This window comes from Larus michahellis, chromosome 4, assembly GCF_964199755.1.
Source record: "Larus michahellis chromosome 4, bLarMic1.1, whole genome shotgun sequence".
NCBI lineage: Eukaryota > Metazoa > Chordata > Aves > Charadriiformes > Laridae > Larus > Larus michahellis.
The window spans coordinates 69789391-69861479 of NC_133899.1; the positions used below are offsets into that span (position 1 = coordinate 69789391).

General features: G+C 36.6%; 1 long non-coding RNA gene across 3 annotated transcripts; it reads right to left on the reverse strand.

Annotated features, from left to right (window-relative positions):
• Window positions 1-10517: 10517 nt before the first annotated feature.
• On the reverse strand, window positions 10518-35998 carry LOC141741604 (uncharacterized). Of its 3 annotated transcripts, XR_012586430.1 has the most exons (6): window positions 35867-35998; window positions 31223-31301; window positions 19693-19801; window positions 18912-19023; window positions 18505-18687; window positions 10518-11052 (listed from the first exon to the last, which is right to left on the reverse strand). It is a non-coding gene; the product is annotated as an uncharacterized LOC141741604 (long non-coding RNA). The 3 variants fall into 3 exon arrangements; XR_012586431.1 differs by lacking the exons at window positions 10518-11052; window positions 18505-18687; window positions 18912-19023; window positions 19693-19801 and adding exons at window positions 29900-31120; window positions 32917-33064 and having other exon boundaries at window positions 35867-35997; XR_012586429.1 differs by lacking the exons at window positions 10518-11052; window positions 18505-18687; window positions 18912-19023; window positions 19693-19801 and adding an exon at window positions 29900-31120.
• Window positions 35999-72089: the final 36091 nt, after the last annotated feature.

Here is a 72089-nt window from a genome sequence, read left to right on the forward strand (position 1 = left end):
GATGTTGCTAATAATAAGAGTTCATACACCTCAAAAGTCCTAAGGGTCAAAGAAATAACCCTCATGGGCAGTGACTCATGGTATCACTAGACTGAATGTACTGAACTAGATCTCAGCTGGTACAAATCAGTGTAGTTCCATTAGCCATCTCAGTAGTCTCTCACTGTAGCCAGTATTTGCCTATACATGTCATATTTGAAGCTTACTTTATTTAATTTTCTCTTATGAGAAGGACCATATTTCCCAGATTTGTTTGTATTATGATAATTGTTTCTGAACTGGTGATGATAAAGACCTAGATTGAACAAAAAAATTAGGCAAATAAACTACCCATTTGTTAGAATTCATGTAACTGTAGCAGGGCAGTTTGCAAAAATCCTTTTTTCTTTTTTAAAAAAGTAAAGCATGAAAGAGAAAACCTAAAAATCTAAATCTTGCTGAAAACCCTAGTTTCACACGGAATCAACCAAATTAAGGGTGCAGGCAGACAACTAAATTTCAAAGAAAGGGTGGATATCAGCTAGACTATGTCTGCTTATTTTTTGACTTAGGTGGCTGGCTTAGATGTTTTTTAACTTAGAGTTCTGATTTTTCATTGTGAGCACCTTAAGGAGCCTGCTAACCATTGCAAATTTCACTAGAGCTGCCAGACTTTAGCTTTCTGAATCCTCTGAAGGATTCAGAATAAATATGGCTAAAATCTTCAGAAAATCTGAAACCATCTTTTTGCCCTGGCTACAACGCATGGCTTTGAATTTGTGGGATATATGACAAATGTTCACTGTTTCGACACTTTGCTGACTCACATTAGTGATCAACAAAAGGACGAAGGATTTTTTTTGCCCTTAGGGGATGCATTTTTGTCTGATGCAAGTTGGCAATGAATCAAATAGCTGTGGATGACATTCCACATGAATAGAATGATGACTGGCTGCTCCATAGGAAAATGTCACAGTGTTTTCTAAGCAATGAAAGGATATTTTAATCTTTTTTAACCTCATAAAAATTCATGGAACCTTCCTGACTAGAGTTTAGAAAGATCTTGGGTGAAAATGTGACCATACTGAAACAACTTAAGAATTCTATTAATGCCAGTGGACTAAAAATTTACACTGGGACCTTTTGATAAAGGAACTTAAAAGATCTGGTTTTTGTTCCAGAATTCCTGACGGACTCTTTCGTAGTATTTAGTGAAAAAAGTGTAGATGTTAATAGAGCTAATGCACTTGTTTAGAATATAAATAGTCTTATTTGGGGAACTGGATATTTATTTTTCTGTTTTGAACGTCCCCTGTAATGGGCTTCCATAATGGGATATGCCAGGCTGCAGCATGAGAGAATTAGGAAAGTGATTCTAATTCTTTGCTGCCTTAAGTATCTTAGCTGTCCTTGGAAGGATCAAGGGACTCGGGACCTCTGAGACTTTCAGCCTAATTCTACTGCATTGTTCTAATTTTTATTAAAAAAGCAAAATTTTTGGCAAAAATGAGAATGCAAAACAGTAATGCTTTTTTTTTTTTTTTTTTTACCCTTGGATTTCATTCAATAAATTTATTTTCCTCAAGCAAGGACCAGGTGTTGAGACCCATTTCATTAGTCCTTTCATGCAAATGCAGGGAACTTCTGACCCTGCTGTATATAAATGGAAAGCTCAGTAATTACATGTTATATAATTATATGTTTAGTTCTTTGGAAATGGACCCAGGCAACAGCTTTCAGCCAGGAAAAGAAAAATCCACAAAACAAAACCCAACAAGCAAACAAAAAAACCCCACAACTCTCATGTACTCAGAAATGATTTTTTCTTTGTTTGCATTTTATGCATGAATGAGTGTCTTTTATCTGCTTTTTTCTGCTTTCTATATAGTATACAAAAATTGGAAAGTAAGGCTTTAAAAGAAAGACCATGAGAAATCAAAAGATTTTCTGCTGACCAGGAGAAACACGTTGTTTTTTTTTCCTGTCTTCTTCCCCTCCCGCCCCTAACTGATTATCATCGTGTTGCAAACCTGTTGCACTTTTTTGCATGCTTTAGAGCCATCTATTAAGATGTAGAACAGTAGTTTTTAATTAAGGTCTTGGAAAGACATGAACTGAAGGGCTGATGAAGGACAGTATTATCTAAAGAAAAACAGCAAAGACGGGAAACATAGAGACAAAAGACATGTGGGAACATTGAGCTATGTTGTGGTATAGCTATGCAAAAATAAGGAGGTCAAATTTTTAACTAATCTAGGAGAAGATTTTTTGAGTTTTTTTTTTTTTTTGGTGTTTTTTTTTTGGGGGGGGGTGTTTTGGGTTTTTTTGGTCCTAAATGCAAATTACTGCAACAATAGGACTACTACAATTATTCCAGGCTTTCCTAGGGGCTTAGGAAATTCAGGAAATTTTTCATGTACAATAGTGCCTCATTCTGTCTCCGCATCAACCTCTCCAAGCTTCATATGCAACTGGAGGCTGGAAGAAGTCAGTTATGTGGACTTCCTTGTAACATGAACCCTTAGGCTCTCCTTCAGGGAAGATGCAGAGTTGGTTTGGGCCACAATGACAACTAACAGAAGAAGGAAATAGAGTGCACCAAAGAGGTGAGAAGACATAGCTAATCAGATCAGTTCTGAATATAAACAGGATGGAAGAAGAACGTAAAGAGTATTTTTATATGCAAGTATGTAGAACAACCCTCTTTTCCACAGAGGAGTTGGTATTGCTTGAGTATGTGTGCCATAGTGTTGCATGACCACTTAACGGACAGTCTTCTTCACTGGTATCAGGTGCCAGAACTGGTGGTTTTGAACTCTTGCTGTATTGCTTAATGTGAAATGCTGAGTAGAGCATACAGTCAAGTACTGGGTGACTGTGTAGGAACCAGGTTTCTTTCGTTGTTACTGTGGAACGTTTAGAGGCAACTGTGAAAAGAATACCATCAGTTTGCAAACTGATCTTATTATTGCACTTCATCTTTTTCTTTTCTGTTGCTTCACTGACCTGAGGCAAGTCTCAAGAATTACCATGCTGGGAAAAGGTTAATTGTCTGTTTAGACACTGAATATAGAAAGAGAATATTTAATTCTACAGTTGCATCATTCATGGTAAATATTCTGGATCAAGGACTTTTGGATTTCATTTGTTCGGTGCCTAGATGCTAGTTCCCCTGATTGAACTCCTGAAGTATTACTAAAATAGAATGAATTGATGAATAAATGAATAAATAAATACCTAACCCAATGTTTCAGACAGAGGCATGAAATCCTTTTTATACCCCTAAAGGTGCTACGTAGTATCCTCTATAGAGGGAAAAAATTCTTCCTAACAGCAGATGACAATCATTTTAAAATAGGAAGATTCATAATCCTTATAGGCTTTATCCTATTGTGTAATTGCAAATGCCAACAAAATACAATAGCAATACATAATTCTTGTATTAAAATAAATTTGACAAGTTCTTTTTTAATTGTATCTCATAAGCCATTGTTTCATAGGCTAATAGAGTAGGGGGAAAAATATAATAAGAAAAAAGGAACAGTTAAACAAAAGTAGGCGAAACAAATTGGAATAAGTGAGAGGAATAATGATTAGTATACGTAATAACTCCCTGCATTTTTTCCCTGAATTTTCTCAATTATCTCAATATGTTCATAGTGTTTCCCTATTCCTGTGGGGTATTCGCTAAATTAGACCTATTTGAGAACCCAGAACTGCATGCAAATGAAGCCTGCTGATTTTGCAGTTTTCAAATGCACTTTTGAATAGTCACACAGCTGCGCTGCACAGCACCAAAGCAACGGATGTTATTCCTTTGGCAACATGAGCTGGTATAGCATAGGAAATTTGGGATGATTTTCTGGAGCCATTCCAAACTTTCTGTTCCAGATTCTTAGCCTTTCTACGACTGCTTAGGGCCATTCTGGCAGTTCAAAGCAACTGTAAAGTCAGCATTTCCATCCTGTAAGGAAAAACAAAAACTTGAGCCTTTAAAACTAATTCGGTAATTTGAAGAGAACAAATCTTTTTTAAGGTTTTTGACACTTCTGTTTATTTCTCCATAAGGAGACTGGGCCAGGAGAGAAGAGAAAATACCCAAACAATATCCAAACGCCCATGCATTTTGTAACATGCTCCGTACCCTATCAGCTGAAAGTATGAGGGAAGGTTTGGTAGAGAAATGCTTAGATATATTTAAATCATGTTATAGACTGAACAGTCAGCATGTCCGTGTTTACTTCCATGAGCACATACGCTGTTTTGAAATCCAAGGGTAGAAGTATATCCTTGGAAAAGGTTCCCTCAGCAGCTTGACTCTACTTGAAATGTACACGTGGTGAAAATAAGCAGAAACCTCTCATAAATTGCTACTAGGGATTCCCTTTTGTGTGGCAGTCCTGAATTTCAGTCTACTCACATGCTGTGACTCTTTTTGCGCCGAGAAAATGTGTGGAAAGTGAAAGTACGGCATGTTTTGCTTCACCTATTCCCAGAGATTCCTTACCAATCACTACTACATGACAAAATAATTCTCAATCTGCTTAACCCTAGGTAGGGACAGACGTACTTGAGTCACAGTTTCTACTTTTTGCCCTCCAACTCTAGTGTGCCCTGAATGACTGGTGAAAAAACCCCAAAACATTTATTTATAGCTATTCATATTCCCATCATGCTTAAGCTGGGGTTTCCAAACTTGAAATGGAAGAAAGGAATAGCTCCTTTTTTTCCTCACAGTCTTAATACATAGTGTCTAGGCTGCAGGCTGAACGTCTCTAGTTCAGAACATTAAAGACATAATGCCTTCTTCCTATCTGATTCATTTAATCCTATAAGAAGCGTGTTCTGACAAAAAGCAAGGTAGGGGGTGGTGGTGTGGAGATTCTGAATGTGCAATGTAACAGTCTGCCTTCAGCAAGAAGTGTAGCAAACTGCAGCAGAATGTAAGCCATAGTCCTTGGATATGACCCTGAATGGACCTTTTTCTGCACCTTATATCTCCCCATTGGATGTATTTTATTGGTTTTTTGCTTTCTCTTGAGACTTATATTTAAGTTAGTTATTTTTGACCATATTGCTGTTTAATCCTATGAGGGATGGAAAGGAAAACAGTTTATAAGGCTTGTAGTGACCTTGAAAGCAGAAACAGCTGCCAAGGTCATGTTCAGCCTGTTGACTGAGTTCAGCAGGGATCTTTCGGGTTGACCAGTTTTGCCCCTGCTAAAGGTATCACATCAGTCAATGGAAATCCCAGAGAGAAAATGGGTTAGACATTTCTCCCTTCAAAGACAAAGAAATGTTTATACATGCATATATTTGAATCTACATGTGATGTGTGTTGCAAATCGTGAAGAATAACTGATAAGAAGTCGTACCTACTAAGACTATACAGCTTGCAATTACATTTCTTGAAGTTGCCATTAAAAGTTAACTTTATTTCAGCTTTGATCTGCTATGTATTTCTAGTAGAGGGCAGTAAGCTTATTTCTCTCTCTAATCCAGAGACTGACAGCACAAAAGAGTAGGGAAAAATGCTTCATAAAATGGCCCTGTGGGGGTTCTTTCTGTCTCTTTGCTATCGAATTTGCTCATGGTTTTTAGGGACAAATCAAGTGGGTTCCACACACACCCCTCCCCATCCCCTTCACGTTGTGAGCCTTGAAATTTAATGGAGGTTTTGAAAATTGTCAGTGTTCTTTCTAACTGGTCATGAATAATAAAGTACTTGCAGTTAGAATGAAAACGATTATCTTATTGATGATGAAAGAATCATAGTATAATCCAGTTTGTGCTTGTCTTATTGGGTCTGTAGCAAAAAAAAAAAAAAAAAAAAATCTGTGAGAAAAAGAGAGGTGAGGTGTCTATAAGCAAAACACAAAAATTGATCAAGGAATTTACTTTTCCGGATATATTTTGCATTCATGAATAATTCCAAGCTATATTTTTCAATCTTGCATGCTTCTCTGCATAATTAAGGTGTGGAATGTAAGGTAAAGAAAGATGAAGTATGCAGGTTTGTGCAAAGGGTTTACAAATTCCCTGTTTAAAGAAGTAACCAGTTCAGACAGCTATTTATTTAGTAGTGCACAATGACTGGGAACAAAAGGACAAAGGTAGGTAATGGAAGGGGTAGCAGAAAAAGTCTATTTTCAAGCTTTTCACTTTTGTGGCTCTTGGATGATTTGCATCTTTGGAATCTCCTGTGATCTTCTTGTCATTCCATCACCCCAGCGGTCAGGTCATGACCTAACACTAGGTATAGAACTGTGGTTGAACCATTGTTAGTGCCAGCTGGGACTTTTTGTATCCAAAATAGAATTGCTTTCTACAGTATAAAGAGAAGTCATGGAAATAACAACTATCTGCTACCCTGATTAGTTGCTTGGTCCTTGGATATAGCACCATAAGCATGTTCGAGGAAGAAGTGTCTTTGAAGGTTTAAAACTGCTGCTGTTGTTAGCCTTGTCAGAGCTCTGGCAGGTGAGCAGTACAAAAAAGTGGCTATTTGCTATGACTATGTGTTCTTTAAGCACCTTTCTTACGTGATTGTGTGTTTTCCATCTTTATGTAGTTAAACTGAGCTTTTTCCTTCTTTTCAGAGGAAAAACAATAGTCTTTTATAAGATCATTTTTTTATTTTAATAAAATGGAACTCGACACTAAAAGCATCACATTTTTTAAAAAATTCATATTTCTTTCATGAAATCTATGTTATAAAAACTAAAACCATTGTAATGCCACTCTGATCGATATGTCACAGCCTTTTATCTTCTCTATCTGTTCCTCTGTATTTTCAAGGTTGGACTACTGCAGGCTTCCAAATTATTCCACACAACCTAGGTCTTTACACAGATTTTAACACTAAAGTTTCATGATGTTTATAAATGTAGTTTGGTCCAACAGGAACCACAACATACATTCCTCATTATGTTGATTTCAAACTCGTGGTGTAGTTGAAGGATAATAAAAGAATATTGACTTAAATGTTTCAAATTTTTGGTAATGCAGAATTTATCAATCTCACGTTGTCCAGCCTGGGCATGCTTTTCTTTTTCCTTTCACCTACTGTCCAGCACATAGCTGGGCAGCTCTCCTGGGTTAAATGCTTCAACAAAGCTCAGAACACCTGCGGTGAATATAGCATTAGTCTTGGACTTAAGCAATTCTGCCTAAAGTCTGTGTGAACTTGAAAAGACAGTTAGTATCTCTGGTTTGATTCTGCGTCTATAAAACAGAAATGTTAACTTAGTTCTGTAGATTGGAAATGATAAAGACAGCAATGTTTTCAGCTAAAAGAATAAGGAAAAAATTAAGTAGTGAAGACAGATACAATGAATAAATAAGGCCTTCCCATGAAGAAAACGAAAAAAACCCACACAAAATTCCCTTCCAACCTGAAACCAGTTTAGATACTCAACCAAGATTTGTCCTTCTCTTAAGCACTCTACTTAAAATATTTATAGTTTAAAAGACATGGAAGACTAATGAGCACTGAGCAGCAGCAACAGGAGAAAGTATTCGTTATTATTTTCATGCTCTGCCTTGAGATTTTATTCCTCAGAAAATTAAATCAATTATAGCTTCTCATGAAACAGTTTATTTTCCTTTCACAAAAAAAAAAAATATTGTTGCTTCTATTTTGCTTTACAAATCTTGGTAGAAGAACATTAACACCGTAGCCATTTTAATTATGGCTAAAAAACCAAAATGAGGGGAGAAATGGACATGTATTCACTGTTGAGTTGTAAAACCTTTCATATATTTTTCTGCAAGTTAAAAAATAAATTAACAAAATACAACTTGTTAATTAAACAGTGAGTTTAAGGTTAATTTTCAGTAGTAAAACGCATGGTTTGAAGCTGGATGACGCACTTTTTCTATATGGCCTGTGGGACAGCAACCTTTGGAAACTGTTACGTTCTTTAACAATGTTTGAGTGTTCTGCTCAGAACAGCAAGGTACTTACAGCAGTAAATAATACTTTTGATAGTAAAACCGTCATGTCCTGCCATTGTTCACCTGAAGTATCTGCTGGCTACAACTGTCATATTAAGTAGTCTAAGAAGCACATCTCTTTGTAGGCTACTGACAGCGTATATTTTATTTTCTCTCTCTGCCTGAACTACGAATAGTATTGCTGAACTTTTGAGATCAGAACTCCTACCATGTTCAACACATGGAACTTTTCTACAACCATATTGGTCCCTCTTTGTTACACCTCCAGTCATATGGAAATGTGAATCTGTGATCTAACAAGCGTACCTTCTTCTATTGAACAACTAGAATGAACTCCTCACATGTTAGAGTGGTTATGTGTATTTTGGCCACATAATAAAATCTGTATGGCGGGAGAGAGAATTCAGGTTTCCAGAAAAATGCAAACTGAAAAAGAAAACTAAAACAGAAGCTAGGACTAAATTTATCTGTCCTGTGATTTGCTCCATACTTACCATGTCACTTGGAGCTGGCAATGACTGGAAGAGTTATACTGATGGAGAATGATCCAACTTGCATGTCCTAGCATGATGACAAGGTAATTCAGTTACAGCCTCATCCCTGTGTAGGAACTTAAATGAAGTTACTACTGTTCTGAAGGCTCCTCATGCATTGGCCCAGGTAGAAACCACAATCCTTAAATACTGAGTAGAATCAACCATTTATTAGATCTAGTGGGTATATTATGCCTAGTGAATTATTCTTAACCATAATTTGCCATGGACAGAATTTTCTCAAGAAGACTAGCAAAATAAACACATATGCTGAACAGCTTTGAAAAACAAAGTCAAAGTTCTGATGAGTAGTGCATCACCGTAAGTTCATACTAAACCAACTGCTTTCCTCACACGTATGTCAGTGAAACCAAAGACTACATACTGTTTGCATATGTTTATTTCATACATAATTGCTGTCGTTAGCATTAATCTTTGTTTTTTTCTTGTCTAGCAAAATGATAACTTTGTTATTATAATGTTGCAGTAGCATGGGATATATTTGTAATTTGTAGTGAGAGGAAAACAATCTACAATTATTGCACCCACATAGACTTGTTTTATTTTAGAATAGTTTGTATACTCTCATTTTCCAAAATTATTCAATAAAGTAAGATCTTTTGAGGTCTTTAGCAATGTAAACTGATTAAACTGATAATGGCCTTATGAAAGAATTGAAGAGTAGTCCACTGCACTATAGAATAATTAATCATTGTGCATCTGTTGCAAATTTGTTTAAAGATCATTTAAATAAATACTTACAGTATGCAAGAATTTCTTTTTTGCTATTTTTACATATGCAAGATGGCCTTAAAGTTGAATTGTCTTCTACAGTAGTTTTTCACTATTTAGAAGCAGGCCACGCAATAGCTTGTCAGCATTTTACTAGATACATCCAGCTTTGAGTGAGGAAATACCCTGGTGTTCACAGAAGAGTGTCCTTCCTGAAATAAGAGGATATGCTGCAACTTTTGGAAGTGGTAGAGAAATTTTAAGACAGCTTAAATGTATTCTATAAGGGTTTCAGCAATATTTTGAAGGGGATTTGCTAACAAGTTCTAGAATGAGTTATTTTTGTGTGGTTAAAAGGTTGTATTGGCAATACAAACGTCAGAAATAGCACAGCTATGCTTCCCCACCACCACAGCAATCAGTGCAGTGGGGTGGCAGAACAGCATCAATTACAGTTCATGCTTTCTCAGCTCAGGAGTCCCCAGAGGTCAAATTCTGCAAATTAGAATATCTTAGTAAGTGTCACAGCCAGAATAGTTTAATTTTTTTCAGACACTCTTGTACCTGTTGCAAATTAAGAGGCTGCACATTTCCCCTCTTTTACATCTCTTGCATATAAAAAGGAATACAGAGATAAATTACATGTATATTCTTTCAAAATTTCTTCTCTTCCTTTGCCCATGTGTGTTGGGAGGACCAACTGTATATTGAATACAACTGCGTTACTGCTTTTAGTAGGATAACTAAAACTAACTCTTGCCAAGACCAAGATTTGCAAAGAACTGGATTTTCAGGTATTTAGTGCTCATCAGGATCATCTGTCAAAAGAGAAATTGTTCTTATTACTCCCATGCAGTCTCTTCAGCCATCCTTCTAATAGCAGAGAGCTCTTAGCCTACATTTCTTCTTCCTATCCCTTTTTTCCACCCTCAGTCTTAACACTTGTCAAATTATATTGTAAGTACCTGTGATATAGTTACTTAAAACATAACTTTTGTTAGAAGCTCACGCAGCTTTCCAGTGTAGGTAGAATTAATCACAAATGGTAATTATAGTTCCATACAAAATACTTCTAAAGTGTGTAAAGACCTTGTTCAATGGAGTGCAGTGAATCAACTTTTAGCAAAGGCGTGAGAAGGCAAAACACATTTTTTAGGAAACTTAAAGGTCTCTCCTGTACTTTGGAATCTCAGTTAGCAATGCAGTAGAGATTTCCTTTGCTTGCAGCCAAAGGCAGTAAACAATGCAAAAACTGCTTTCTCCACTCAAGCTGAACATTTATTACATCAGATGAGACAAAAGTTACAGGTCCTTCACGAGGCTGAATAAAGAACTGACTAGCTACAGGTTATCATTGCTAGTTAACTCTCAAACCAGCCATCCACTTACTCAGGAAGCCAGAAGAGGGAACAACAATAAGGTGTAGTCTTTGATTTTGCTCAAGTTAGCCATTTTTTGCATTGGCATAAGAGGTGTTTATGTTGGAAATCAGATCTCCAGAGTGACCTCTGTCTGGGAGGATTTCTGGTTTCTCTTTTTTAGCATTTCCTTAACAGCAGTTGCCTTTGTGATCATGGCGTTTATCTTTCCAAGCCACCATTATGCACGCTGAGATCCCACTTTCCAGGTAGTAGCTGAACATCTGCCTGCCAACAGGAAGCAGTGAATAAATTCCTTCTTTTCTTTGCTTGCAGGCACAGCTTTTGCTTCACCTGTTAAACTGTCTTTATCTCAATCCACAAGTCTTCCTGTCTTCCTTCTATTTTCTCCTTGTCCCGTGGGAGAAGGGAGTGAGTGAGAGAGTCCAAGTGTTCAGATGTTGGCTGGAGTCAACCCACAACAGCAGCTCATACTGCAATAAAGAAACACAGTGATGTGTACTAAACATAGTATGACCCTGTAGAAAAGGACACAGGGCATCATTGTTTTTAATTTATTTTTTTTAAATATTTTTTCTTAAATATCTGCTGGACACAATATGACTGCATATCCTCTTTAGAAAGTTGTTCATCTTCTTTGTAGTTTAGATATTCAAAGTTATTTTGATCTTTTTAGCATGCTCACTTAAGGAAAAGATGGAGGCAGATCCATCTCAAGTCTATGACCAGACTGCAAGATGTCAGAGGATAAAAACGAATGGTTCCAGCAAAAAGGTAATAAAACAAAGAGGCACACACCCTTATGTTCTAGGCCCAGAAAACTCTAACCTGCATATTGCCCCATGTGAGCTGACAGCTTCTGTGATTTTCGAGGGGATTCTCTGACTAAAATATAGTACACCTATATCTCACTCCCTATACCATGAGCAGATCTTCTGATGCCTCTGCAGTAGCTGACAATACAGTTCTCTCTCACTGTCCCAGTTCTCACAGGACTAATCCATAGCACATAACTTACAAGTCTACTATGAAAAGCTAAGAACTGAACAGAGCATGGATCCTGAACGAGATATTAATCCCAGAGGTGGCTGGTATGAATTGAGCTCATTGGTGCCTCAGTACAGAGGATGTGTCATTGTCTGTTATTGCTGAAACTACCTTCTGGAGATGTAGAGGGCAGACTATCCTCCATGTTTGCAATGTGGCTTATTTTACTGATTTTTTGAAATTCAAATTAGCTGAGATGACCCAGCTGGATGGGACTGCCTTGATTTCTATCAATCCCTGTTCTTTGTGACTTGCAAATAAAAGGTTTGGAAATCAGGCTGTTATAAGCTCAGGGGACTGTTTACTGAACTGTCATGTGACAAAGAAGGCTGAAAACTGCATTAAAGCATGTTAAGCTTGTGCAAATCATTTGGAGAATTGCCTTAATTTGCTAAAACAACATTTACAAGGCCTAAAGCAATTAAAAAGAAAAATTGTAAGGAGGTTCAAAACAAGGACAGAGAAACCAGTCAGGCACAGGTACAACTGAGTCTTCTACCTGTCTGGTGGTAACTCTTTGTATCTGTGTGTGCGTCTACAAACACATCCCTGCTACTGTGGTAAACTTTATTCAGTACTACTGTTTTCACAATCAAATATAATAGGAGCAGATTTCAGGAAAATTTGACAGAAAACCAGATGGAAACAGTGCCTAGTCTGACAGGATAATATCCATAAATTATGCAGTCACTGGTGGAAAGGCTGTTTATATTTTTATACTCTTCAAAATATCCTCTGTGTGTTTGTCTAGTTTATCAGTGCTGTTCTTTTCTATACTTCCCTTCACCTGCTCACTCTCTTACTTAGACAGTGGTCAAATGGCAGCTCAGCATAGTCTGTTGGGATGGAAAATCAATTGGATCCAATAAAGAGCTATGCTTTTTGAATTTGTTTATGTCAGTACACATGCACCAATGCTATAAGAAAAAGAACAGAAGATGTGATGGTTTTGCCATCTCATTGGGGAAAAAGGCAGAAGTGAAACCAACTTATTTTCAGCTTAAATCTTCATATCATGCTTCACTGAGAATATGTCAGCCTTTTTCTCTTTCATGAAAGGCCCAAACCAAACAGCATAAATTCCAGGAGGAGGCTCAACCATCCGGGAGCAGAGTTCAAAGACAGGCGTTCATGTGTGACAGGATGAGCAGCAAGACAACATTAAGGATCCATGACAAGAGCTACAAGTCAGTGACTGTGTTTATAAGATGTAAATAACATCACCATAAGGCAAAAGGGTTTTCTACCAGGACTTTTTGATTCTGCAGTTTGATTACACTTTCCTCCCCAAACACTGATTGCAGCATTTTTCATAGAAAAAAAATGAGTTTATTAACATAGTATATATGTACACTATGTGTGTATATATGTGCACAGTATATAATATCGATATATTTGCATGAGGATATATTTGGGAAACTGCAATCAGTAAATTTAGGAGTCAGTTTTAATGCAAGAATGATAAGCTTATAGACAGCTTTCTCAGAATGTCGTACCTTCTAGAAACAAGATTTATCCAAGAGCATCCATCCATTCAGCATGAACACTACAAACCCAGTAAAGACTTCTGTTTCTTTTTTCTATCGATGCTTTTGGGCAATGAGCAAGCAAAAATGAGACAATGAACCTTGCATTTCTCTTCATCATATAATTTTGTGCATTTATCTTGGTGATCTGTAAAATTTCTGTTCCCCCACAGCATTCCCACTACGTTCAGTACTGGATTTCATTGCTCTATTGGGGCAAAAATAGTCTTCTAGTTAAGGCTGAAAGACAACTTGAATCAAACTTACAGCTAAAGCACTGTCAATTTGTGTCAGTTTCCACTTACAATAAAAGAGGACTGCACTTCTGGTAGTTAAGAAAATCTTTCAGAATTTTCTGTTTGAGTGCTAATATTTGTGTTATGTTTACTGCTGAAGACCAGAAAATATCACTGTTGGAAACAAGATCAAGTATTCAAACATGTAAATACATTTCTTCAACTTCTTGAAATAAATGCTCAGACTTTAAGGAAAAGTTATTCACAAATTTGAGAGCTAAAAACAGGAAAAACATAATCTTTTTCCTTTATATGAAACCAGCGAACCTCAAAATTAACCCCAGTGGATAGCAAATGGTAGGTCAATAAGACATAAGACATAGTTGGTTTTGTACACATTTCTCATACCAAAACATTTTCCTGACATGGTAAGGTTTTCTTATCTATTGGGTAACGAATGATTAACCCTCTACAACACATTTATTTCTACAAGGAATTCTGACTCCAGAAGTATAAAACCAAAGTGTCTTAATTTATAAGTGCAAGGAGATCCCATTATCTTTTTTCTGTAATAAGTAAGCTTTAGCATTTTTTTTTCCTTTATTTAGGCAGGCCCACGGGAAATTAGAAGTCTTAGACCAAGTCATTCAACTTCTTAGAGAAGTTATTTGCAGCAGCTCGCATCTTCAAGTATTTTGTTTTATTTTTTTTATTGTATATTAGGGACAGTGTTTTATGCCGTATTTGGATTTTAGAGGCTTTAAAGGTTTTTTTAAAGCCCCATTACTGAGGCTGTTATTGACTATTTTTGCAAAGGAAGGTAAGTGTCCACATCTGCTATAAAGCACTCATCCAGCATCTCTACGGGGTGATAGGTCAGCTACGCAAATGTATTTAGAGTTTAGGCACTCCACAAAATAATCTTTTGGCTGCTGAAAAGCAATTATTCAAAATGGGCACCCAGTGGGAACGTTCCTCAGTTGTTACTGTTTGCAAGATATTTGTTAGAGTTGGAGGCAATTTGATTCAGCTGAACAGCCATTGAGATCACAGCGAGTTCTTGAACCTGTGGTTACAATTGTTCTTAGAGTTGTTTCCACCTCCGTGAAAATGGTCTTCCTGACACTTTTTCAGCCTCTCTGAAAGCCGTGCTGCCTTTACTGTAGGCTGCAGATGGTACCACCTGTGCTCAGTTTGTCAGAAAACTATTCATGTAGGGTGGTCAGTCCCTCTTTATTCTAGAGCCTGAGCCTGCCCACGCATTCCTTGGCTTCTGCCCCAAACTAGACAACAGCAAAAAAGAAATAGCTCTGGCATTTGATATGGTAAATAAAAATCTTTGTAGGGCAGATTTGGACTTCAGCCAAACTGACACATCCCAAAATATCCAAATGCTGTGAAGCAGTTCAAATTCAAAATCCACAATGCTAATGTTCAGCTCAGCGTCAAATAAACTTATTTGAAATAAGGCAGACTTTTTCTAAAGTGCCTTTGTGAAAAAGTCTAGTCAGGTCACTGAGGAAACCTCCATGGTTTTCTTGATTTCAAACCAATCTGCAATTCTGTCTTTCTTCTTACTATAGGAAACATCTGTTCTTAAGACCTAAGAGATCATTCTTTGTTGCTTAGAAAAGCTTCAGTTAGGGCACAGTATAAAATAGACCCATGCAAGAAATCCTATTTAAGGCCAACATGACAATAGAACTTACAGGTGTTAAGTGCGCATCAGCAGAACTAATGCTTGCAGAATCTGACCCTTCCTTAATCTCTCTTGAAAAGTGATTTAGAAGCTCTTCCTTACATTTTTAACAAGCTGCTATCAGGGACATCAGTAAACTAAAGCCACTTACATCCGCCAGGGTTGTCCTTGGAGTTTTACAGAAAAGGTTAGCCATGACTGACTATTACTTGTCATACAGGTAACTAAAACCATCTCTTTGCTTTCTGTTCCATTTCCTCCCTAATGCTTTTCTCTAGCTGCTTGGATATCATATCATATATCATCACACAACTAGAATGCTTAAAACCTTAATTAAAATTGCTTGTTATTGACCAATTCCATTTATATTGTTGCCATTTGCTTGTGTTTGCTTATGTCAAAAATTAATGTTGACACCTGTATCTTGACTTTGTTCTTACCTTCTCACTTTGTCAAAAGTAAATGAAAGACATACATGACTAAACATGAAGAGGGCAGTGCCATGTTGAGGTTTACTCATTCAAATTCCTTCTGTATGGTTTCTACTTTTGACCTCTTGATTATATTAAAACCTTTATCCTGCACTGCCTTAGGCTTTACTTACTTAAATGCATTTTCATTCTCCTGCAGTCTTTCTCGCAATACAGTATTGATGTCTTAACACTCTGTATACTCTATTGGCAATTAAGTAAACATCTTGAATTATTGAAGAAACCTAGACCTAGCTATATCCAATTAAAGGTATCATCAGCCCACAACCGACATCCTTCCCCTACAAACACTGCCTACTTCTAAAACACCTTGTCAGTTCTAAAACATCAGCAATGTGCCTTCCTGATCCCGAGTACAGATCTTGCTACGCCCTAAAGCAGGAAATTTAGTTCCTTCCCCCTGGCTTTTCTTTTTTCATTCCTGGGGAGCTACAGTGACAAATGGGATAACAAACAAAATAGTGTTCCAATTCCTTCTTAAACCCATGCTTTTTGACATAGAAAAGGTATAGTATGTGTTGCCCACAAATATAGTTGCTGACGTAGCTGCAGACCACTACAGCAACTTTTTGTTACCCTCGGTTCAAATCAATGGCAAAGAAGCAGTTGCCCGCAATGACAAACCCGGTGTGCTGAACACAGTGGAAAACATTTATCACTGGTGTAAAACCTTTGGAGACAATCCTTATACATAAGATATATTTGGTTCAGAAAAATTTCTCTGTATGGTATTGATAAGTGAAGGATGTAGTTTTATTAACATTAGTGTACCAAAACATTGCAGTCCGTCATATTAATAGTCACTGGAATACTGGTATACTTCAGGAGCCAAAGTCTATGTCTGGAAAACATGTTAAACATTTAGAAACAATTCTTCCTGCATTGCTTTCTGTAAATAAATCCTACTGAAGGACAATTTTTCATATAATATTTTTCATTCCCCTTGTCTAAACATTTGTTTAGTGTTGTCATGTGCTGCTAAACAGCTGCCACATTTGATTTTGGACACAGCTCTGTTTCAGTGATGAGTGAAAAGATTCCTGGATGTATATTTTCAATCATTACTATTAAAGAGCTTAGGAACGAGTGCCTGAGCATTTGAAACTCCTCATTTTGTGTTTCATAGGCCTTTTGCTCTGAGATGTTAAACTTGATAGTAATTTTAAAGCAGACTACTACAATAAACAACCAGAGTTCATTTGTAATGTTTGTCATTGTTTTAAGATACTTTTTACAGGAGCTGTTTTTTCCCTTCAGAACAGCTGTTCTTAAGGTGTCTATTATCTTTCAGTCTCAAAGGTCGACTCCAGACCTAGGAGACATCTGGTAGCAATCCATTGTCATGGAGAGGAATGGCACTCTCCTGTGCAATGCTTATGCTTCACAATAATGTCATGTATTTGCCTCGTTCACATTAAGAAAAATGCCATTTTCACAACTTAAAGAGTAGTCCTGCATAACAGACCTAAGACCATGCACACAGAAAAAGAAAATATATAGAACAGTGTATATGAAAATGTGTACTGTCACTCTAAATGAAGTATATATGTCACAGCTGCACTAATACTCCAACATAAAACCATGGGATATCGAATTATTCAGTCCTTATTTTCTTTTAGATGACTTTGTCGCTAGGAGTCTTGTCTAAGAAAGAAATAGGATACTAAAGGAGAGGATTAAGTCAAAATATATCTGAAAAAGCATGTAAAAGTAGATGGTAGAGCAGTTCTAAGAGGCCCTCAGCTACATCATACCTGTTTTTTTAAACAGTGTGACCTCTTGATAACCACCTTATACTTCACTGCTAGTATGTTATTGTATATTTATATAGGAGATCATTAACAGTACAACTGTAATGTAATTGAATGCAGGATTCAATAACAACATCGAAGTTAAAATACCATGTGAATATAAAATTCCCTTTCAATCTTGCTCAGCCTAATTGAGGGCTTTTCCCCCTTTTTTCTTTTTTAATAGTCTACTATTTCAGTTAGCATTATGGCAGGGAAAGCAGGGAAGGAGAGAGACAGCAGAAAATGTTTATTTTGTTAACATTCTTGTTCATGTGGAGGAAGATTACATTACATACATCTTGATCCCCAGATAAGAGAGTGCTCAAAGAAACAGCAGCAGACCCCAATTATAATGAGCTTCCAGCCTTCAATCCAAAATGAAGAAGTGTGATGGTTTATTTAAGGTGAGGGCTTTTTTGTAAGTGAGATGTGTTAGGGGAGTGATGTCCAATTAACTAATTGATCTGATAGAAAGCTGAAGTCCCTCATAAAAGAAAAAAGGAGAAAAGGTCACTTTGGAAATTCGTGCTTTTTCCTGTTGTGATCATCCTAATTAGCTTCTGATAAAACTGAGAAGTGAGGTGGGGAGTAGAAGGGAAGGATTTGGTTCCTGATGAACCCATGTGAGAAATGAAGCAGCACATGATCAGTTGGAATGTGTGAAATGTTTGAGCTCAAGGTGTGCCTGCTTTATATTTCATCGAAGTGCAATGAAGTTTAATGGAACAACAAATATATTTTTGAGTTCCTCTCTAAGAACTGCAGCCTTGGTGACTGATTTTTATAAACAATTATTTCAAACTGGTTTACAGAAGTTTATTCTATCATTCATTGTATGTATCCCCAAGATAGCTATTAAGGGAAAAAAAATATCCAGAGTTATCACGTGGCTTAATTATTCATTTTAATTTGGGGGGGTTTATGAAAAAGTCCATCTATAAATGTGATGGTTAAGTTCCATACAGATTATGAATTCTTTGGGAACTCTGGCCTATGCAAAATGTACCCACACACCAGTTTCAGTAGCTTAGAAATATGGCTGCTGAAGATTAGACAGCCACAAAACCAAGCATACTATTTGTTCAGAAAGGAAGATAATGGAAAACAATGAATTGAGAGCTTAAAAGTCTTACCTGAGAGGAAGGGAGAAGATTGAAGTGCTGAATGCTTTCAGCTGTTGAAGTGTACAAGTGTTAGGTGGTCTTAACACGTCAAAGGAAGCACAAGATTATGGTTGCAAGAATAGTATCACCATTTGTGGTGTAACGTGATGACCCTGATGGTCAAATACTGAAGTTCCTTCCTAGGGCTTGTTCCTGAGGTTCAGAGCCATGACAAAAGAGCAGGTTAATACAAAGAAAACACATGCAGGTCCATGAGCTGGTCACGCTCAGAAAACTTGCTAACCAGTATATTCACTTCAACATATTTTCAGAAGCTTTAATTTATATTACAAAAATAATTTTTTACCTCCCTTTTAAAGCAGATAAATAATTTCAAGTGTTGCAGAAAAAAAATTAAAATGGACAGAAATTCCTACCTTTTATTTGTGTTGTATCATTTTAAAGTTCAGCCACATTCTGTCATGTAGTTTGAGCGAATTACATTAAACAAGTATGGTCAGCAAGATGTACTCAGCATCAGTAGACAGCCTGCAACATTAACCCGGAAGATTTTTCTATGCGCCTTCAACTTAGAAATGCCTTGCCATAAAAGACTGAGCCATAATTTCACACAAGTATGAAAAATTACTTTCCCTTATATTGAAGATTACTTTTAACATATGGGGCGGCTTTACTTTGGCAGAACCCCTATGGCTGCAACATTTGCTTTGAGCTTTTGTTCTCCAGTGTTAAACTGAAATTTTTTCAGTCAGCTTATCAAGGAACAGTTGTTTTCCTTTATAACTTTCTTTAATGCATCTGGAAGACTATTTTATACTGCTGTATTTTCAAAACTTATGTTCCTGTACAAGTGTTTAAGTATGCATCTAAGAGATCCTTAAGAACATCCTGAGAATGGTGATAATTATCACAAACTCTGTTCTCTTCCTCCTTTACTCACTCTTTATAAACTCTTTCCTCCACACAGAGGGAGCCCTGCATAGCATTTCGTGGAATTACTATGGGCTAAGTTGCTACTCACTGAAAGCAAGGGATCAGATTTGCTTCTCAAAGTATGTTGTGTATAAAGTATACTAGTATACATTTGCATTTTGAGTTAGAGATGAAAGAAATACTGAACTTCAATAAGCAATAATTTGCGTTTGTCTGGAGTTGAAGAAGCTTGTAGTATAAAGACTTACTGCATTTGACTCTCACCTTAGACCAAATTGAAAAAGTATCTATTTCCCAGCCTCTTACACTTATCCTTCCAACCAGCTTTGGAAAGCCAACACAGCATGCTTAACAGCTAATTAGGGGCCTTGACCTGAAATAAGAGAAAAGATGGAAGAGTTTTGGGTCAAGAAGGTGATTAGGAAGAACTGAAAGACATGGTATCCTTCTCTTGCCTGTGCCCCCCCTCCCCACCACCTTCTTGGAATAGAAGAAGAATGACTATTTGTGTGATTTTTTCCAGTATCAGCAGCTCCTTCATCACCACACTGTGACTCCGTCATCCTTCTTTCATCCTTAATCCGATTTTCTGCTTCTAGATAATTTTAAAAAGGAAAGAAGCAGCATTTTCTTCAGTTTTCTTAATTACATAGGAAGATTGACAAAAATGACTTGCAGATCTTTACTATTTGTAAATTCATAAATCTGTCTATATGGACTATACTACACAGTCAATAAGACTGTACTAACAACAGAAGCAAGTCATAGCAATACCAGTGTCTGTCTTTTTCACCAATTAGTTGATATAGCTATCACAAATGCAAAACAGAAAACAAGAGCACAAAGAATTTTAGACTAGTATAGATCACTTGTACATATGCTCTATATTAAAATGTAATGATTAGAGCTATAAAAAACCCTCAGCTGTACCTTTCTAACAAGCTGGCAGCAGTTTTATTCAAATTTTACTGTAGAGGTGCTGAACATTCCCCAAACTTTTGAGTCACAGGTATGAACAGAGATTAGTTTCTCAAAGCAAAAATCTTTAAAACAATTTGCAAAATTGCATAGCAACAGCAACAGTGCATCTGATGAACAGTCTGCCTTAACTCCAAGTGGAAGTATGACTTTTTCAGGATTTAAATGAAAAAAATCCTAGATTTACTTTAATCCCTTATTTTAGAATTTATAGACTTCAGTTAGATTTAGATTTCACTTATAGACTTCAGTTTTCATTATTACACAGTTCCTCTAGAACGGAATTACAGTAACTGAAAAGTTTTTCAGAGGAATTAAAATAAAAAAACCTCACCAACAGAACCAAAGGTATTATGTTTCTTCTGCCCACTCTATGCTAATCAGTTTTAAAATTGTTAATCTGCATCAAAGGAAGATACTATGTATCTTTGTGAACAAGAAAGAAGTAAAAACTTCTTATTCAGGACCAAAAATAATTTTTTTTTTTTTTTTTTCAGAAATTTGAGTGTTTTCAAAGTGTGAAGTTATCTACAGTATTTGCAGGTCCTTAGAGTTGGTGGGAAGCCTACATTAGTTCTGTAAGGCACAGACAGGAGAAGACAGGCCTATTGGAAATAATAGAATAGTGTAGATATATCATTCTTTAATCAATGAGGGATATTAGATACTTGCACAAGAGCTAATAACATAACTGACATGGAGTATTCAATGCAACGTTAAATGCTAAGCACAAGCATTTTAATCCTTCTGTGCCTTTGTTAAAAAAATCATAATTACTACATGCTAACTAATGTGTCTGGCTATTCACTGGCCAGAAGCGTGTTGTAAATTGTAAATTTACAGTGTAAATTGTAAATTCCTCTTGTTAATGTCTAGAACTGATACAACTTTATCAGTGACATGTCCACATCTCTGGAATTAAAGATGATCTTGCAAAAGAATGTACAGTAGAGAAACAAGAGTCTGCAGAAACAAAACTGATGAAGTAAAATAGCAAATTGTTGGCAATGGTAAATAAAAGTACATTTTCTGTATGATTGGAAGTTCGTCATTGAAGTGAAGAAAACAAATCATCAAGGTGGCCTAATTCTTGTACTTTCTAATGAATTTCAAATGCTGAACTTCACACTTCAAATGTTAATTCCAAAGCTACACGGGTGTTACTTAGCTCTACATTTATACCTATAAAAATAAAGCATATACAATACACTTTGCACTGCATATAAATTCTGCCTCATAAACTGTCAGTGCATACTTCCTGATGCACACAGTAGATTGGTTCTTTCCTCTGAATCTGTCAAGGATCTGCTTCAGAAAGTTTCTACATTCCTGTCAGTAGCATAAATCACTCCAAGTATAAACATATATATATGTGTGTGTGTGTGCATTTTGAGTGTAAAACAAAACATAGATAAAACAAATAACAATTTTCAGTGAGTGATCCCATATTGAATTAGTGTCCTTCATTTAGGAGTTTATTCTTTGCTCTAATCCAGTTTTAGATAGATAGCCAGAATTGTCAGCTGGAAAGGGCAAAAAAGTAACTGATTTGCTTCTAAAAGTTTATTGGTTATTTTAAATTCCAGATTCAGTCATGCATCTTCATCAGTTATGTTCACTTTCAAATGCTGCTAATAATAAAAAAATCTTCTGAGTCTATATTTCAGCTGTATTGAAATCTGGAAAAAGATCAGTGTAGGTTTTCAATTTATTTTTTTTTCATACAATGTGAAATTATTATTTATGAGTATGGATATTTAATTATATTTGGATTATATTTTAAGCTGTAATCCGACAGTCTGTTTCCTTTGTCACAAAGCTTAGTGATGAAAATTTTACTAATATATTAGAATACCCAGTTGGGAATAAAAGAGAATCTGTCAAAGTTGGTACTCAGAGGTAGTTAGTTGTATACAATGCTCTAAACAAAATAGTACAAGTACAATATCTCTGGTTGCAAGTTGTCCCTTCTTATGGTTGATTTCAATATTAAGGTAGCAGTCAACTCTTGTTAGTTTTCTATTTTTAAATGGTAAATGAACCTCAACTGGAAATTTTATTGTTTTCATGTCCGCTTCTACGAGCATTAGCTCAGGAAGTGATAAAGCTGGCACAATTGCCTATGGCCTTTTCAGTGACTAATGCCAAGTGATTTCCGGGCTAATTATAGACAATGGATTAGGAAATAAGCCTCGTGACCAGGAAACTCTAATTGTTTTTATAATTTTTTCTTAAGGCTAACTGGTCTAAAACAATAGATGCAATAAATTACCTTTCAGTTCATGGTTACAATGCCTATAGCTGGTGATGGACAAGCAGTTAAATTCTGAAGTATCCTTTTTAGCTCAAAGTTTCTCTTGATATTGATACTACTGCTCTCAACTACTTTCCGTCATTCCCACTTATAAAAAAACTTCCATTTTTTATTTGAAATACACTAATATGTTTGAATGCCATACAAGATTTTCCACACTGTAATCATATACAGAAAAATATACATAAACATCTATACACCTAACTAAGAAGAAATTTCCAAGAAAAAAGCCCTTTTCTTTCCTTGCAGACAAATGTTTGTTTTCTCCTTCACTTCAGCTGGGAAACATCAAAGTTCAATAACATCCTCATCGAAATTTAAGAAAGCTCCCATTTACTTCAGTGGGGTTTGATGACAATAGGGACAGAATCTCAGCCAATGTCTCTTAAGCTTCAAAAGATCTTTTAGCTACTTCTATTCTTAACAGAAGTGAGGAAAACAGACCTGGGAGAAAGTTACAGAAACATTTCTGAATGTTTTTATATACACGTCACAATTTAGTAGTAAGGATTTGCTTACAATCCAGTTTTACATCATTTGTACCTTTCTTCATCGTATAATAGGCTTTATTATTTAAAATTCTGAGTTGCACACATTAACAGATAGAGAAGGAGAAAAACTTCATAAATACATATAAAACCTGCTAACCTAACATAAGCCAATTAAAATATTCTGTTCACTAGAATAGCAAGAGGCATTCAGTAGAGCTTCTGCTGTGAGAATGTTAGATATAGGAAGAACTCGTAAAATTTGAGGTCTGGATCCCACAGGACGTACAGAATAAATGATAACTGAGAACAAAAAGCAAAACAACCTTGTGGTAAAATGAAAAAGCGGAAAGAAACTCTATTTTCCTTACATGGAATGAAAGGTTGAATATTGAGAAGCTGTGGTTAGGCTCCCTTGCCTCAGTTTCCCTAACAAAGGTTTTTGTGAAATAGAATGAGCTTAGTTTTGTTGTTTCTTAAGTACTTCGAATTGGTTTTGTTGAACAATTCTGTTCAAGTGCAAAATGGTGTATCTTTTGGACAGCTGTGTTGTCTGCACAACAGGGGTCAGGGAAAAACTATTGTTTTGAGCAGACTAGGCTAGGGTTTTATTTGTTTGTGTAATATTGTGCTCAATCTAACTCCTAAGTGTTGCTGTTGGCTGACTGACTGGTCTGTTGAAGTTTTTGGAGATCTGATGAAGGAGGAAATGGTAGAAATCAGCATGTATAAACACCCCTCTCCACACCCCATTATTACCCACCCCCCCCAACAACAAAAAAAATTGTGATGCCATCACTACAGTAGTTACAGTTTTCCTAGTGTTAGACCTTGCAAAAAGAAAAAAAAGGCATGAGTGGTCCTTTATCTAATCTTGCTCCCTCATTCCTTGTGGACACTAGTCCTAAAATCCACATTAATATAAGAAATAGAGAGCAGTTAGGAACTAAAATCGATACCTCAAACACAAGTAGAGAAGAAGGAAAAAATGCCATTTAATTCACACATTTAATTCACTTGGCACTTGGATCAAGATGTGATTTGGTTGTGTTTCTTCCTTTCCTTTCAGTAAACAGATATCTATCTATGCAGCTGTTTGTTTGTACTGTTAATTTTGGAACTTAACTTGACACATGAGATTTCTGTACACTTAAATAAATCCTATTTTCCTAGAGAACGCACATTTTTATATTATATATGTGCACACAATATTATTTTTCTTGAAGCCATAATGCTGATAGTTGCATATATTACAGCTTGAAGACAAACAGCCTTGTAAAGAGCCAAATTTATGTCATTAAGATTTAAGAAATCTCTCATGCACTAAATTTACAGCCCTTCTTGTGTATTTGTGTTTAATATTAATATTTGTTATTTGCTGAGAGCATTGTGGGCCTGAGAACGTATAAAAAGAGGATGGGCTGTGTCCTGGAAAGTTTTCAGTATTAAATAAAGATTGAAGAAAACTGAACGCTCAAGAAAGGACTAACTGTTTCAAAAATTATGGTTCCAGTTGTTGACAGGAGACATTTGAAACAGCAGCGTGTGTCTAGAATTTTTTCATGGATAGCATATTTAAGTAACACTTAGAGAAAGAAAGAGCAAGAGGTGGCTCAAGAAAATTGTGAAGCAAACTTTGAGAACTAGGTTACAGTGCTTGCTACAGAAGAAAGGACTTTATAGACAAGCAGGACTGTACAACAGTAGAAGAGATTTCATCTCAGTTTCCCAATAGTGGACAAGAAGGTTAAATGCAAGTGAACAGGAAGTCATAGAAAGGAATTTCCTACTTCTGTAGTAATCAGAAATATAATAACTAGTACCGTAAACAGTAAAATTGTTGAAGTCTGGTATCTTGTATTTGGATTGTATCAGTACTAATAGAGCATGCGCCCCACTTGAAGCTTATTCCATGCTTAGAACATTCCAGGTGATGTTTTGCACTTTAATTTCTGTATTATTTTATTAAGATGCAGCTAATCACAAAGCACATCAAAGAAGTCTGGTTTTACCATGTTTGTTTGTTTGTTTTTATTGTTTTCAGAATAATTTCTGTGAAATAAATATTTGGAGCCCCTCTACTTCTGTCAAAGTAGTCCATTTGGCCAAGAGATTTAAACAGTGTCATACAGAGGTGGGAGTTGACAGACAGAAACAGAGAAGGAGACAAACTATGATCTCATTTCCTTCAGAGACCAGACCAGAAATGACAAAAGCTTTTATAAACACTATCTCAGCTTGCCTGAACCTAAAGAAAGGTTCAGATCAAAATCTAGGCAAAGCTCTTGGCTGGATGCTATTTATTTTTAATTACTCCACTCAATTTTAATATTGTTTTGAAACAAAAATTACTATGAGAAAACCTGTGCAGTAATTCCCATGACTAAACTTCCCAGGGGTTAAAGTTTCCACGATCTTAAGCGAAACATTTAAATGTTCAGCATTGCTGTCAGCACAATACATCAATTAAAGGTCTAAGCAGTGTCAGTTGCACTTGTTTATTTCATATATTATATTTATCTTTTCCTGGATTTCAAGTGCCTTCTGATCAGCTTTCTTATCCTATGAAAACATCTGTACAGAATTGTTTCAAATGAACAGAAACTTACTGCAATATCTGCTCAGCTGTCAGACAATCAAGGTCATACAAGGTGCAAAAATGCTTATCTATATGAGAACAGGCTGAAATCACCCCTTATGTAACCCCAGTGACTCCAATTACAACTTTGTTTTCAGCGGGGAAAAGACTTGGAACTTGCAGTGGATTTTTCAAAGTCATCTTTTCCAAGACCCTTGGCCATTGTACAGACAGGAATGCACAACTTAGAAGAGAACACAGACGAGCTGTGGTTCCTTAACTTAGTGGTTTATGCATTTTACACAAGGTTTGTTACTTCACCGTGGTAGTCAAAAGACTGGATCTTTCGATTGATAGTTGTATCTATCAACTTTACTATAAAACGTATAATCAGTTCTGGGACCACAGATCAGAACCAGAGACTCAGTCCTTCACTCTCTCTCCTTCCAAAGGCTTATAAATTAATTTCTGTTTAGATCTGACTTCTCGGATCTACAGGATATACCATATAATTTACAGAATAAACATTACAATATTTGATGGCTTCTAGCTTCTTCACAGCATTTAGCATTAGGTGCCTAAATCACTCTTACAAGTGTATTTTAGCATCTAAATTGATTGGGTGCATTCTAAAATCCTACTTGAAGCAAATACTTCTGTTTTCTCTCCACTTTATGAATATAAACAGAATTATAAACCAATAAGGATCAATATATATGCTATTAGACAAGAGGTAAGTCCATACTGTGGGACACATGCATCCTAAGGTACCCTTGGAATTCTAATTCCTCAGCTGTCCATATGGCAGGAGTGTCCTGCATCTCCCTTGAGAGTACAATGAGGATTTTCTTCAGGAGCAGTACGGATGCAGAGGACAGCATGTACGCAATTTCATATGTATTCAGAATCTGGGCAGAGCATGAACCTGAAACCTGTATCTGGTGTTTACCATACGACATATGAACTTTAAAAACCTTAGTTTAGATTCAGTTGGCTTACTGAAACAAACACAAATTTCCTTTATAACTAGTGGCAGCAAATTAGAAATTAAAATGTTTGGAATCGAGAACCAAGATCAGAAAGGGAAAAGGCGTGCAAAGCTATGGAGAGTAGTTTCAGATTGCATTAGATTAGCTAATACATTCACTTCAGACGCCTCCAAAACATACAAGGTTGAGTGTATGCTTCAATACTAGCCAGTATGGACATTTGAAGTTGGCTTGTCATACATGTGGGACATATTCCTGTAATAAAAATAAAGTTTTATCACAAAACTTATTTGAATTAATCTAGTTCACATTATGTGTTTGCATCTATAGCCATTTCAGCATGCAAAAGAGCATATGAAAGAGCTGCACAGACAAGCCTACTCAAAATAGAGGTATATTTGGAAAATTAAGAAAGCTTCTCACATAATGTGATAGAACTTAAATTATGAATTTTTAAGTCACATGAATGATGAGCCACCATCATTAATCATTTTGGGGTTCTTTCCCCTCTTACATTTTTACTGGCATCCTACTTTATCTTAAATAATCTTGATTACCCCATCTATAAAACAGGAATATAGAAGTTCAGACACAATTAGAGAGTAATGGAATTGTGCCTGCCAGAAAATTACTTTAAAAAAAAATCCCAAACCAAAACAGTGACAAATATATGTGAATAATAGCATGAAATTTGACTCTATTTAGATACTCCAACTGAATTGCATGGCCTCAAGTAACCAAAAAATAAAAAGCATCTTACATACCAAAAAGATAATCCAACTTTTTTTCAGCTTTCCTGAAGTGTGAGAGTTTAGAAATTCAAACAGGGATTAAAATAAGTTGTTTTGGAGCAATTTAGAACACGCCCTTTCTGTCCTGGGAGTCTTTCCAGTTCTCTTCACCCTTGTAATTTCAGACTCCTATTATCCAATTTTTCACACAAAATGCTTGTTCTCAGATATGCAATCCATCTTTTTATATGACTTCCTGGTCATTTAAACAGTTTTTCAATTGTAGACCTAAGCTGGAGTCCCCCAAACTATTCCCATTGAATTTATTTTATAACTGCTCAGTTATTTGCTAGCTTCCCTAATTTACTACTTAGACATCACTGCTTGTGCAGCTTTTCAGTCTCACTCAACACTACAGACATGAGGACCTAATTCTCTGCAAGCTGCATATATCATTCTGGATTTTGTTTACTTGCCCTTTTTAAAAAAAGACATCAAAACCAGCAGCCAAATTAAAAGGAGATTTAGTCACAGATACAAGAAATTATCTAAAATCTCTTTTCCTTTTTCAATTATGCAGAGCCTTGCATTCATCTCACTCATTTTCAAGCCATTCATTCTTTCCGTGTTTTTCTTTTCCAGATTAAAGATCCCTTTAGTATCTGGTATTTTAATAAATAAGTACTATTAAGGTCATTATAGACCACAATACAACCACATCTCAGCCTTCATTTAGATAAGATCAAGCGCTTCAAATCTTTCACTCCCAGGCCATTTTTACAGCACTCAGAGAAGGTTGTTGTTGCTTTCTACACTTTGGACGATGTTTAAATTCAGTGCCAAGTGTGCCAAAATATCTGTGTCAGTTACTCATGAAATTCAGAATTGTGCTGAAACTCCAAAACTAAGCTCCAGCTGCCCAGCTGGGGCGGTCATTACAGAAGATTCACCTTGTTCTAGCCATGATTCTTATGGAAACTCCAAATGATGCAACAACTTCAGAAAATGTGTATTCCTATCCTATAACTTCCATTTACTCCCCACCTTGCCTGCGTGAATGCAAGGTAAAACACGCTACATAGCTTCGCTCCCAGCTCTATGCAGTTTTCTCACCACAGCTTCTTCACGTTAGCCATTTTTCCTCCTTATAATAGCTTCACATACTTGATCTCATTTAAGGCTGACTACTCTTCTGAAGGGAGAAACATCTATGTCCAGCATGTATTAAATTCTAAGCCCTTGGCTTGAATTCATAAAGAATCTGAGGACTCAGAATTGCCAGAAACAGATTTAGATACACTGAGAAAAGGGATAAAGGGAGAAGCTATAAAGAGAACTGTTGTTCTTGGTTAAGTTTTTCTACATTCAGCATTCATAATAATCCAATACAGTAAAATACGTGACTATGATCTGTTTCTTAGGCTACTGTACATTGCATGAGAATTTACTGAGACAGTTTGAAAAGTGCGCAGGATATAAAAGTTGCAGAAACTTCAAACTTGATGGAATGATTTTGTGACAATTATTAATATTTTACAATAAAAATCTCCGTTCTCCTTGATTTTCAAAATACAGCATAGTAGTGCAATGAAAGGGAAAAACAGCCATCAGAAACAGGCAGCAGTAGCTGCAATACTGCAAACTCTTCTATGGTCATAATGTGAGTTCCATCATTTAAGGGCATTCAAAACCTTACTTTGGCCTATTTTAAACTTATCTGGTCTGTTTTTACTCCATAGAAAATAGAGAATATATAATTATGGGTAAAAATCATAGGTAGAAATGGGTGTCTTTCTTTTAGGTCTGAAAAGACTTGCTAAAAAAGTTATTTTGCTGAAGAGAGAGGAACTATGCAGGAGCATCTGCACTTTGAAACAGAAAAAAATGATAGGATAAAATAATGAGGATTTATGTGAAAGCTTTCTGCACAGGAAATGTTATTCCATGTCTAAAATAAAGCTGAGAAGTAATTAATTTTTTTTAGATAACTAAATCTCTTATTTAAACTTGCCCAAGATAAAAAAGGACTTATTTTTTTAACTTTAAAAGTTGTATGGTTATACTGACAGAGTAAAATAAGGCACCGAATAACCAAATGCAAGAGAAATAAGTCACAACTTCACATACTTTCCATTGTATCATGTTTTTCAGCTTTATGCACTATTTGCATGTAAGCAGAGTTTCTCCTCGTCATAATTGTCCACTTATTCGTACTGAAAATAATAAAAACAGTTAGAACGGAAACAAACCATTTATAAACCCTTCTGCTGTACATAGCCATTACACAGGCATGCCTCTGTTTTTCCTGAAAGACTTCCCCCCCCCCCCCCCAAGTAACCTAAACAACCATTCTGTTAAGCAGTATCTTAAATTAGTTAGGGAAGCATATGGTGTGCCCTCCTACAGAGGTTATACTTTGGCTATTGCTTTCTGATCTAGGTTTTGGCATGAAATATCTGCCCAAGGACATACGAGGTTTTTAAACGAAGTATAACTTATATGTTATCAATAATCATTTACAGCTGTGGATGATTAGATAGTAGGATTATCAGGGCTGGTTTTTGTTTGGTTTTTTTTTTTTAAATAATTTGGAGAAATGTTTTTTTCTCTACATAAAACTCAGAGTATAACATCTGTGTTGGGGGAAGGATACATTTTTCTAAGGTGGTGTTGATGGGAGATGAAGTACTTAGGTGAGGTAAGTGGGAGTGGAGCAAACCCAAGACATTCTGAAAAAATATTCACACTTCATATATCTTTTTGTGTGAGCATGTTTACTTGCATTTCCATACAGCTGTAAGGTGGTTACAGTGGCTTTCTCTAGCAAAAGTGATGCAATCAGGGCAGCATGTGTGCAGGTACTTAAGCAGAAATGTTCATTCATGCTTCATTTCTTGCAAAAAACCCAATTTGTATATCCAGTTTACCATATTATAGTGTCCGACCTTTTCTTTCTTTAAAATAAATCTCAACAGCTGTACATCTTCCGAGTAACACTACAGAAATTAAATATCATGAGTGATTTATACATAACTTGCTCCACCCGTTCTTTATTAAGTTGCATGCAGCAGCAAGCAAGCATCATTTTCTGCTCAACTTCCAATTAGCCAGACTGAGAGCACAGCTCCTGCTGATTGCTATAGAAAGTATCCAGGAACTGGAACACATGTCTCAGAGTCAGTACTGCTTCTTTCTACTGCTGACTTTGTCAATGCCTCACTGTGCAGCTTGATTTTTTTAAAAAAATAAAATAAATCTGCAGCGCATCTACCAGAAAAGGATGTGGCAGAATATGCAAATTCCACAAAGGGGGTGAGAAGCTTAATGTTAACTGTATAAAATTTGCTCAAGATTTTTATAGTGGCAGTGACGCTGATGCTAAAATGTTTCCATAAGGTGTTTCTTGACCTATGGTGCAACAGCTTTGAATCCTGATAGAGGCTGCATCCAGGGCCAGACCATTTCTTTAGCAGTGCTTAAAAAGCAGCCATGTCAAAAGCATTGGAGAAATTGGAGAGAGAAAGAGCAAGCAAAAGCTCTGTATTTCACTTGGAAGTACTCATCTGACATCTTCATGAGTTTTCTGAAGGGAGAAGGAGCTTTAATAGCCTTTTCTAGAAAGACAGAGAAGAAAGTATCAAGTGCCAGTAGCAGTGAAATACTCTTAGCTAAGCAAACAGTTTTAGCTATGAGAAAAGGTGATAACATTTGCTTACATGGGTGCTTGAATGCTCTTCTTTAATGCTTCAGCACTATCTTAGTTTGTCAGTGCTTGTATACTCTGTCCATTAGCCCCTGTCAGAATAAGGAAAAATATCCATTAGCTAAATTAAGTTTGTATTTTCTGCTACTGAAGTTGTATGGTGTATAAGTATATAATTATGCATACATACAAACTTATACATATATACTTGCATTTTTGCTGTTTGCATTTTTTTGCCATTTTTGCTGCACTTAAATTTGTGTTCAGTTTACTGTAGGACCTTGAGATAACTTAGTCTGGTGAGACACCTCATACACTGAAATTGCTATTTGGTTTGTATACTTTGCAGTCCTGTAATGCAATAATGCATCCCTTAAATCTCTTCAGCATTCCACCTTGGGGCTTAATCCACTTGAATTGCATGCAGAGCACTAATTGACATTGTCTGGTTTCATGACCCAGTCAAATGTTTTACAATAATTACAGCGAACAACATGAACTTGCTGCATAAGCGTAATCTGTGTCAGTGTCATGAAGAGTGGCTGTTGCCTTTTAGAGTCTTCTAGGACAATAGTGACAGATATTTTTGTTCAGTAACTGATATTTTTCACTTGCAGCTGACCATCCTGTGGTGGTGTTGAAACACTTTGCTCCTGCTTAACTTTCTTTTCAATGTACTGTCACTAGTGACATTTCTACATTCATTTAATGTATGCAAATGAAGGTCTGAAAGTTGTGTCTAGCTACTGCTGCTATGTGGATAATTTCTGAGCATAATTGATATGTTTTAATGTACATCCACGGTATTCAGACCAGAATTACTTAGCAGTGGGCACTGAATGAGATTTTCTTTTACATGGTAATTTTTTAACCAGTAGCTTTAAATATTATGGTCTTAAATAGAATAAGTTTAAAGTTTGAAAAATACAGTTTGATAACTGAAGTCATTTAATCAGGTTGCTGCAGAAAGACTAAAGACAACTCCTGCCATTACCTCAAACTGCTTCTCAAGGCATTTTCTTTAGGTATAAGAACAGAAACCCAACCATGCCTATTAGTTCCTGACCATCAGGAACTAAACAGGTAGAAAGGACGGTGAAGTGGATTCATGTCTAGTTTGAAAATCTACCAAACTACAGTTCATAACTGGCTTCTCCTGGTATGTTTCATTAGTATTTTGACTTTAGTTATAAAGTTAGTAGCAAAAGTGTTTCAGAACTTCTCAAAAATTATAGTTTTGAAAGTCTTGTATTGATCTACTTCATTAGGTATATTTCACCAATAATTCAAAATTATTCAAAACATTATTCAGCTGATTGTCCCAAGACAAAAAGTAAATATTAAAGAGCTTCAGCATTTCAACAGAAAATTTTGCTGTATGTCAGGGGTGAATGCATTAGTCTTGTAAAATACTTAGGCTTATAATTGTTTTTTCTGTCCACACTCAAAAAGTTAAGCATAAGCACTATATAGGACTTAAGAAATCCTGCTGTCAGTTGTTGTAGTCTGTGTGACTATACTTCTACTAGCAGAAGGCACACGGTATAGAAAAATATAGGAAGACTTAGTTCAATGCAGAACTTGTGTGAAAATAACGCAGTTCTGCAGTACTCTAGTGTTGCAGTTCTCAGAAGATAGGTCTGACCTACCTTGCAATGTGCTTGGACAAAAGTTATAACATAATAAATGCACGGTTTCTCAGCTTACCACTTCAAATTCCTGGTGAAAATAAGTGCTCCCTCTGGCCTTGGGCAGGTACGGTGTTGGCAGCCTGTCCCTGTCCACTTGATGTTGCTTATTGTGGAGCATGTGCAGCGGAAACAGCAGTTGGATCCTGAACCAGCCCTGAGGTAATCTGAAGGACACATTTCAGCAGCTGGTTTCCTGCTTTTTTCATGCAGTGTTTAACTCTTCCTTAGCAGGAATTTAGTGAAGTCTGAAGGGACCAGAACATTACTAGCCATCAGATATTACTAGAAAAACTCGTGCCAGTGCAGCAGGCCAAGGCAAGGCCTTTTTTCTTATCAAGAATTTGTACAAGGAAAACTCTAGGAGAAAAAATTGCATAATGGTCCAAGTAAAATTACCTAATGATCCAAGTATCCAGTGAAAAAAAGAGCGTAGTGCAGTTGTTCATAAGCCTTAAAAGAAGGGTTTCTACTCTCAGACATTTCACCCATAAACCTGATAACAGAGGACGAAGTAACTTACCACTCTGTAGTAAAGCTACAGTCAAGTGCAGAATATCATCTCATCATAGCATAATACATTAAAATTGTTTCTGGTTGCTGATAACTTCATGAAGATTACATATAGACACATACTGGATCACTGTACAAATAGTTTATCTAAATACTCTAGCAGTTAGATAAACCAAAAAGCCAAAAATAAACAAGAAGTTTTACTGTAACTGGAAAGAGTGCAGAGTAGGTAATTAGCGGAAAAGTGATGGCTATGCTGTTCCTTCTCACTGTCCATTTCCTCCAACCTCCTGTTCTTCCCTCAACATGCACCACTCCCAGGCTAACATTCATTTTATTGACCGCAGTAACATTTTTATAAAAGAGTGAGAATTATTTGCTAAACGTGAATTTGCCCTATCATGCACATGGTTATGGATAAAGAATGTTCCTCTTTAGTTGGGATAACTAAAACTCAGGCAAAGCTACCACAGGGAAGGTAGTGCACAGCCTTGTTCAATTCTACAGACATAATGAGAGCAACTGATCTAGAAGCACCCAATCAGAATGATTTAGGCCCTAAGCTAGGTTGATATGGGTAGGAATAAGAGAGTAAAAGTGGCTCTTTAGGTACATGAAATTTGCCATAGGAGACAAGACAAATACAGATGCAGACTCTTCCTGCCAATGGCACTATATGGCATGCTCACCCATCTTAATGCTGGCATATGGCTATATAAGCCATTTTCTTGCAGTCATGGAGCTTCACAGCCTCTGCACTCTCTGGTCACTCAGCCCCCTTTCCCTTCAAAGCAGGCCTGCATCAGCCCCTACCAGTTCAATCCTCCAGCTGTCCTATATTAGCTTTAACATTTATGATTGGCAAGAGTTGCTGTCTTTCCCTCCACTGTCTCAGATTGCCCTTTCCTAAGGAAGCATTACCACTTGAAGGAAAAAAAAGTTACAGCATCACTAATGTCTATCATACAGGAACAAGCTTAAGCAAATTCATCTCCTTAATAGCATCAATGGTGCAAATAACTTGAGTGTACTGGATCCCATAGTTTAGTGAAATCCTACAAGTATAGGGCAGGGTGAGGTTGTTGATTGTGTTACTGCTTTTTTTTCCTTCTGTTTAGATCTGCACAAGAACGAGCCTTATTAAGAGTTGGGGGGTTTTTAGAACAGAAATAAATCTTGGGCAAGCCATACAACTTGAGATCTAAGCCTTGTTGAACTGCACAAGTGAAGCCAAATAGGTAGCATCCAAATGGAAAACTATCTAAGAACTGGGATTTGAAAGATATAACTATTTTTATATCTTGTATTTGCAGCGTGACGGACACTGGACAAGCTTGCAAGAGGGTATGTGGCTAGATTACACTTACTTGCCCTAGATGATTTACAAACTAACAACAGGCACATGCAGTCACCAGACAAAGTTTAACAAAAGGAAGAAAAAAGGACAAACAAGATTTAGCCGTATCTTTCTAGTTCCCATAGATCACAGACTGACCCTTATGACTCTGAAGTGTTAAGTTAGCTAAGAAACTGTTATCTCTACCTTGTTCTTAAACTCCAGGGTGTTTTTTTTTTTTTTTTCAAATTCAGCTTCACACCTCATCTTTCTGCCACTGACCCATTAGCAAGATAACTTTGGTCTGGGGTACTGCACTGCTGTCAATGCACCTCTATTCATCATTCAAGAAGAAACCAAGAACAACAGGCACACCCAGTGCATTGACAGATTTGGTACTGCTTTTGCTTTCCAAAAAAAGCTTAGCCTGTTTCTCTTGTGAGGCAGTCAGCTGCTGATCAGCTTCACCATTCATGTTTCAGTCAGTAAATACACCTCTGAGCAATTTAGGTCCATTTGATATTCATTTGGAAATGGAGTTTAATAGTAATGAAGTTAAGGGAGATGCAGCTGTTTTTTTCCCTCTCTACTGTGCAACAGTGCAATGTATTCCCTAGTCCCTCAATAATACAATTTGTACATGAGGATTAGGTATAGGTTTCCTTAAAGTCTTCCATTTTTCCTTAAAAGGAAAGCAGCCCTCCTAAGACAGAGAAAATATTGCTATTTTTAAAAAAAGTAACTGAAACTAGAAATGCTCCCACTTAATAATATAGAAGTGTATCAAACAGCAGTTGCAGGTTACTTCAGTTTAATACTGTACAAAAAGGACCCATTCTGAAGTAGCGTTAAAAGCTACATAGAGAAGAAGCCATTTTTCTGTCTTACAAAGTTTTGAGGTTTGAATAGTCAGAACAAACTTCTGCTCATACATATAAGGACTTTGTGAGTGTACCTTATTTTTTTTTTTTTTACAACACTGCTACCCTAGAAAAATCCTGGTTTAGTCATAGAACAGTATCAAAAGCAGCAAAAATGGCAAAAGCTCAGCAAGAGATGGCAGCCCAAGAACTAATAACAGTAAGGCAGAGAGGGATGAATACAGGGGGTGCAGCCTCACCATACATAAGCAAGGCGAGCAGAAGAGGTCCTGCAACAGCAGCCAAGTTCAGTCAACCAGCCAGAGAGCACTAGGCACATCCACGCTCACCAGACGCTAAGGCAGGAGCAGCAGGGTAAAACACAACGTACCTACAGCATAGCTCAGGCAAAGGAAAGAGCCTGAACTTAAATGCAGCTCTTGGGCCAGTGGTCAAATTACGCATGGGTGGAGACCCCAGGTGTGGCTAGTCAGGACAATTAGGGCCTGCTGGTTTACTCAAGGCCTTGATAAATACGTAAATTGAATAATCGATGTTGGAAGCAGTTCAGACGTAAAGAAACACAGGGCTTCTGTAGGTGTTATCTGTTGATAAACTGTCAACCCACCTACATAGTTACTATGTAATTATTTTTATGGTTTCCAGTAAACAGAATTCACAGTGCCATATACATTAAAGAATGTTAGAGATCAGCAGCAGCACAAGTTTAGTAAGTTACAGCTGTGTTTAGAAATACAGCTTACAAATTAAATTATTGCCCAAATACGCATATGTTCTAATCCAATTTATTAAATGTCACAATAGTATGGCTCGTATGTCCACAGAGAATATATTTCTGCAAGTATCAGTCTATACACCAATCAATATTCCTTGCATACATCAGGTCAATTCATAAAACATCCGTTTATTACAGAAGCAAATATCCAAAGCACAAACAAATCGATAAACTTTATGGAATAACCAATAGAATGTGTGTATACATACACACAACTCAGTAAAGTTATTGCACAAGGCTCCTTTTTTTCTTCTTTTTATTTTTTGTTATAACATGCAGCAATCTAATGTTGGCAGGATTTATGCTAATTATTGGGGTGGGATTTATTGATGCAGTTTGCCAAACACTGGTAGTGTAGGGCACCCTGCACGCTTAGCGACTGCTGGCTCAAATCTAGCAGTGGTCAAAATATCTATTGATTTTCCTGACAATTTGATTGTGGACCTACACAGGAGGCTTAGATTCACTGTGTTGCTCTACCTCGTTAAACTTTGGTGGTTACTTCAATCATCTGTTCTCATTTTCTTATTGGTAACTCTTTCATCTCCTGATCACTACTTGTTTGATAGTGTAGGCTGTTTAGGCCAGAAAGCACTTGGGACATAAGGAAATGGTACCCTGACATCAGAGCGTAGTAACTAGATCAGCTCAATAGCCAGTTTAGTTATCTAATAAAATTAGAGTGCACCCTCCCAATCTAAAAAAACAAACCCAAACAACGCAGTCACTGTAACCTGTGATGTAATTGTCATTTTATTTGACTGGTTTTGGGAAAGCCAAGGATCAAGCGCGTGATGCAAAATGAATTCACGACCAGCAAACAAAATCCTTCCAAGTGAAGAATGGTAATTACTGGCCAATATTGTATAGATGATATTTTCCTGCTCTACCAGTAAGGTATTGCTGAATTTGTATAGCTATTAATGCAAAATTTTCACTGAGGTAAATTCATTCATCATGATCTATAAACAACCTCTGTGATATATATGATACAAAACACAGATATTTTCCCCTACACTAGCACATGTGTGTGCGCACACACACGTGCACACAGAGTATACTAAATGTATCTTCCTTCTTCTGTAAGGCATTTTTAGAGAAAAAAAAATCCCATAAATGTTAGTCCTGAGCTTGGAAATTGTACTACAGTTCAATTTTATGTTTTGTTCATTCCTGTATGTAGTTTTCTGCTACCATCTTTGTTTCATCAATGATAACTGGAGAGCAGTATTGCTGATTTTGCTGCTCCTGTAACAAGCACTTGTAATTCCTCCTCACAAGCTGATAAGCTCAGCTTTGACAGGTGTATTTGGTACTCCCTGATGATCCTCAGACTAATAAATACTTCAGGCTTCAGAGGCTACCTTCCCTTTGGTCTTTTTAAAGAACTACTCAACCATAAAAAATGGCATTAACCTTTATTTTAATTTCCCCCTGATGGTACTGCACGAGGCTTTCAGGAGTTTACTGGCATGAGCTGGAGTCAGCGTAACACTGCTCTGAGCTGATGCGGGAACAGCAACAGCATGGCAGATGTGGTCAGTCTCTACTGGAAGCAAAGATGAAGGGAATTACTTCTAGTGCAAATTTCACAATACGTGCCTACTTAAATGAAATCCGATATTATATTATAACACGTTTAACTGTTAATAATTTATATGTAATTAGGGTGACTGTGTTACTGGACAGATATCCTTAAGGTAGCTCTGAAGAGGCAGGCGTAGCACCAATAATGCTATCCAGAAATATTAGTACACTGCTTGAACATTATACCTATTTTAGCATAATACCATGCCTATTTGTGTGGCATAAATGAGCTGAAAGGCCTGTAATCCTCTACTTCAGTAAGGTCAGGCCTGGCTGTACCCTGACGGATGATAAATACCGTATTTCAGGCCTTTATTGTTCTTCACTGGGCAGATGTGAAACAACAGAGGAAATAACTGATTTTAAAAAAAAAAAAAAAAATCTTATGACATAGGCTGAGACTGTAGTGACGTGTAGAAGCAAGACACGGGTCTGTCATCTGAAACAACTCTGCAGCTCACACTTACTGTACTAGCTTTCTTCCAGTTTATTTAATTAGGTATCTTTTATGTAGTTGTCAAAGACTTAGAGCCCTGAACCTGACACTGGTACAATACAAGCAGAACTCCATAGTTTATATTAAAATTTGTTTTAAAAAATATAAAGAAATGCCAAAAGCATGGTAGAATTAAAGTAGAATATGTTTGTTTGTTGGTTTGAATACATGACAATTAAATATTAAGGTGAATACCTTACAAAACTACCAATATATCAAAAATCCCTTAAGAATTCCAGAAATGAGAGTTTTGTGTGAAATGTGAACAAATGCAACAAATAGTTATGATAAGAGTGTTAAGAATTACAGCTGAAATATGTGGACTTCACTTATTTTGGAGTAAGAAATAGGTGCTCTCAGAGGATTTCTTTGAAATCCTTGTCACTTTTCACAGGATAATACCCAAATAAAAAGGAGTACACCCACAAAAAGAATAGTAAGCCTAACAAAAATATCTAAGCCTTTAGATACCGGTGCTTCACACTGAGCTTCATGCTCTAGCTCTTTTTTTTTTTCCTTTCTCTAGTCCTGTTGCTCAAGCTTCTCCCTCTGTGTTTAGGCTGTTCTGTTCTTTCTTCTTTTCCTGCTGCATTTTTCTGCTTTGCCTATAGAATACAGCACCCACAGCAATTGCCGGGGCCCTGCATTTGCTCTATTTGCAACTAGGGAAACTGCCTGAAGCCTAGTTGTCCAACTGCTGTTTAAGGCTTGCCTTGTGCCTGTATTTTTGATGATTACTTCTACAGCTTCTCCTACATAATTTCTGAATAAAGGGCAGCGGCTAGGCCTGCAAAATTCTCAGTGTCTGTGTGTAAACTCCCGCATCAGTCTCTGAATATGGAAGCGTGAATTTAGAAGAGAGGTGAATTCAGATTGGCAGATTAACAAAATCCCTCAGCAACCACCAAGTTACTAAAAGGGAAAGTAACAGAAGGGAATTTAGGGGAAAAATCCCCCACAATAATACTCTCATTAAATTATAATTATTTGAAAATTTCAGGTAGTAAAGCAATAGAATTAAACACCATTACAAGTGATACTGTGTTTCATTTATGTTTCATCTAGCGAGAAAGAAATGAAGGGTTCAAACTGGTGCCGTGTCTCTTTAAATCATAGTCACTCAGCTAGCCTTTGAACGATTAAGGACAATGATAAAAGTTCCCAGTTCAGCCTGGATAGACGACCTTACAGAGATTTAATAGGTTTTCAATAAGCATTTCCAAAGAGGTGTAAATCCTATCATATCCAATTGCTCTTAACCTTTTCAATGAAATCTTTCCAACTTTCCAGAACTCAGCTCCCCAGATTTAATGAGATTGTCTAGGACAAAAGAAAATGAACATAGTCCCCTATGCTTTATACTCAGTGAAAAAAAGGATCAAGTGCCTTAGCTTTTCAATTAATCTCTTACTCCCTTTCCTATCCCCAAATTAAAGCAAACTTCTTTGAAAGTTGGGTCATGGCACTCCTGTGTAGAATATGATTTGAGGCATGAATTAGTCACAACAGCTTTACGAGTCTTAATCAGACATTGGTACACTGACATTTTTATACTAAAAATAACCCTTCCCAGAGCTCCCTGAATAGATCTTCCTGAATTTTTCTAGCAAATCCTAAGTATTTCTCCAGAAAAACATATCATTACAGACTATCTTAAACACATATTGTCCCAACAACACCTGCTAACAGGATAATTCATTTTATCATGTCTGGTGTAACAGACTTAGTAGCTGTTGTTATTCCACTCTTAAAAGGGTGGCCATGGGAGCAGCTGAGCACTGATACACTTCCAGCTCTGCTCACTTCTTAACAACACAGGTCGTTTTAGGCAATCTGCATATTGATTGCAGAAATACTGGCAGGTGGTTTGCCTGATTAGGCTGAGAGGTGTCATAACCTTCATAAAAGGCTGCCAGACACTTGAAACAGAAATATCTTCAGAGTTGAGATTGGCAGAGGTAACAAATCTTATACCATCTGAATTAAAGCTGAAGTTTAGCACCAGGCATTAAATTTGGAAAGTAACATCACGAACATTTAGAGTATAGCACTGCTGTAATACAGTCCCTTTCAGAAAGCGACCATGTTTGTGATTTAACAGCCTCCCATGTCATGTTGCTTTTTAGAAGCTGTGTTAGAAGTCTTGAGCAATCCACCAAAGTCACGCAGTTGTCACAGATGACCATTAACTAACCTGAGGCAGCCTTCCAGCTGAATTTAATGTGCACTTTGATCTTGCTACCTGCTGGTTCCAAAAGAGTTTTCTGTCAATGAATAGGGGGGTTTTGACCTTTTATATTGAATTTAACATTAATATATTTTCTTTGAAAATAGATACAACTTCTAAAAAGACATCCAGTAGGTGAAAGGAGCAATTGATAAGGGAACAAGTTCCCTTTTGTTAAGGTGAGACTCTAAGAGTGCTTTTGAATTAAATCTCAACATTGTGATTCATCCTTTTTGGAAAAGGTAAGTGAAAATGATAAAGATCAGTATGAAAAGATTATTTCACAAGATTTTCCAGGCAATGATGCAGAGAGCTGGAAGTAATTTTATAACTGTTATCAGAATGGATAGAAAAAGGAAAAGTTAACCTCAACTATTTCAGACCATACAAAACCACTTAATGCAGGTCCGGTCTTTGTCAAGCTTAACCTTGTTTGCTCTATCAAATTGCTAAAATGGCATTGAATTTCTATTTCTTACTTTTAGAAAACATAATTCATTAAGAGGTGTTAAATCTGAAAGACTTAAATAGGTTCTATGTAGTATATAGTTTATAAAGCTTTAGAAGATCGGAGGTCAACTTTGAGTTAAATGTTTGCTTAGAAGAGGCTGTTGTATTATACTTTAATTTGTTTTCCATTTAAATGGAATCTGTGTGTCCACAATGAATAGACATTTCACGTTTCCTCATTGTTTTTATTGTTATTATTATTAGTTTCTTAGAGAAAGAGTTTGATCTTATTTTATATTTGAATACCCTTCAGTGTTTGTTAATTGCCTCTGTTATGGCATTCTTAGGTTGAGTGGTTGTTGCACATAATTGGTTCAAAATTTGTAATGCTTTGAAGAATGCCATAGTTACAGAGACAATTACAGTCACTACCAAACCTGCCAAACAAGAATTAAACAATGTTAGGTAATTCTGAGTTATTTAAGTAGTTAATCTTGTGTTTGTGTATGTATGTGACCAAGATCCAGGAGTTATCACGTTACTTTCAGGTTTAAGTATTTGCCCCTAACACACCTCCTTTCTTGCAGGTTGGATTTATTTTTGCTATTTTAATGATGAAGTTTGACACAATAGAATGTGTTCAAATATTCCTAAATTTCCTGAAAACGGTAATAGCTCACTACTTCCTGCATTTTTTTCCTGCCAAGTTTTTCTGAGCCAAGATGGATAGGAAAATATGATCCTTGGCAGTAGACAAAAAGATACGAAGTTCCTGGGAAGCTCTCTGAATGAGAGGCCAAACTGTGTTAAAATACATTGTAGAATCAAGTTAAATCAATCTGTTCATTTGGATTGCATCAATGTGACCATGAACAATATTTTATGGATGAAATTCTCAAGGCTCTGTGTTACATAGTGTGTGGTTTCATCCTTCAAGTTTAGTTTATATACCATGAAGGTAAAGGAAAGGTGAAAAGAGAACGATTGTTTGCTGTCTTCTAGCATATAAAGTGAGAAGCATCAAAAAGCAAGCTCGAATCAAAGAAAAGGTATAATTTCACTTACCAATGTGAAGTTAAACTAAAAGATAACAGAAGTTTGAAAAAAATGACTGACAAATTCATAGAAGAAAAAATCATGAAGCGTTTTTAAATACAGTGGTATGACTTCTATTTAGGAAGTCCATAGAGCAAGTTGGTGGACAGTAGAACAATGTGCTGGGGAATAAATATATAAAGCATAGATATATCCTTTCTTGTACATACTCTTCTCTAAATATTCCCAGATTGCTACACAGTACTCGGTTACATGGACCTTTGCTGTGTTCACATTAGTTGTGTACAGGACAAGACCAGGAATGTGTTTTAAAATGCATTCTTTCTTCTTACAAGTAACAGACTACTATATAAAAGCCATATTTGTTTTGTTGGCAGTTGACATAAGTCTGAGAAACAAGGCTTTAACTGTGCTAGCAGAAAGCCTGATATTTAGACATGTCGGTAGTAAACATGATTCTATATTCACTTTGGATAGCTTTCGAGGGGAAAATACATAAAGAATAAAGGAGCAGACAGTATCTGATTATTTGTGAGACTTGTGTAATTCTGAGATTGCATTTGTCTATGCATAATACTTATCTATTTGGTTATACGATGTGCAACATCAAGATGTATCTGTAGTTAAAACTTTTTCATTTTTGAAAAATGGTAACATCTTGTGAAAATGCTTCCTGTTTTTGCTAAAAACTGTGTGGTGCAAGAGAGTAGAGACACACTTGCTGATCTTTCTACACAAAAAAAACCCAAACAAGGAAACAAAAAAACCCAACCCAAACCACAATCCAACCACAAAAAGCCTCACAAAAATTAGCAAAAGTTATGTTTAGATTTATCTCCTGGTGTAAGGGGGAAACCACGTGCTGAGGGCCTGGATGGTCTAGATTGAGTCTGTTAGAGAGCACAGTGCCTTTGCTCAGTTTCTTTTCTGAGGTAGTAAGCATATGAATCCTACGTATCTGTCATTTTAAGCCAAAAATGTAAAGCACTCTCCAGTCCATCATCTGATTTTGTGCAAGCTTATTTATTTATTATTTTAACAGCTGCTTCAGAAACTCTCAGGGAACCTGAGACTATGGTTTAAACTCTGTTTTGTAAATCTGTGCTAAACATCCCAAAGCAGCCAACGTGTGTTCTCAATATTCTGGATGTTCTGTGTTACTGTCTGCTTTGCTTGGTGTATCCAGCTCTTTGCAGGCTGGCAAAGTAACACACCCTAAATGAATTCTATGCATTTATATAATTAGTGATATTTACGATCAAGAGACTTCTGTTTGGCTGTATTCTGTACTCTCTTTGGACATTTACATTGGACTTCAGTGTCACCACAGTCTATTATAAACATTTCTCCTTGTTACGAACACTTTGATTAGCTATTTGATGGCTCTTATAAAAAGCAGGATAACATTTTAGAATGGAGAGCTAGTTCATAGTGTGGAGTGCTGTCACAGCTTTGTGACGGATTGTGGAGGGAATGGTAAGCCTCATAGTGCAGGTGAGTAGCATTCAGTTTACCCTTTCCTGTGCTAAAATCTTTATTTTAGCTAAATGAGAATCAGGAGTTCATGAAAATGTAGGGTAGATCCTGATCTTGATTGGACCATTATAAATTCATAGGCTGACTTTTTTCAAATATACATCTGGTGTCCTAGAAATCTATATTAATCTTTTCAAAAAAGCCACAGAGGACTTGCTAAACTAGTTAATATTATCATAAAAGGACTTTATTCTTCTCCCAGTCATAGATATGACAGATGGATTAGGATTATGTCAATGGACTAGAGAAAACTGACAGCTTCAAAGTAGTTGTATTTTACAGAATGGTAAAAATTATTATGGACCAGAGGGGAAGAAAAATCAGGAATAGTCCATCAGTAGTTCTTTTTCATGCACATAAAGGAAGTGAACTCCTTTCGCTTCATCATGCGTAAATATAACCTAGCAGTGCATTCCGAGCACTTGCAGCATCCTGGTATGATCTATCACGTTGTTCTTATTTGTACCTTCATCTGTAAAACTTGAGGTTTAAGAGGAGGACACAGGTGACAGATTGTTCAGCAATGCAAAAGGTAGCATTTCCAACATGTATCCGTTGGGCAGTGGGGAAGAGATAGATTTTTGATCCCTGTTTTGTTTGCATTACTTACAAATCCCGACAATGTGCAGGGCGGCTGGGGGCAGCAGGAAACTGAGGGGGTTGAGTGCACTGCTCACATTGCTTCCTTCAGCACATTCCACCGGAGAGGAACAATGCAAGCCTTTTGGAAGATTTAGTAACTGACTTGCAGAAGAAAAATATCAAAACATACTAGAGATGTTAGCAGACAGCCAAAAAGAGGAAAGATTCCTTTTATGTGTTGTCTTGCTGGACAGTGAAGGCTCAGCACACTCTGTCATGTGTTCATGGACGGACCTGGTATTTCTCTTACAAGACCAAAGATTAAGATAGCTGCAAAATGTTTCATACCCATCTTAAAGCAAATTACTCCTTTGACAGGTCCAGTTGTAGTTCATGTAATGTATTCATCAATCTGGAGTGTGTTCTTTAAATGGATGTTTAAATAAAGAAGACAGCCGTTCCATCAGCTACTGCAGCATGACTACCAGCTACATGACTACTACTACAGTAGTCATACTACAGCATGACTGCCAGCTCCTCTGGTAGTCACGCTGGTAGTCAAGGCAGCAGAACCAAGTCCTTTGTCTTAAGTACAGAACAAACAGAAGATGGTTGTTTGAAAACAATGCTTTTTAACATAATTCTTCTTGTAACAAGATACAGCTGGACAATTTGAAACATCATGTGGGTTGGTTTCTTTTTTTTTTATATACTTTTTTCTTTTCTTTTTTTTTTCCTCTCATGACTATGGATACTTAAGGAATCCTTCTGTCAAAGCACAAACTGATCTGAACCTACTCTGTTAAGAGTTTGGCCTGGTAATTTTATGCTAGCAGTGGCCAACTATTTTAGGTATTGTTACAAGTAGATATCAAGGATAAGAAAGGATTTTTGTGGCTTTAAAAATAGAACAGAAGTGCTGTAATATGTAGAACTATGTGGAGTTTTGAGTTTTGATAAAATCAGAGTGTCCTGTGAAGTCCAAATATAAATCTACACCTCTAAGCAGAAGACAATCTGCATCTGGAGATTTGGATTAGGCCTGCTTGCCTAAAAATGCTGCTGCTTCTGGTTTTTGGGTGTACTTAATGTTTAATATGTACATTCAAGATACGTAGCTATTCATACACTGACATATGTATACACTGTGGCATTGCCTAAACATGAGAAGGAACAGTGCAGACTTGACGTAGTTTGTGTGTATATACACTAGGGCTCTTCTCTGTTGTTGCTAGTCCCTGTTTTCCTCTTGGATCAGCTCATTGACACTTGCTGCTGACCTTTATCAGTACTTTCCACCCTCCTACAGTGGGCTGTGTATTTCATGCTCACTTCCTATTATTTACATTTTGTGGAAATAGGAAGAAATTGTGACTAGATAAGAGTTGGGAAAGGTAAGTTGTGAAGATAAGACTAGAGAAGTTAATAGGAGAAAAATCCATCCTGAGCCCTAAGTTGTTGGAAAGTGGGAGAAAACTCATGTGAAATATCATGTTTTAATGCCCTTTCCTTTTTCTGTTTCCTTAGGCATCACTTTGCTGGTTATCAGAAACAAAATGCTGGGCTGTATAGAGCTCTAATCCACTGTGGCTACTCTTACATTCTTAATTTGTAATTTTTTGTAGATTAAATAACATACTTTTCCTACCCCTTATTTTTCCATTCTACATGTGGAGCCATTCAAAACTTCTTAATATATAAAATGCATAATGAACAAATAATCTAGTTTGCCTGTGTTTTATTCATTATCTTTTCACCTAAACATTATATAATAGATTGTTTCTCCAAACATTAAAGAATTTAAATGCAACATAACACTCTGCGTAAGACATTTTTAGGAAACTCTTGTGTCCCTAAGATCCTGTAGAAGAAGAAAAAAAGAAGACTGTATGATGAATAACAAAATTGTAATCAAACCTAAGCTTGCTTAATCAAGTGGGAAGCGAACTTCAGAGATCTAAACCCTTTATCTGATCATCAGATTTCATTTATAATAAGGGAGTCACAGCTTGAATTTTTCCCTTGAGATTTGCTATAATATACTGATGTAGACAGAGAGGTGATTTCTAAAGTTAGATTGGATAGACCATGCAAGATGACTTTGTGAGATATTTTTGCCTGTTAAATGGGCCAGCTGTTCCACAATTCATAAACAAGGGAGAATGTGAAACTGATATATCACAGAATGCAGAATTCTGAAAAATGTTTATGAAATTAAAAAAATAAATAAATCTAACTTTGATGTACACTTACTGATCTCAAATGCCTCAAGTTGATTATTCTCTCAAAATACTATTTTAGAATGAATTTTGAATAATTTTATTTTTTTCCCCCCGATATAAAGATAACGCTCCCTTCATTTTAGCACCATCTTACACAGTCTTTGCTTATGTATAGCTATGTTACTATTCAAAGTAGCTAATAATTTATCTGTCTCTCATTTACACCAGGGGCATCCAAAACCAGGACAAGTAGAAACTTAATCTCTTTATGCCTTTTGGTTACTTGAGGCTTATTCGTGTATAGTTTCCTTGAGTTTCTACTGTAATCTATCTAACGAGCATATGAATGGCTCGTGCCATTTGGGAAAAAAAATTGCATATTTTCCTTTGAAGAACTTTATTCTTCCAGTTTACAACACAGTTCATGTGCCCAAGGCTATTTGCTGTCTTTACAATAAGGTATTAAATTGTGGCATGGTAGAGAATCTGCAGTTAGGCACTATGAACTATATTCATGAATGAATGTAATGAATGAAATGATGTTATTTTAAAGAATATTATTATAATAACATTATTATGATATATTATTATATTAACAATATTGTTATAATGAATATTATGATAATGAATGAAAAAATATTATTCATGAATAATACATTCATGTCTGTCTGCTACTAGCTGCCAGAGCAAGGAAATGAATGTAGTACTCGTCCCACTCTGGATCTCCACTCCAGCTTCCCCTTTCCCTCTTTTGATAACAGTTCCCACTGAGAAATACATAAATTGCTGTTGATTTAAGTGTAGGATAAAGCAATGTAAAGTGTTCATCTCAGCAGCTCTAGTGTTCTTTCTGCTCAGTTTGATACATATGTCCTGAGATTCACTGAATAACCAACTCTAAGCCTCAAGAGAAACTCCATTGTAATCAATAAATTCCATGGAATGAGTTAGCTAAACCATGCTAAACAGTCTTAATTTTAGCATGAAAACAGAGATTGAATTTAGTGCCTTTGAAAGAGAGGTACAAGTTTCCTTTTAATGAAGTTAGACTGACTTACAATAAAACTCCAAATCAGGTGGAAAAATGTTGGCCTTTTTAGAAGAAATAGTTAAACTCAATTTGGATTTGATTGTTCAGGTTTTTAGCCTGTAAAAGTTCAAGCAAATTCGTATACCATTTGCATTTCTTGCAAATATTTGACTCCCCTTTTGAGCAGAACCTTTCATTCTCCAACATAGCAGTCCCTTTATTTGGCTTTTATGTTAAAGAAGCCATGGCATAAAGCTGACAGACCCTCATTGAATTTGGTTTGACTCTCATCATTGAGATGTTTCTACACTCATTTTCTTGTTCTTTTCCTCTTCTTCAGCAATCCACTTACATCCAGCCACTCAGATTCCAACAATACATTGCTGGCTAGAGACCTTACAGAGAGAGATGTGCAAAGCAGGGCATTTATTTTCCTTTTGAAATAGGTCATATGTCGTATGATTTGCATATTACAAGAGAGAGACTGGTCCTTCTACATTCACAAAACTGCTAAATGTTTTTTCAGTCTCATAAAACTTACACATGAAAATGATAACAGTTGATGAGTAGCCCACTACTATTTAAGACAGAAAATAGTTTGGTTTCTGTGAAAATAAACCCCTAACCTTTCCAGACTACATCAAATCAGTATACCTGGAGATGCGCAGAAAGCTCTGAAAGGCGGAATTGCATTTTCCACACATGCTTACCTAAAAAGAAATTGATAGTTTTGCACTGTTTAAATAACTAATTTATTTTTTTACTGTTTTCCCACAAGATTATGCTTAATTTTTCTCTGGTATGAGTGACTGGGCTTTGTGATATGGAGATCATGTCATGATTCAAAGCAGGTTATGTATTCTGACTCATGGTCAGAATCAGTAATTCAAAGATTAAATGCTTTAGGTCTGTATTTTGCAAGCCTAATATTATTGTTATGTGAGATACAGAAAAAATCGATTTTTCTGTATTTTACCACTCTCACCTATGAAAAGGAATGCCATTGAGCAAGGCATTTCAAATTAAAATCTAGATCTTGCTTTCAAACACCCTACAGTGCAATTTGGATTTTGAATACTGGATTTCCTCATTATGCAGCCTGGATAGACAGAGCAAAGGAAGTGCAACAGAAAGCAGTGTGTGTGTGTTTATAATATAGACTGCCTTTTTGTTTAATTTCCTTTGATTCGTTTGCACTAATTGGTGACAAATGAGAATCGTGAGTCGGTTTCAACAGTGCTTTAAAGTACTTTCCCTTTCACAAGAGCATTTGGAGATTCTAAGAATTGTTTTGGAATGTTAAACTCACATCGCTTCTGAAAAGCCACAGTACTTGCTTTGGTTTTTCCTTCTAATTCTCTTTTGTTATTTCTAGCCTCTTATTTATAGTCCATAGTATAGTTTTTCTAAATTACGACTAACATGTCCAATCATCCACTAATGATGAATTCTAAATAAATAAAATATAGTCAAGACTAAGCGGAAGTATAGTCACACTCGCTATACATCAAGAATACAAAATCAAAATTTCAAAAAGCAATATTGGTCTTCTACATTTTTTGATGATGTTTAATCCAGCATGAGCCGTGATTTCCAAACAGTTGAAAAGTTGAGGCCTATCACATTTATTCACCCTGTTCTTTTCTATCATGATATAGATATGTGCTATATACACAGACTAGATATATAAGTTTAGAATAAATGTGCATATTTTAACTAATATTGTTAATACAAACAGTGCACAGCAATTGCTTGATTGCATTTTTAAATCCTTGGAACAATTCATGTGACATAAAAGATTCACCAGGTCTGACATTTAAGAGAATCGATCTAACAATGAGCTCATAGATTTGACTACATGGTTGCTAAGGTCTTTTTTTATGCATAATGTGATAAGTATCTGTAATATGCGCAAAAATGGGACATTTAAACACAATTTGCTACCATTGAACAGCTTTTTCTCCTGAATGACTGGATGCCATTAAAGATAGGGGAAAGAGAGGAAATCAAAATCAAGGCATTATGAACTTTTAACGACATACTACTTATTCTCTGCTTTGAACAAATTTGTCACGCTTGTGGATATGTGGTAGGTCAATGGAGGCTCAGCATGCTCTTTTCACCATGTTTTAGTTCTTCAGAGGTATCTTTGTTTTAAATTTTTCATTTGCCTATGATACAAAAATCTATGAGGTGTACCATGGAAACAACTTATCTTTGAGAAAATATTACACTTTAATCCAAATCCAGTACAAAATATTTCCTAACTTGTCCTGTGTCATCTCACCTTTTTAAATCGGCAAATAATAGCAATCATAATGATCATCATCCAAAAAACCAACAAGGATAACCAAGTAAAACAGGTTAGAGAACAAATATTTGCTCTTCCTTTTGTCAGCTTTATTGCCTGTAAAATTATTTTATCTCATCAACTATGCTAACTTTTTGGATCAAATGAGCTCTTCACCTGATTTACTATTTACGCACAAAATGGGTGGAACTTAGTGAGATGTTGCCGGTAAGATGTTACTGATTTAAACATGTGACATGGCTGTTAATAATTACGTAGAGACAAAGATGTGAAGTGTACTGCAAAGCCAGAGAGAGCACTGCTGTTTTGGTTTTTTTTACTGTACTGTCCAACTTTTTTCTACTGAGAAGTAATTAGTTAAACAAGCAAACCATGGAGAAGATACATATACATTGAAATCACTTCCTCTTCAGTAACTGCATCCTGTTGTGACGATTAGCTGCATGACAGTCCTTACAAAGAAAAAAACAAAACCCCACCCCAAGCCAAACCAACCAACCAACCATTTGGGGGGATTCTTTTGATCATAGGTGACTTTGTGCATAGAAGCACATTGAAAATTTGGTATTTTACCTCTATAGCTAAGCTAAGTGGATTCAAGCAACATGAAAATTCTTCACTTTCTCCCAGTCACATTAAGTTCAGTGCTGAAAGAGGAACACATGTCTATATAAACAAACACACTGACTATTGTGTAGAGGAGGCCTAAAATCCCTTGAGATAACTAGGGTAACTCATCAGCCTAATTAAGATGTCATCCTTGTCAAAAACATTATGTCTCTGCATTTTTTCAGCCTTCAGCCTATTGTATAAAAAAAAAAAATAGAAAGAAGAAGAAAATTGAAGATGAAAATTCAACAGTTAATACTCCCCCAGACCACATAGCATATTGAAACAAGTTTGAAACATGTTTCTTCCAGAGAAATAGATCCACGCTTGTTTAACCATGCAGTGACTTGTGTAGTAGTACAGCCTTTGGCTCAACTCTCATCTGTATTGCCCACTGTTTCAGAGGTGGTACATATAAAATTAGTAATAAAATTAAAGGAAATGATAGACTGTTCACACTTTAAAGAATGTTCCTTTTTCATTGACCTCTACAACTCGAGTGCTTGAATTGTTTAAATCTCACAACTAACCCACAGAGTTCTGCTGCTGAAGAGCTGCTATCAACTGAGCTCTAAATTAGCCACTTTAACACAAATATACTTTGGGACATACTCCTAGTATAGCTAATAGCTTGGTTCTTCCAGATGACATATCTTCAATTCAGGCAAGTTATTATATCTTACATGACTTCTCTGAATTTTAGGAGGTGAATTTTATGCTAATTGAGAATCTGTTCTTTTGTTGTCAAGATGCCTTAAATATGACATATGGAAAATTATTCCTTGTAAACTGAATGTTTATGGATTCTGATGTATTTTGATGCTATCAATTCCATAGTCAGTGTAGAATCATGGGGAAATGTATTCCACAGATCATTTATTCATTGTCTGAAAATCACCTCTGTTTCCTTTTTTTTCTTTAAATGTGTTTCTTCTTACTTTCAAATTTAGATTTCCATGCTTTTGTAATTTCAAGAATAGCAAATGTGATTAAAAAAAAATTATCTTTTCCAAAAACATTAGTTATATTCTTTGGACTCTTCACAGATTCTTTCTCTTTGTCTCTCCTGCTGAATTCCTCTTTTGAATAAGCAAAAATTACCATTTCCATGGATCATTGAAAAGTTGTGTTTCACACAATTTTCCCAATGTCCTCAAAAATCCATCCACTTTTTTTTAACATATGACAAAAATTAAAAATATGCTAGTTAGATGTAAAGACGTAGCATATGTTTATATAAATGAATTAAAATACACCAGCAATCAAGGCTTTCCCAATCTTTCTCTAATTCTTAATATCCCTTCTTTCTGGTCTTCCCCTACAACCCGGTGTCTTGTGCTAAGCAGAATTTTTATCGAACTCTCACACTGAACCTGATTTTTTTTTTTTTCTTGGATTGTCAGAGTGGTGAGAGATGTTCACCTTTTTAATCAATACCTGGAAAGCAATAATAAAATTACCTAAAAGCATGATGAATGTTTGAGTGTTTTGTGTGACAGGCCAGAGTTAATAAACTAAAGTTCTTTTTGCCATCAGCTTTGACAAACATGTTCAGGCTGGTTGATAGTCTTAAAGTAGTTGCTCAGCCCTACAGTCTCAGAAATAGATGTTATATCAAAACTGAGATGAATTAGTTAAAATTTGGCACATTAATATTTCCAAATACTGGTATTCCAGAAGTGGACATAGAAAGTTCAAAATTTTATTACAACGTTAGATCTGAAGAAACTCTGGGAAGGATTATTTCTTTTCCATCGTCTAAAAGAACGGGGGAGGGGGGGAATTTTCTTCAAAACAATTGTGTCATCAGGTTTTGGACAGTAACAGGGTAACCTGTTTCTGAGCTGGAGATATTACGTCTTGAAGGCAAAGTTTGCAAGTAGCCAATAAACAGATTCCATCAGCTCTGCCTTCTTTACTGGACTGTTTCTCTTAATGTTTGTGCTCTCTGCTCAGCAATATCTAGCACCAGTTTTATCTTATTTATATCAGAGCCAGTTAGCTTGGGATAAAAACTACACCTTTTAAAGGAAAGAAAAACAATGTAAAATCTATTATAGTAAGCAAGATGTCTGAGGATTAAGTAGAGGGAATGAGGAGTCAGAATAAGGGGGAATTCAAGCTTGGTTTTTTGATGATGATACTTGCTAAACATTTTTCAGCTTGAAGACAGTTTAGTAGTTTCCCATTCAATGTTAAGTTCCGGGCCTGAATAAAAAAGAAGAAAAAATCTGAAAGCTAGACGTCTCCAACAGACAAAACCGAACACGACCTCTGCCTTAAAATGTTGAAAGGTCTGACCTTTTATGAGACTGACAAATAACTAAAGTCCCTGAAATAATTGGTCACAAATCTTCTATCCTTATAGCTTTCTCTCATCTTAACCATTATATTAATCTAAGATTTGTTCAAAGTGTAGCAAAAAGATGCTCCACATTTCTCATTCCCTGAAACCTACAAAGCTGTTTAAAATAGTACCACTAGAGACTTTGTTAAGGGATGGGCCAGAGATAGCAAGTTAAACTAAAGTTATAAAAAATCCAGTTGGGACTTTAGGTTTCTCTGTCCAGCTGTGCCAACAAATCGCTGTAAGACTTAAAAAAGTTTTTTGGGTTACGGTCTGCCTCAACAAATTTTAGGTAATAAATTTTAGGAATTAAGCTCCTAGTCCAAGTGAGTCTGTAGCCTTTCTTTGTGGTCATTAGAGATACATGGGTGCATTCTAAGGTAATTCATTAAGCTTTTCTGATATGCATATACACATATATAGTATGAAATCCTCACTGTAGTTGCCTGATTTTCTCCCTTGAGTATAGAATGAGCTTATATTTATTAGCCACCTGAAAGTTACGCATCTAAGCAGCACTAATTCTACCCATAAGCATATAGTGCCTCTATTTTCATCCATCTAAAAGGAGGCAAAATTAAGCACAAGCAAGCTTGGCATTCACTGCAGAAATATTTGGAAGTGCCAATATAAAAGTGCAGTATGAATTCCAAAGCCTTCAGCCTTTCTTTCTGAAAGAGGAACTGAGGTGCTCATCTGTTTCGGAATCTGCCCCGTGATGTCATCGGCTCTTTATATTTCTTTACTTCAGAATCTAACTACCAAAACTTCTAATAAACAGGGCGTGGGACACCTACAGATGATGACAAGGTTAAAGGTTACTGCTGTATCCAGATGCTGTTTGGAAACCGAGTATCTTTGCAGTTACTTAACTTCCTTCCCTGCCGAAATGAGCTATTGAAAGTTTTCAGCGCTTCTGTTCTCTTGAACTGAATATAATAGACTGTTTTCTGCAGGTAACTCTCGTTTTCAGGGGCAAGCAGTATGTTGTTTGCTGTAACTGCTGGGACTTAGGTCCACACCTGTAACCAAAATCAATACCAATGCTTATCTATTCCTCTTTCCAAAGGTCTCTTTATTTATAGGTGATAAAATTCAGGCAGTAGGTTTAAAAGGCTCTGAAACTCAAACTTAATTAAAGCATCTGTTTATCACCAAACATAACAAGCCATAAATTATATAGATGTTTCAGTTTATTTTGCACTACAAACATGTCACTTTGATCGATATGGATTTGGCTTCTCTTGTGTACAGGAGCGTGCTTGAAAGTGACAGCTCACATTTTTTTCAGTACAACAGTAGGAAAAGTTGATGAATAATTGTCAAACATGATTGACTGGGGGGAGATTTTCAAAGGCACAGGTGCCCGGTCCCTATTAGCTATCAGTGGAATGTAGGTGCCTGGCTCCTGTTTGTGTCTTTGAAAGTCTCCTTCCTAGATATATCAAAAGTCTTAGGCAGAGTTAGTTATCTGAATTAAAAATGAGCTTCCATATCTTTAAAAGGGGCTGAAATTTACGGAAAATATAAAGGGACTAATATAAGTTAGAAATTGTGCTAGAGATGTGGAAAATCTTGTTGCAGGGAATTCCTTTTAGAATTCCAAAAAGGATATAATAAGGTAGAGCTGGAAGACATGACTTATGGGGGAAAGATTTAGGGCCTGAAGCAGTATAGAGAAAAGTTTATTAAAAGAATCTATTCCCTTTTGCTCACGTGGAATTAGACCTTAAGGAAGTTGAATAAGCTAAATAAAAAGTAAGAGATCATAACCATATCCTGAAAAGGAAAGCAGTAAATTTCAGTTCCCTATCTTAATATTTTTTTTATTTGGGGAGAGTAGGCTATTATTCTCTAACAATATGACTTCCTTCTGCTGTGAGCATTAAATAAACGGTTTGTACTTCAAAGAGTGAAGCACATGCTTGTAGAATGACACCGCACAACCTGACACTATCTAACCTGGTGAAGTCCAAATGGGATTACAGCATGAGGCCTAGAATGGGCACTTTAATATCCTAATTACATGCTGGATTATTTTTTCTTTTTTTCTTCTTTCCTTTTGTTTAATTCAAGAACTCTTACACAAATTAAGAAATCAAGTGGCCATAGACAACCAAAATATCACCTAGATGGACTGGATTTGTGTTCCAAGACATCAGAGGAGTGTCTCTCTTTACATGCATTTCCCTTTTATCCAATGGATTTTATGGATATTTTTTCCAAGTATGGTTCAGATTTTTATTTATCTATATATCTATAGCTATAAATGGCTGCAAACGTGAAGGCCCTTGGCTTTGTATATGTGGGTTATTTTGATAGCTGTCATCTAACACCTTTGCTTGACTGATGGTGGGTTTCATCCCACCTTAGTATATTTAGTAAATGTAAAAAGTTTTGATCGGGCTTCTTATTTGGTAAATGCTCCCCATGGAGACTGCACAGGCCCTTTGCAAGTCTCAGCAAACTCAGTGTTGATCTGACAGATTAATAATTTATGATGGTCAGGAAATGTAAGAACACTTCAAAAACCGCCTTTATTTAAATTCCAAGAAGTTTCGTGTTTTCTCTTCAACTTTGTTTACCTTTGTTCAGCGGCATAGTTTGTTTACCTTTGTTCACATGTCATTTCTGGACATAGGTCTGAGTTGACTTTTGTTTATGAAATGTATTGGGAGGTGGCTAACCTTATGATAGTAGGAGAACCGTTTATTGGGGTTTTTTTAACCATATTTTTCTCTTAATTAAGAAAGTTTTAGCCCATCAGAAAAATAGAAACAATTCCATGTGACTTACCTGTCCATCCATTCACTGTGTATGGAAAAATAGACTGCAGTGCAGAAGTAATCCATTGGATGAGAATTATTTGAAAATTATTTGAATTTGAAATTATTTCTCTATATTAATAAAAAATAGATCATAGAACCACAGAATACCAGGTTGGAAGGGACCTTAAGGATCATCTGGTCCAACCTTTCTTGGCAAAAGCACCGCCTAGACAAGATGGCCCAGCACCCTGACCAGCTGAATCTTGAAAGTGTCCAATGATGGGGAACCCACCACTTCCCTGGGGACATTATTCCTAGATAGCTTTACAGAACTCGGTCATGTTCTTAAATAAGAAACAAATAGGGAGACACAGTGCTTAACTGACTGATTCACTTTGTTAATTACGAATCATATGCTGCTTTTGGGTTTTGTGGGTTAATGAAGAGAGAAGGTTTAGGTAAGATACTCTGACAAGGATTCCTATACTCTACAGATTATTTTAATAACTTCTAAATGTATACTTTTTTCCTACTTGGAAAAAAATTTGCAAGTCTGCTAGTCTGCTTCTTGTATCAGATGTCTTCAAAGGTAACCCCTAAGGGAGAAAAGGGATAATATAGTATATATTTTAATGAACTATGAAAATGTTACTATCTAAATATTTTACAAGACAATAACATTTAAGTGCTTCGGCTGCCCTCATTGATATTATACTTAAACACAGACTAGTTACTCTAAAATAAGATAAAAAAAATCTGCTTGTAGTAATGGTAACTGTAATGCTGCTTGAAAGCTTTTCACATTCCCACTAGTGCACTTTTATGTGGATTTGTCTTTCTCTTTATGGTGATCATGAAATACTTCTCGTATAACTCAGCTAGGTTGTGAGTTATCAGAAATTTGCAGAGGTATGGAGTTGTTTTGGGTGTTTCTGGGTGTGTTCAGTGTTGGATAAAAGTTGTCAGGAAGCTGGATGGATATGTGATGTGATAGTGAGTTGAGAAAACTGTTCGGTGACATCAGAGCTACAAGGAGGGTAAAAGCTATTTTGAGAGCTATTTGCACAGTGGAGGGCTTGATTCTCCTTATAAGACAAAAGAAGTGATACACTTTTTTTTTTTCTTACTTTCTTTTTCCAAATTAAAGTAAGCATTCAAAGTAGGTAAGTGATCCACAAGTTGTTTTGCAGCAGCATAAATTTCTTACCTTTATTATTTTCATTATGATAGCACATCAAAGCTCTAACTGAGTTCAGAATATCATCATACTAGCCACTATGCATGCATAAAATCTAGACAATTTCTAACCTGCTGGTCTTATAGTGCAAATAGGCATTATAAGGAAGTGTAGTATAGAAATTTCAAAAGAAAAATGAGAACGCTAAACATGGAATCTGTCTCTTGTAACTACAATACCAATGTCTTGGCTGCTAAACGAGTCTGTCTCTTCTGTCTCTCAGCCTAAACATTTACTACAAATTGAAACCATGTTTATTTAGAGCTGCTTTGACATGCTGCATTTCTAAATTAATTTTTCAAATAATATAAAACTTAGCCACATGGAGGAGAAGGAGAAGGAGGGAGAAATGCAAAACAAAACAAGAACAAACAACAACTGCTAGTCTCTAATGCACCTGGGCCAATCAATGTTGATAGTGTGTGAATCAGCGGTATGTCCTGATGAGTTAAAACCATCATTTTGTCCAATTATTTGAAGTGTCTTACATGCAGGACTTCACATTAAAAAGACTGGCAATCATAATACTTCCTTTTTGTTTTTAAACAGTAGGCAATCATTGTGTTTAAGCAAATGTCTGAGGCTTACAAAAGAGGAAGGTTTGTTAGGGTAGATGAGTAAATTGTGCAGATCCGTCTTTTATGCAGCTAATCAAACTTTGTCTTTAAATTGTTTGTTTGTTATAGTTTTGCTGAGGCTGACATCCCTTAGTGAAAATTCTCATGTTTATGAGATAACACAGCTGCTGGGCAAATGGCAAAGATTTAAAAATGCTGTTGAGCTGAAATGGGGAAATCAGTCTGCTTATAGCAATAGCACCTCATGCTCGCCGTACCCCACTATGAACCGTGGTCCAAATATCAATTTCACCTTTTTAGAGGCGGGGGGGGCTGGGGGTGGGGGAACACCACCAAACGAACAAAAAATGTTTCATTTCCTTCTATTATCACAAAAATATCACCACGTTTCTGTAAGTCTGAGACATCAGATAAAGCTCTAGAAAAGGTTTATTTTAAGCTAAGCAAAAACTTCTGATGATTTTGAAATTATTGAGCTGAATGAGAATAACACAGATTTCTTATTAATTTGCTGGGGTCTAGCAGGGGAGTAGAACTCCCAGAAAGAAGGAGGTTATTTTCTCACAGGAACATAAAGCTGACAGATAAAACAAACCATCCAAAGGCTTTTGGATATTTAATTCATCTACACCTACATAAAGGCATGAACAACTGCTGCGCTTCCTCTGACCTTTTCTTCGCATCCTCATTTATATTATATTCTGGTTCACTAGCCTTTGATTGCAATTACCTGGTATAATTTAACACTTTTTGCTTTCATTTCTGTATTCTTTGCTCAGTAAACCTGCCTTTTTTCTTTATCATTCTCTGATGTGGTCACCTGTAACTGATCAATCACCCCTTGCAATGGAAGGCTCAGATGATGGCCAAAGACCGTGTCCTTATGAAGCTTGAGGAAGAATGTGCGGAGTGACTAACTGTGGCTGTTGTAAAGGATGCTAAACTCATGGCAAAGGGGACCAGAGGGGAGCTTTTGCTCTGTATAAATAGTTATATCAGCTGTTTGGTAACTGTTCATCCCTTAGTTAATCAATTAAAAAAAAAAAAAAAAAAGAGTCACACAGAGAATCCAAACTGAGCAACAAACAAAAGATCTCTGAGGAGAGCAATGGGCTTGAGCTGGTTTCAACCCATGTATGCTTCATAGTGACTGGGGATGTCTGGTGTCGTGATGGTGAGGATGTGATAGAGCTCCATAAGGAAATTCTTGTTTGTATTGTCTTTGTATTGTATTGTGATTCAACTGAATTTTGCAACTGCTGAACTCCGCTCAGTGCAATTTGTACTTCAAATGCTTTCCTGCATCCCATGTAACTTAAAACATCTTAAAATAAGTAAATGCTGTATTACACATTAAACCCCCCATGTGTGGAATACCTAAAGGAATCTAATCAGAGTCCTGCGCTGTGGCACCACTGACGGTGCAGAACATTCTCCCTGCCCTCCAGACTCCCAGAGCACATCTTTTCTGTCAACTCCTGCACTCATCAGAAAACTGAATTCCCTCTTGGCCCTGGACCTTCCTCCCTGCTTACTGCTTATAGCTGTTGAATTATGTAAAGCAATAGTGCAGTATTTCTTATGAGAAGCGCCTCACAAAACACACTTTTGTTATGCTATCTTCAGTGGCTTCACAAAAGAAGTGTTACGTTGCATAAGCTAAGGAAGAAAACCTCAGTCTTGCAAGCAGGTTGTTGTTAACGTGAAATGGCTCCAAATCTGTATGTGAAGCCTTCCTAGCTCTCTTCATTTTCTGTGACCCTTAATGATGAGGTTTAGGTCAGCCTCTTATCCACAGAAACAAATCAAAGAAAGCTGCTGAACAGGTTTAATGTATTTGCTTTGATGCTTTGATGCAGAGTTTACATAGTGAAAAAGAAAAAAGAAGTTAGTCGTAATAGGGTGAAATTAAAAGCTGACTAATCTTTCATTGAAATAATTGTTAGCACTGCCATTGATTTGAAAATGAACAGCATACAAAGGTAGCTCAGACTCTGAAGGCCATTTCAGAAATTACTTCCTTTGGCATTCCGAAGAAGATAAGCATTTGAATACTCAAGAAGTGTGGGCTTTAGGTGATAAATCTGCTCTTTGCACGGCTCACATGTGTTTCCTGGATCCTGCTTAGAAACTAGCCAAAGGAGATATTCCTTTGTACAACATGTGATTAAAAGGGGAGCATCATGCCTCGGGAGGTTATAGGGAAAAAGTTTATAGGGGTTCCAAACACCATTGGTTAAAGTGATAGAGTTCAAAGGAGAGCAACTGAATTAAAAATGAACCTGCATCTTGCTTTGAGAGTCCTTGAATCACAGATTGCTGGCATCTGGTGTAGCACTGTGGGAAGTATCGGTATATGCTTGTCCTGTTTTTACAGTCTTACAAAAACATCTATTGTCCATTTTAAGAGACAAATCTAGAATTACCTTTTCCCTGACTGGTTCACTCATTCATCTGCCCTAATGTTTTTTAAAAGGCACCGAAAAAAAAAGCACTCTTAACTATTGCAAAGATGTCACCTTTGACACATAGTGGTGGAGGGGGTGGGGGGGTCATGCAAGCTGCCTGAACTTACAGGATGGAACCTGCAGAGTCAGCAGGCTTTTATCCCTTCCCTCCCACTCTGTTTCCTCTACCTCTACTAACAGGAGTGTAAAAAAAATCTTCAAACAACACTGCATAAACTCTGATTTATCTGCCCTGTGGGCAGGGTAGATGTCTGCTTAATTCCTAGAAATCTATAGACAGCCTGCTACCATTAAGAAGCAGCCATGGAGAAGTGGGAAAGGAGATGGCAAAGACTTGCCTCCAGTCACTTTTTCATTCAGTTCCTCTAAATGTTTTGACTTTGCAAAAAAATATTTGATTATAAATCTGTGCTATTTATATGCAGAACCTAAACATGCCAATAACAAATAGCTGTCTGTGAAAACAGTAGATGACCCTTTAATACAAATACCATGTGAAGGGTACTTAGCTTTATAGATGATTTGTTAGGTGAGAGGATAAAAGCACTGCATGGAATTCCTCAGTGATTTGAATTTGCAACAATATGTAAAAGGCCATATGGATGTTATTGTAGGGGGAGGTGGAAGAGTTTGGTATCCATTTGAATTCCTAATGGCTTTTAGTATAAACTAGCCTGGGTCTACTGAAATAAGACTATGTGTACCAGTAGGTATGTGGCCCAAAACTTAAGCACTGCTTTTCGGTTGGCATTTGTCTGATCTGTATGATCACTTCCTCCACCACCAAAAATCACTACAGGGTGTCTCACTGAAAAAAATATTTTTATTTTGTGACATGTTCTCCAGCTCCTGAGAAACTAATCCTGGTGTAAATTCTTAAATAATTGTTTAGGGATATAGCTCATGCTTCCCTGGAACATGAGTTGAATCAGAACATTCATTCTCTGCACTTGCTAGTTGCCCTTAGCTGTGTTAATGGCCTTCAGATTGTGGCGCTGAAAAGAAAAAAAACCTAGGAAATTGTAGGATGTTGAGATTAAGACAATAATTATGCCAACTATACCTCAGAGCAGATCTGTTCTCTGAATTTTCCTAACCTCTGTCACTCAAGTTACAACTAGTTACAATTCCTTTTTTAGACAAAATAAGAAGACACATATTAGAAAGTCTGACATTAGCGAAGATTTTTAGAAATTACCAGTGGTAATTCAAATATTGATTGTAAGCCAGAGGAACAAACTTCTATTGGGACAAATTCTGATATGGGATTAGGGTAGGGAAGACAGATAAAGATTAAAATGAATAATTACACTTTCAAATACTAAGTAAAAGGGAGCACGTCACTTAAAAAGTGCAAGTCTTGGTGAACACTGTGATGACACAAAAAAATTACATAGTTATTCTATGGCTGTGCAAGAATATTTCTTCATGTCTGTCCTAGGTAGACAATATGTGGAACTTTCTTAATGCATGGAAATATTCTAGTTGATAAACACAAAGCTTAGTACATATGACATTATATATTTGGATACACCATTTAATATTTTGTTTTGTGAATAGTTGTCAGCTCAGTTCTAAGGACAACAAGCTGAATTCAACTGCATCTCAAAATTGCTATGCATGAATTAGTGAAGACACAGTGAACAGCAACAACGTGAATTTAAGTCTCTCAGATTTCAAAACATAGTCCTCAGTATCTTCTAGTTAGAGAGAAAAAATGGGAAACTGAAGATTTAAGGAAGGTGATAGACCTGTAGGAAGGCCAAACGCAAGTTACCTGCAAATACAGATCCATACCCCTCTCAAGTGGCCAAATCCAAGAATAAGGATTTGGGCTTGTGTTTTAGCCTAGATCTTCCAATATACCATAAAGTAGCAGAGAAAGTAGTTCCAAGAATAGCTTAGTAATAACTTAATAATTTTGTGTCCATCAAATGGGACAACTTAGTGCGACTTCACAGCTGTTAACAATTTTATCACTTAAAAACCTGATTCTCTTGGCTACATTCAATAGCTATAATTCATCATCTAGTCTATTTATTGATCATCTATGCTCTATAAGTGCCTTAAAAGAATGAGAAAGTGCATGTTACCAATATGATTGGTAAGATACCAGGAAGATACAAGATGACAGGATTTTAGCTATTTGAGTGGGTTTGTCATACATAGTAACTGTAGAGTCTTGAATATGTCTTGTTGCATCTGTTACAGGTTAAGTTGCTTTGCTACAAGAAAATAAACCAATAGCTTTACATAAAAGGATTTGGCTATCACACAGATCAGGCTAGGACCTCACAAATTTTGCCAGCTTTCACCTCATTTATGGAATATTAATAAAAAACAAGAATGTTCAGGGGGAAATATTTAAAGTCTTTTTCTAGTACTGGATGATTCAGTTTCTTTGTACTCAAGCTAAGTTTACAGATGATACCATTTTATTTTCAGGGATGCTTGGTGCTTTGAAATCCGCTAAGTCAAAAATGGAACTGATGGAGGTTCACACAATCACAGAATCACAGAATGGTAGGGGTTGGAAGGGACCTTCAGAGATCATCTAGTCAAACCCCCTGCCAAAGCAGGTTCACGTGGAGCAGATTGGACAGGAATGCATCAGGCTCCCTAAGAGCCACATCAGTTGTATTCAGAAGTTGAAATGTGTATGCACCTGGGCTGATTTTAGCCACAGACATTTAAAAATATTTTCTCTGCTTGCTAAAAGTGGCAGAACAAAAATATACGTGTGAGAAGGCAAACCTGGAGGGAACTTAAGAACAGAGGGTCTTAAGTATCCTTATATCCATAAAGGTAGGAACCCCACCACGCAGATGGACTGTGATACTCTCTCCATATACAGCATCTGCACAAAATGCTGGTCAGGCACTGCTAATATATCTTCACTTTTGTTTTGCAGTGAACTGCTGCCACTTGTCCATCTTGACAAATCAGTTCATCAAAAGGATAGTCCTTTTAATGCACAGTGTACTCTGGGTCTTGCGTGGTCAAGGCACTCATTATTTACACAGAAACACCTAAGATTTTTTTCTTGAGAGGGGAGACACCCTTCACTGCAGCTCCAGGGAAATAGGATAATCAGGGGCAGGTTTCATGTCTGTCTGCCAAGTTAGGAACAGAGCCAGTAAGTATACCACATACCTCAGATGCATTCAAGTGTGCACCTGGTGTTAGTTAATTGGGTGAAAGCTTTTTGCCTGTGGGTGGAAAGGATTTAGTGACAGAAGGTTTTTCTATTCTCCCACTACCACCCCGTGCAATGAGAAGGAGAACATGATTGACTGGCCTATTTTGCAAGACTATTTGGGTCAGGACCGGGGAATGTTCAAGGTTAAAAGGGGAGTTATTTGATTTACAAAAGATAAATAAGCATGTTCTAGGATACATGAAGGACAAATATCATTCCTCTCCCAAGTAAACCTTAAATTCTCACTGGCAAGGAAATGGAGGGTGGAGGAAGAAGGTTCGTTACAGTGATCTTATTGCTGATTTCTCCAGCAAGGTGTTTGGAAATGGGTGAAGCACAGCTGTTTTCTTTTTCTACTGTGTGTGTCTACACAGACCATATAGGCATGGCTACCGGAAAACAGCACGCTGGTGGCTGGCAAGGATAATACATAAATGGCAGTGTAAAAACTTTCCCAGATTTAAAGCATGCTAGAAATATTTAACAAATTCAGATTCACAGCAACCATCTACTTTGGGTCTGTTTTACAAGTAAGGGAAATGGAAGCACAGAGCTTTGAGGGCCAGAACCTTCATGCTGTTCTGTGCAATGCAGAGGTTGTAAAGTTCTGTTCAGAGACGCATTGTGATTTACAGGCCAAAGATAGAGCGTCACATGGTAGGAAGCATAACTGTGCTGCAGCTCCTACTGTACTGAAAGGAAAGCTGTGACCAAGCTAAGGTAGAAGATAATGTGGCCTGTGACGTAAGGGTTATGTTCCTGCCTCATGCTGCTTTGCCAGGCATCTTTGTTCATGCTCATAAACAGTAGGAAGCAACCATTCTGAGTTCTTTTGCTGAAATCTAAATGTAAGACAGTGAGCAGTTCAGCACATTAATAAAATACAAAATCCTTCTGTTCCGCCAGAAGAGGTGGGGACGCTTAGTGCTAGCACTGGAAATACAATTTTACTAAATCCTCATTAATTGTCCAGCTCATCAGTATACCAACAGATGGAGGAATGTGTTATGAGAAGAGCTCATAGAGAACGTCAGCCTTTTTTTTTTTTTTTTTTAAACGTTTTATGAGCAGGTGGACTGCAATTGCAAATATAATGTCTTGCTAATAACAAGGAGCTGGGAGGGCTCTAGTGGAGGATATTTAGAAGTAAACTGTACTGATTGATGATACTAAATTAGGAGGAGCTGTGGACTCCCTTGAGAGTAAAGAGGCTTACAGAGAGATCTGGATAGACTAGAGAGCTCGGCAATCACGCACCATATGAAATTTAACAAGAGTTAAATGTGTCCAGGGGAGGGTGACCAAGATGGCAAAAGTCCACAAGGGCAAGACTTAGGAGGGGCACCTGAGGTCACTTGGCTTGTTCAGCTTGGAGAAGGCTGAGGGTTGACCTCATAGCAGTCTACAGCTTCCTCAAGGTGGGCAACAGGGGGTAAGATGCTGATTTCCTCTTGTGACCAGCAATAGGACGTGAGGAAATGGAAAGAAGCTGCATCAGGGGAAGTTCAGATTGGACATTAGGAGAAGGTTCTTCACTGGGAGGGTGGTGGGTCGCTGGAACAGGCTCCCCAGGGAAGTGGTCACATGATCAAGCCTGTCAGAGTTCAAGGAGTGTCTCGATGATGCTCTTAGTCATATGATTTAGTTTTAGGTAAAAATAAAGGAGCAGGGAGCTGGGCTTGGTGGTCCTTATGGGTCCCTTCCAACTTGAGGTATTCTGTGATTCCATGGAGCTGTGGAACCATTCTCAGTTATTTTAACTGGTTGCTTCATAGGTTCTAATTGGCCCATGTTAGGATGAACTGCATGTAAAAAACATTTTTTCCCCTTTTTAAGATGAAAATAAATCAGGGCCTACTGAAGGCAGCCCAGTTTGACAAAAATACATTTATTTATTGAAGGAGGCACATAGATCAAGCACTAGTTAAACAAAATGAGAAATTCAGTTTCCTGTGAAAGCCATATATGCTTCTCCACTGTGAAAATTTGGTGTAGCCTGTAGTCTTGTCCAAATGAAGTTTCTCACATTTCTGTATCCTTTTTGTCTCTTTCCCATTGTACTTTTTTTACTGGGGGGTGGAAAAGGTGTTAAACTCTTCAAAAAGGAAGTTGTTGAGATCCTGTCAGTATGTAAAGGTGAGAAGGCTGTAGCTATGCATGCTGTGATTTTAGACTGGGACTTAGCAAGACAGTTAAAGAGCAGCCTAACTTTACATCTCTGAGTCATCTCTTTGGAGTGATACATTTGTAAGAACTGTCTCCTACTTAATGTGTCCTTGTTACTGTACATATTAGGCACCATCTAAAATGCATGAATGTAAATTCTGTCCCCCTCAATTTGAAAGCAGTATATTAAGCAGTTCTTCAACCTAAGAGAGAACTGGGATTTCTGTTGATTAGCTGAAATACTTATTTTCCCAGTAAGTGAAAAATATGAATTCTTAGAAGAAGAAATTGTATGAAATGAAAATGCAAGGAATTAAGTCTCAGGATCATTAGAATAGCTACCAAAGAGTGAAACACAGTGAAGCCTACACATTTACAAGTTTGGCAGAGAATCACAGTTTTCTGTGCTCTTTTATGGCCTTAGCATTGGTTAGTGTAGGAGGACGCAAAACAGTCTCACATTGATCTAGTCACTCCCACGCATTTAACATTCTCTCTGCCCAAAATGCCAGGCTGTAGCGACTCAGACTCTAACTTGAAAGAAGTAGGGTTTTTACTCATTTAACTGCTTCGGTCTGATTCAGTTTCACGTTTCTACTCTGTATTTAAAGATTAGATCAGTCAAGGGAATGAGATTTAACGTATTGTACTTTCTGAAATGGTTATGGTTGGTAATATCCTCTTTTTGAGGATAACCTTGTGATTAGGAGAGTCGTATATACCTGTGTTAGTAGCATTGAGCAACAGGAAGGAGAGTCAGGGATTAGCAAAGGTTAAGGTATTAGAGCAATTGTTTGGAAGATTTTGAAATGAGGTTTCAACCAGATGTGTTTTCTGTCCTATCTGGTTGCTAGTTAGATGAACAAAGCTACACTCCTACGTTGGACATGATGGGAGTTCACAGGATCTCCACAGAACTGGCAACTCTCAGGATCTTGTTACAGATTCATAATTTCATTCTGTTCTTTCCGAGGTGCCATGAAGTTGCACTGGAATAATGAGTAGTTTAGCAGTGGCATAAGGGCACTGAAAATTAATAGTAGGACAAAAAAAATACAACTTTTTGAGGCAAGAGAAGACAAGTGCCAGAATGCACTGTTGCCATGTTCTGTATTTAGGAATGAAGTACTAGCAGTAGGTTGTGATGATACTTAGATATCAGGGTTTGAGGGATCACCCTACATCTTTGACATGTGCAGGAATGAAGACAAAAAGAGAGAGGTGGCTGTCTCAGGGCTCAGATTCCACTGGAGATGCACCTGCTTTGCACATATTCATGCACTAGAACAATAGCAACAACAAAATCTATACCAGAAAAGAACGATTCCATGAAATATTTCCTTGTAATAGAATACAATTTGATTTCAGTCAGGAAGGTCATCTCTTTTGGATCAGGAATTCAAAAATAGAACATGAGGCTTTGAGGGCAATTTATAGTGCTCAGATACTGAATCATAATTATTACAATTTGAAAGGTGGATTACAGGAAACATCAGTCCTTGAGCCATGGACGCATTTGTGAAAATGGACAATCTGCAAATAGAAAGGGAGATTATATATCAGAAATATATTTTCTAGTGTCAGTGACTCACCTGCTCTCATAGGTAAAATTTTTCAGTTAAATATCTGAATTTGCATTTGGTTTGGGGTGGCTTTTTGGCATGAAAATTATGTTTCTTGTTTCTATAAAAGTTGTGGTCCCTGTTCAACGACGTGCACAGTCCCAATGACCTCAAAGTCTTCTTGTAAACCTTATTCAAGTGCAGTTTAGCTGGAGACTTGGCTGAAGATTTGAGATGGCATCTATAATTTGTAAGGAGGTATAAAAGCGTCACATTACAAAATAAGAAATATTAAAAATGTCACCAATTAGAATTGAATTATGAATTAATCTTTGGACTTTTTATCATTCATATATAAAAATTATTATAAATTAGTATAGCTAGCCACAAAGGTCTATTAGACATGGTTTAGTTGTCTATAATAAATACTTAAAAGTCAATTTTCCACTTTAGATCGAAAAGAGAAAGAGTGAGAACTTGAGAATAGGAATAATATTATCTTGAGGCGTGTCCTTACCATCTTAAGCAGGTTAAAAGCTATTTTTAATAGCAGATATACTGAAGGAAGACTTGATATTTTTGAACTTTCAAGTCATTCTGTTTTAATCTGTGACCTGATATTTTTATGAGGCATTATTGAGCTTGAGGGAGGAGGGTTTCCTGTCTGACTGCAGCTAGCAACTTTTCCTTCAGCTTTTAAAATGGGAAGGTTATGAGAGGTCCAGCTACAGTCATGCAAAAATTATAATAATAAAAATGTAATGGAAACCAGGAACGGGGAATTCTTCAAGAGCATGAACCTATTACCCTTCCACATCCAGCTTTTGCCTCCTTTCTTCAAAGTGTCAGATGTCATTTTTTTATTGATCATCAAACAGCTTTTTTGTCCCATGAACTTTTTGAAGCAGATCTGAACATTTGCCTGTTTTGTAAAGTAGACGTTTTGTGAGAGAAAAAAAAAAACAGTTCAAGGACACACAAACATCCCTGATATTTGCCCTTGATATCCCTTGTATTCATCCCTGAAATGAATTCTGGTGTCAGGCACCCATTGGCTTTGACCCACTGATTCCAATTTGTGAATCATTTTGTTTTGTGATTCTTAAGTACTAACTGCTTAGCCAGCACCCCTCTCTACTGTCTCCTGTGGATTCCTTCCTGACATTCAGCAGAGATCCTCAACTCCTGCATTCCCAAACTCACCAGCATTTGTAGCAATACTGTGTGGAAATCTAGGGAGAGCAGTATTAGCTCATCTCTCTCTCCTCCTGAGTTGCTAAGACCCCTGAGCTACCTCTGAAAATAAAATATACAATCATCAGTTTTCTTTATTTATGTCATCCGTAGCTCAGCTGCTTAAGGAGACAGTATGATACGCTACAGAAAAAAGTCTGTCATATGGATTAACAGTTATTTCCAAAAGATACAGAAGGGAGGTAGGGAAGAAACAAGAGCAAGCAATACGCGATCATTTAGAGGAACAAGAAACATCATGGAATATTGATGAAACAATTGAAATGTCCCCAGTGCAATAGCTATGTCCTGGGGGTACTGAGCATCATCAGCTTCGATTGAATTCATTGTATGATGCACAAAGTTAACACCTTTCAACATCTTGATCTTTGACTGAAGGTGGGAAATAGGGCAGTCTAATAATTAGAACAAGGGGTTCAGTCAGAATTTCAGAGTTGTTCTTGAGTCCACATTGATTCATCAATCAATCTGGGAAAAAAAAGAAAAAGAAAAAGAAGACCATTGTGTCTTTCCGTTTCTGTCCATTTACCTGTGTGCAGTGGACTTAATAGGTCCTGCTAGTGGATATGTTGAACGACTAAAGTTGCAGAAGGAAAGATGCTATGAGAATGCAAAGGTGGTTTAGTTATGCATTCAAAAACATCACTTTGCTGTTAGCAGGCTAGGCTGTAATACCAATAATGCTCTCTTCATCCCCCTTGTTTCTTATAAAACACTATTTCCTATGGCTGGGAGCTATTTCTCAGGATATTGTTCTTTACGTAACACTATATATTCAAGAAGCCCAGGGGAAAAAAATAAAGGGAAAAAAAAATAAAAGAAAAAAAGGGTATAAAAACAAAAGAGGGCATTTCTCTTGTCTCCCTCTTCCTAGAAAATAACATAGTAGCTAAATGAAGATGTATCTTGACAAGAGTTGCAAATTATCATTAAGGAACAAAAAAACAAAAAAACAAAAGAACATTCAGGAAATCATGCAGTAGCTTTCACTCGTGATCCTCGAAGATATAAAAGGTACTTAATTTGTAAAGTTTTTAAAGTGCAGGACTAGGATTTGCACTTTGCATTTGCTGAAGGATTGTGAGATTTAGCATGAATGAGTTTACAGATTTCTTCAAATCTGTAGGGCAGTATAGGGCAGTGAACACGCCATTGCAGGAGAAAACAGAGCATCAGCCTTTTTGCTCTATAGCTGTTAACTTCAAATTTCCTCAGAGACCCAAGTAGCTATTTGTGATTCTCTAGCCCAGGTGTACAGCTGATTTCTGAAGGCAAAAAGTTCTATAGAATTAGTCCGTCTCATCTTGAGTGAACAGCTTGATTTTTTTTTTTTAATAATTCCATCTGAACTTTGATATTTGTTATCCCATGGTTTGAATGTCATGATTAAGTGATTGTAAGAGGGGGCTATTTCAAGTTTAGTGGGAATGACAAGCCATGTTAACTTCATGAGAAAAGCTTTTATTTTGCTGAACAGGAAAAAAAAGGTTAAAAAAAATCTGTATCAGAAACCCAGAAGATTATTTTGAACAGTATTTAGTAATACATTTGGAAAAAACAGTCACTGGTTTATCATACATAAAGATATATTGAGTGATTTGTCTCATGCAAATATAAGAGAAAAGAAACTGAGTTAAATAACTCATAAGTTCTTGCAAAAATAAAAAATCTGAATGATGTTAATGTAAGATACTGCCCTGGCAATCTAGGCACTGAATTACTACGGTGTTATTTTTACTACAGCCTGTTTTACTACAGGCTATGTTTTATCCTTCCTGTGCAGTTTTACCCTATTTTCTTCAGCAGTTCCAAATCGTTGCCTAAAAAAGTGTTTTTATGGTTGACAGTGGATTTTTATCTCCATGATTTGTTATGCATTTGACCTTTGTAGGAGATGCATTGGGGCTTAATTCTGGTGTGGGTGTTTACTTACCAGGAACTCAGACTGAGATGCATAGAACCAAGTTTACATAAAGGGAGCAGTCATTAGGAGATAATGACTTTCAGTTAGTACTATCTGAGGCTGAATTTGAAGCGGCATCATAAGGGTCAAAGGCTTTGACTCATATTTCCTTTTCCCCTCTCTTTAGCAATTTATCAGACTTTTATCTTGTTATCAGCAGCTGTTTAAACAAAGATATGAAGACACATGTTTATTTCCTTTGAAAGGATCAACAAGAAGTGTTTTGAGATGGTGTTTTCTCGAAGGTGGGTTTGAAAAGGTAGCAAAATAATCTTGTGCAGTTTTTTTTATCAGCTTGCATTTAATAGTGATGAAGATAACGATGAGTTTCTGAATATAGAGTTCTTGTATTTAATGAGCATGAAGGGCGTTAAATCAACCTTGGGATCAAAGTCCCTTCCATTTATTAATGAATAAAAGCAAAAAAGAGTTATCTGATACTGCTCAATTCACGCAGCTTAGTTTTATCGTCAATTTCCTATGGAGTCAGGAAAAGACTATGAATCTCTGACGTCTTTCTGACAACACCGGTAAACAGTTATAATACGTTCTTTGGCGGTTGGTGCTTTTTTGGAGTTATTTTTGTGTAAGTGGAAAACGATTTAAATTCTTTTCCTTTTCTGAAGTAGAGCAGGGGAAAAAAAAAGATATTATTAGTGCCAAAACTAAACATAAATAGTTTCTAATTAGTCTATTCTATTTTTAAATTAGAGGCTAAAAGCTCAATGAACCTATGAGCAGACCTATCAACAATATCTCATGAACTTGAAAGTTGCTTTTCTTGAAAGGCATAGTGATAAACTCATTGCATGCAACATGGTTCATACTTTCTCTGTAATAGGAAAAGACCTCAAAGAAATACTGAAATTTTAAAGAAATATACTTTTTCCAGGAAGGAAAGAAAAAAAACACTCCAGAAAGTTAGGTATGGCCCTTCTTAGCTAGAGAGCAGATCCAGGTAAACTGCTCTAAGTTCATGAGGGAAAAGACCTGATTTACAAAAGCTTATGTTGTCAGGCACATGAATTAAATCATTGCAGAGTAGAACTAAATCCAGGATTTTCTAACAATGGATTTAACAAGTTATTGTGTACACTACAAAATGTTGATGTGCCTTTATTTCAAAGTTATCAGAAGCAGTGGTCTGAAAGTAGAATTTTCACATGTAGTTTTATTAGGTGATGTCACTAAGATGATGAGCACTAAGTCCTAGTACACAGGTGGCTCCTCACCTTCTAAAACTGTCCCAAAACTGGACTCTTTTCTGCTACCCTATCCTTCCTATCCATCCCTTTTCCTTGTATAATCCTTGCTTTCTGTGCACCACGTGTACACCCACAACTGAGGTCCAGCATCAGCTCTTTAATCTCTCTTTGGCTTGTGTCCTGGGCTGCCTGCAGTAGCTTTCTTCTGAGAAATTAAAACAAACTGGGAGACTGGAAGGATGCTTCAAAGAATTTGTGCTTTCAATGAAGGTAGTGCTTTCTCGAAACTGGTAAGAAATAGATCCAGCATTCCTATGATATACACTTGCACTACAATATTTCCAGTCTTCTTTGTAAAGAAGATTCCCACATATCGTGGGTACGATGATGGGTATAAATACCAAAACTTTAAAATTAATACGTGCTCATCCAGCCCTTTCTACACTATGATCGAACTATTGCTCAAAAACTTGTTAATCAAGAGTTTCGTTCCTAATTGATCCAGGGACATTTTAACTAACACTAACATTAGGCCGGAATCATTGCAATGAGTTAAGGAAAGCATGATCAAAACTTATGGATCTCTCTGTCTAAACAAAGAGGGGAATTAACTTCAATGAAAAATCTGATAGCTTTCATTGCAGACAAACCTGATTTGCATTGGTTGATTTCCCAGTGCATAGAAAATCTTTAATTCTATAAATCTTTTTGTGAAAGGGGAAGTACTTTAGTAGTGAGATATGGAAATATATTCCCCAAAATCTTCTGTTAGAATAATTTCTGTATAAATATTAATTCAAAGGCCTAATTTCTAAAATTTCTTTATACACCTGC